Raw genomic sequence first — 70,276 nt, forward strand, 5'->3', positions numbered from 1 at the left:
TGCCTCCCACCCATGGGAAGCCACACTAATCAGCACCCCCCCCTCCTCGCACTCCCGATCAGCTGCTCATGCTATGCAAGACACTCGGTGGGGGGACGGGGGGGATGGAGCGTGGGCACTGCAGGCTCAGGGAAGGGGTGGAGTGGGGGCAGGGCCTGTAGCTGAGTAGTGAGCACACCCAGCACATTGGAAAGTTGGTGCCTGTAGCACCAGCCCCGGAGTTGGTGCCTGTACAAGGAGCCGCGTATTAAATTCTAAAGAGCCACATGTTGGCCACCCCGATCTAGACCATCCCTGAGAGGTATTTGTCCAGCCTGCTCTTAAAAATCCCCAATGATGGAGATTCCACAACCTCCCTAGGCAATTTATTCCAGTGCTTAACCACCCTGACAGGGAGTTTTTCCTAATGTCCAACATAAACCTTTCTTGCTGCAATTTAAGCCCATTGCTTCTTGTCCTGTCCTCAGAGGTTAAGAACAATGTTTCTCCTTCCTCCTTGAAATGAACTTTTATGTACTTGAAAGCTGATCATATCTTCTCCTGACTAAACAAACACAATTTTTTCAGTCTTCCCTCATAGGTGATGTTTTCTAGACCTTTAATCATTTTTATTGCTCTTCTCTGGACTTTCTCCAATTTTTCCACATCTTTCCTGAAATGTGGCACCCAGAACTGGACACATTACTCCAGTTGAGGCCTAATCAGTGCAGAGTAGAGCGGAAGAATTACTTCTCATGTCTTGCTTACAATACTCCTGCTAATACATCTCAGGATTATACTTGGGTTTTTTCCAACAGTGTAACACTGTTGACTCATATTTAGCTTGTGATCCACTGTGACTCCCAGATCCGTTTCTGCTGTGCTCCTTCCTAGGCAGTCATTTCCTGTCTTGTATGTGTGCAACTGATTGTTCCTTCCTAAGTGGAGTACTTTGGATTTCTCCTCATTGAATTTCATCCTATATTCTCCAGTTTGTCCAGATCAATTTGAATTGTAATTCTAGCCTCCAAAGCACTTGCAGCCCCTCCCAGCTTGGTATCATCTACAAACTGTATATGTGTAACAGAGAGACTCTGCTACTGGGAGGGTTTCACTATGTCTAGGAGGGTTACACCCTGGTGGGAGGGGGCTAGGCCTGTACTGGAATAAGGTCATTTTGTGCTACACAGTGTGGCAGAACCTAGAATGTCCATTACCAGGGAAAAATGCTGGGGGGAATTGACATGTGGAAAGGACAGAAACCCTGTCTGAATTCTCTCACATTGCCCTTCTTGCCCTGGCAGGCTACAGAATAATGTCCACCTTTCACCCTAAATCATCCCCTCCTCCCAGCTGGAAGGAAATGTCTGCAATGGAGCTGGCTCAGGTAAGGGATTATCAGGGAGCTGGTGGTGGGTTCTGCTTGGAGGGAGAGGAGAAGTAAATGTATAGGAGGGTGGAGCTGCTAGAGGTAGTGGGAGGCAGGAACTGTCTAGGGTGTGGAATGGGAGGGGAAAGGATGTGACAAACCTGCTGAGACTTGTGTACTCTAGGGTGTGATGGGCTGTCACCCTGGGGGTGCAGTCTGGGGGGCTTCTGGGAAACACTGTCCCTCTAACCTCAAACTGGGTTGGCCCTTCTCACACTGCCAGCCTCTCCAGGCCCTGTTATTACCCAACAGGACAGCAGGTGGCACCACGCATCCAACTAAGCTACCTGAGTGCTTTACCTAAGCCACTCAAAGACAGATAGAAGACAAAAGCCAATTTCCCAGCCATAAGTGGTAGCAAACAGATCAAAGCAGATTACTTAACAAATAACCAAAAACTCAAACTAAGCTTAACATACTATCTGGATAGAATTTGAATTAGCAGTTTCTCACCCTGACTGATGATACAAGCAGTCCACCAAGTTTCCATACACAAGCTAAAAATCCCTTTACCCTGGGACCAGCAGTTCCCCCAGTTCAGTCTTTCTTCCTCAGGTGTTTCCAGGAGTTCTCTTGTGTGGGGAATGAGGCCAAGAAATGATGTCACACTCCACCTTATGTAGCTTTTCCATATTGCGGAACCATTTGTTCCAAACTTGTTTCCCAGTCCAGTTTGTGGAAAAATACAGGTACCAAAATGGAGTTCATTGTCATGTGGTCTGCTCACATGCCCTAGCATGCCCTGCTGAGTCATAGTAGCCATGGCTCATAGGCCAGCTGAAAATTCACAAGAGGGCTAAGCTCTTCCACGGTCCATTGTCTTTCTTGATGAGCCATGAACACTGTCTGGCTTCTTTGTTGTACCTGAAAGGCTTGTTGTGAGTGTTACCCAGAGTAAACACATTTGAAATACAGATACAGAGTCAATATCCATAACTTCAGTTACGAACATGATACATGCACACAAATAGGACAGTCATATTCAGCAAATCATAACTTTTCCAATGACACTGAACATGACACATCTTGCACAAAATGCAACATAATTATGTTCTAATCATTTTATAATCATACCACTATGCTGAATGTGTGGTGTAGTGTCAGGGCCTAATTTCAAGGCACAGGAGTTGGGAATGGAACTTCCACTCTTTGTGGAACAGGAAATAACCCTCCAGCCAGGGCTGGGAAAACTTCCCGGACTCCCAGTGCTGGAGCCTGAATCTTCTGACACTTCATTAGTTACCACGAACCCCAATCTTTGTGGCAACTGCAAACTTTATCAATGATGATTTTATATTCTCTTCCAGGTCATTGATAAGAATGTTAAATAGCACAGGGCCAAGAACCAATCCTTGTGGGAACCCCCTAGAAAGAAATCTACTCAAGCATGGTTCCAATTTACAATCATTGTTTTTAATCTGTTTAATGTATGCTGTGTTTATTTTGTATCTTTCTAGTTTTCTAGTCAAAATATTGTGCTGAACCAAGTCATATGCCTTACAGAAGTCTAGGTAATGTTTTCACCTCTCAGCTCATCAATACTATTAGCTGCAACCAAACTTTTGATCTCACCCAATAAGGATATCCAGTTAGTTTGATTGGATCTGTTGTCTCTGAACCTTTGTTAATTGGTACTAATTATATTACCCTCCTTTACCTCTTTATTAATTAAATCCATATTCGCTGCTCTATTATCTTGCCCAGTATCGGACTAACACTCTTGTAATTAGCTGGGTCATCTCTTTTACACTTTTTAAATATTGGCACAGCATTAGCTTTATTCCATTCTTCTGGAATTTCCCATTGGTCCAAGTCCTAATTAAAATCAACATTAACAGTCCTCCACCGTTCTTTCAAAACTCTTAATACACGTTATCTGGACCTGCTTATTTAAACATGTCTAACTGTAAGAGCTGCTCTTAACATCCTCGTGAGTTATTGTTGGGATGGAAAGACTGTCGTTGTCAACGTCTTATACGATTACATCATCTGTTTTTCTCCAACTCCAGGAGTGAAATATTTATTGAACACTTTTACCTCTTCTGTATTATTTTGATAATTCTGCCATTTCCATCTAGTAATTTACCACTACCATTGTTAGGGATTAATTTTGTACTTAATATACTTTTTAAAACTTCCTTCTTATTTTCATTAAGTGGTCATTGATTCCTGATAGCTTCCCTTACCAATTTTCTACAATTCTGACTTTCTAACTTATATTCTTTACTGTTGACTTCCCTTTCTTCCATATATTTTCTTTGGAGATTCCTACCAGGAGCCACTAGCAGGGTCCAGAGACAGCCCCATCTCCTATATCAAGCCCTGGCTAGTAGCTATGTGATAAATGTGATGACTCTGCCTCTGTCTGTCAGCTGGGAGACACAAAGGTTCTCTCTTTCCACCCTCTAATGCCTCCTGGCTGCTCTAAGCAAGGTGGGGTGGGACTCTGTTAACATGTGCCTCCTGGAGCTCCCATATACCTGGTGCTGCTATTCCGTGAATAGTGGGGTTGTGAGTGGGGCAGCAGGTACTGAGTGTTGGACTCTTGGTCTTTCAGGGGCCGGTGACCTTCGAGGAGGTGGCTGTGTATTTCACCAGGAAGAGTGGGTTCTGCTGGACCCCACTCAGAGAGCCCTCTACAGGGATGTCATGCAGGAGAACTATGAGACGGTGGTCTTGCTGGGTAAGGAGTCCTGTCGCCTGGGTTATTAGAAGCTGTGGGGTCTCTAAAGAACCTGAGTAGTAATAACTGTATACCTTTATTCATCATACACGTTTTGCAGGTTTTCTTGCTCCCCTTTTTTTGCCTTATCTCCCACACGCTAGTATCATTTTTGGACATGTGCCTTTTTGGTGCCGTCAGTCATTTTAAAATTGGATTTAATATATCCTTATTGGCTATATTAATCACTGTAGCTTTCATGCCTTTTCCTCATTTTAAGAGGAAAATATGCCTCCTGTAGAATTCTAAATTGAGTAAATATGTGTATGACTCATGCATGGTTTGTGTGACAGTGAGATGAGCTCTTTTAGGAGAGCATGTAATGTTGCCATTCAGGATCCCATGGGTGAAGGGATAAGAGAGCCGTGGGAGGGGCGGAGAAGAGGGGGGAGTAGATAATTCTGGGGTGCCAGGACATGGGGAGGGTGTGTGCAGGGTTAGAGCTAAGAAGCAGCAGGGAGGTAGGAGGTAGTGAGAGATGAGGAGAAAATACAAGAAGCTCCCAAGGTGCCGGGAAGTGGTGCCGGCTGAGAGTAATGGGAAGAAGGGGAGGGGAGTGTGGAGGAAGGGCACCCGGGAAGTGGGCTGGGTGGGTCATTGGGAGGGAGGAGAGGTTTGGGAATCTAGAGCTGTGGGGGATCCCAGACCTTTAACCTCAATCCCTACTGAAGCCTTGTTGCTTTAGAGCCTACACTCCAGTTTTATTTCTGTTCAGTTTCACTTCTTTTACATTTCCCCAAATATCATTATTTTAACATTTGACCTCCCTCTCCCACTCATAACCCCTCTCCCCATATAACCTCCCCATGTCTATGCTCAGTGACCCTGGCCACTGATCCTGAGTCCTTGCTGCATTCCTCCCTGTGACGATGCGGTTCTGGCGGGACCCAGCGGAGAGTGCCAAATCAGGACCAATTGCTCAAACAGGGCAGTCACAGCCCTAGGCTGGGGTTTTTCCACCTCTAAGGCAAACCAAACCAACCAGACAAAGAGGACTTTGGTTTCACCCCACTGGCTAACCACAAGTCACACAAGCAATTCCCTTAGACACTCCAGTCTCCCAGTATCACCACCAGTGCCACTCGTCCTGGGGATGAATGGTTATGAAAACCAACACCCCAATAAAAGAAAACGGTTCTCTCGATCCCAAAGGACCAAGCCCCAGACCCAGGTCAATATACACATCAGATCTTACCCACAAATCACACTGTTGCCAATCCTTTAGAATCTAAAATCTAAAGGTTTATTCATAAAGGAAAAAAGGTAGAGATGAGAGCTAGAATTGGTTAAATGGAATCAATTACATACAGTAATGGCAAAGTTCTTAGTTCAGGCTTGTAGCAGTGATGGCATAAACTGCAGGTTCAAATCAAGTCTCTGGAGTACATCCCCCGCTGGGATGGGTCATCAGTCCTTTGTGCAGAGCTTCAGTTTGTAGCAAAGTCCCTCCAGAGGTAAGAAGCAGGATTGTAGACCAGATGGAGATGAGGCATCAGCCTTAGATAGGTTTTTCCAGGTGTAAGAACCTCTTTGTCCTTACTGTGTAAAATTACAGCAAAATGGAGTCTGGAGTCACATGGGCCAGTCCCTGCATACTTTGCTGAGTCACAAGGCGTGTCTGCCTTCTCTCCATGGGTCAATTGTGTAGCTGATGGTCCTTAATGGGCCATCAAGCCAGCTGGGCAGAGCTAACACCAACTTGTCTGGGATGTTTCCCAGAAGCACAGCACCAACTTGAAATACAGACAGTATAGAGCCAATATACATAACTTCAACTAAAAATGACACATGCACACAGACAGCATAGTCATAACCAGCCACCCATAACCTGGTCTTAGACACCTTATATGACCCTTTACCTAAGATTTGGTGCCACTACAGGACCTTGGTTGCAAACCATGTTCTATATGGTCCCAGTTTATACCAATAACGTCACACTCCCTCCCATAGCAGGGCCGCTACCCAGGCACAAATGGGCACTTTGTTGATGATGTCACTGGGTGGTTGTGTAGCCCGTACAATTGTTACACCTATAAGATTACATATTCCGAAGCCCTTCACACCACTCGGGCTTATCTCTATACACCCATACAGTCTGTTCCCCAGTGTTCCCTTCCCAGCTCTGATGCTGCAGAGCATTTACCCCCGTCCTCCTTCCCAGCCTTGCCTGTGTCCCTGTTCCTGTTCCCCCCACTTAATAAACATGATTCCAATTTCCCTTCCGCCTCCTGTTTGACCCCAGTTTATATAGTCATATTCTCAGCTACACCTAGCACGACTGATTGTACAGAAGAGAGAAACAATTAGAGAACCAGACAGATAAACAACAGAAAAGTGAGGGCCATAAAGATAGAACAATACAGAAATGAGAGTTTCGCAGTCAGAGCCATTGATAAGTGATTTCTTGCCAGACAGGATGCTGTCAAACTAAGTTTCTTTTATCCATCTTAAGATCTGTTTCTTTATCTGGTGGTGATGGGCATCATACAGACAGGATCATCTTCCTAACAGCCTAATAGCACCTTATTTCAGTGTGACTGGTTTGGGATGAGAGGATGTGACCCTTCGCTTCCCAGCTAATGGCTGCCCCTGCTGCTTAGCCAAAGTCCTTAGCCTAAGAAAAAGGCCTCAGACTAACCTAGTGAGAGAAGACCCATACACAGGCAGACTGAGATTTTCATTCTTTTTTCATACTCCTGTAACTATTTAAGTTATAACAAACACATCTAATTTATTAATGTATAGGCTATACAGCCACGACTGAATATATCTATTCTAACAGAGGATTCTACCCTTCCCCCATTCTGTGTTTGTCTTTTCTATTTAGATTGTAAATTCTTCAGGGCATGGGCCATCTACTATTCTGTGTTTGTACAGTGCCTAGCACAATGGGGACCCCCTGTTAGTTGGTCCCTAGGCACTGAGGTAATGAATATGATTTAGAATAATAACTCTCCTGCCACATGGAGCCAAGGAAGCTGGCCCTGGGATGTTACTGCTTAAAAGGAGATTGGCTTAAAACCATGGACTATTATTTGTGAAAAATATCCCACAAATTCCACTGACCTCCCTTGATTTCTTTGCCTTGAGTAGAGTTTCCAGTTTCCAAACCTGATGTGATCTCGCAGCTGGAATGAGGGGAAGAGCCGTGGGTCCCAGGTCTCCAGGGCTCTGAGAAAGAAGTGCCCTGAGAGCTGCCTGCACAGGTGGGGAATTGGTTAAACCAACTCAAAACTGTCCAGGAAACATTTGGGATGCCCTACAAAGACCTTGTGAGCTCTCCAAGTTCAGGATTGTTCCCTGCAGATGTGGCATCATTAGATAGATGTCACTTACAGCATCCCACCTATCCTGACTGACAACTGGCAGCAGGTCCCCCCCCAATCTCGCTTTCCCTGAGAGTTCTGGTGAGATGCAGACCAAAACTGATCCCTTCCATTCTCCTCTGGGGAGAGGTTTGGGAAAATCTCCAACATATATTTTGGTTGGTTCATCCCTTTTTCTATTCCTATCTCTGAGATTTCCTTTCTCTCAGGCACAGAGAGTGACCTATGTCTCATTCTCTCTGTCTCCCATCAGGTGACGGGATGGTGAGTGATAACAAGGAGGAGAAACCCCAGCAGGAAGATGCTGAGCCAATAGAACCACATGGGACATTATCAGGAAGATCGAAAGGGAATGTTTCCTGGAGTTGTGCACTCCCAGAAAAAGCAAAAGCAAAAGCCTGTGAGACTCAGCAGAGGCCAGAGGAAAACTTCAGTAGCCACACAGACCTTATTACAAGTGAGAGAATCAACTTGGAAGACACACATTACACATGCCATGAGTGTGGGAAACACTTCAATTGGAGCTCACACCTTATCACACATCGTAGAATCCACACAGGAGAGAAACCTTATGGATGCTCTGAGTGTGGGAAATGCTTCACTCATAGTTCAACCTCATTTCACATCAGAGAATCCACACAGGGAGAAGCCCTACACATGCTTTGAGTGTGGAAAAGCTTCAATCAGAGCTCACACCTTATCAGATATCAGAGAATCCACACAGGAGAGACGCCCTACACGTGCTCTGCGTGCAGGAAAAGCTTCACTCAGAACTCTACCCTGATCGCACCTCAGAGAATCCACTGTGGAGAGAGACCCTACACATGATCTGAGTGTAGGAAAAGCTTCAGTCAGAGCACAAACCTTATTAAACATCAGAAAATCCACATGGGAGAGAACTGTAATAAATGCCTTGATTAGGGCTGGCCAAAGGTTGAGGGGGAGTTTTTTTGTTGTTTTTATCGCATTTGCTCATTCCTGCATTGTGGTCTTTGCTCCATCTTCACTGTGGTCTCTCAGCTCCCACACATGAGTTACCTGCTTCTGCATTTTGCAGCTCACCCTTCATTGGGGTCAGTCCTGTGATCTTTTCTATCAACTCCTTTCCTTTTGAGTCGTAGGAGTGTGTGTCCCTCCAGCCAGGAATGTTCATCAGCTCCAGGTGAGAGAGAGGTTTGATCCCAACAAGCTACACTGAGGCAAAACTACCTGGGCCTTCCATCCACTAGGGCTGTACATGGCATTGGCTGCTCAAGTTAGTGATCTTGGGGTAAAAGATAATTACAGTTGTAGAGCAGATGCAGCCCAGGTGCAGTGGTTGGCATTAGCTTTCCCTTGTCCTGACCTAAACTCCATCACTTTTCCTAGTCTAAACAAACCCTGAGCATCACGGTTATACTGTTCCCCATTTCAAACCAAGTGTTAGTCATCGAGTTCCCCTTTGAAACCAATTGTTTCATTCCCAGTTGCTCTGATGTTGCTTCAGGTTGTGCTGAGAGCAGATATTTTTATTATCATTTTCCTCACTTAAAATATATTGAACTATAACAAAGAGCAGGAACAGGGCAGGGATAGGGAAAATGTCATTTCACCCTTTGTAACAACAGAAGAAGTTAGTGTAAGTCAGAGGGATTCCCTTATTCCCGATCACCATTCCAATCCCCATTTGTTCAATTGGTTAGGTCACTATTTTTCTAAAGGGCTGAGAAGAGGATTCCCTAGTAAATGACCTGGAACGAAGCAAAATACCCATGGATTTCACTACCAAAGTCGTTGTGGCCCAGGCCCTGCAAGAGTCGCTCCTGAAGATATCTCCTTCCTAATCAGCTGCTTATTGCCTATTATTTGGGAAATACAATCCATATTGAGGTAGGGATGGGAAAATGGAAATGACATTTGTCTTCAGCTCACCCCTGGAGGTGCTGCAAATGTGCAGAAAATGGAATGTGTGTTGAATGTGATATAGCTGCAGAAAGATGCCTATTTTTAATAGAGACCTGACATTTGGTGTCTTACAGGGATTCTAAGCTGCACCTGAATTTAGTCCCTAATTTAAATCTGTGCCTCCAGATTAAAGAAATAAAAGGGCATAGTTGGGGGAGTTGTACCTCACTATCACTACTGATCTGTTGTGCAGTTGGTGAAGAATTCTACGCCAGAGAAGTATAAAATTACTCCAAGTAAGGTCACAGATTTGACAAGAACTCGGGTAGAAATTGCAGGTACTGGTGGTTGATTTTCACCCCCGAGATGGAAGCTATGGTGACCTGTGGCCCAGGTAAACTCTTTTTAGACCCCCGCTCCCTAGTTAAGTGGCCTTGGTCACACTCCTAAAGGACACCATGATTAAATTGGGAACAACTGTCCTTTACCATTTCAATCCAAAGTTTCATGAAGCGCAGAGAGAAACAGCTGATTCCTTCAGAGCCATTCCATGCCTATGGATCCCACTCTGGCTGCCATGTTGGACAAAAAGCACTTCCATGCTGGGAAAACAATGGTAGCCAATGAGGGAATGTATCGGATTCAAAGTTCAGACTGCAGGATACTTGAATGCTGAGTCCAGAGTCTGTGGTTTAGTCCAGGACTGCACAACTCGTAAAGCGGCAAGGGCAATAGTACTCCAAAGAAAACAGCTGAGGGCCAAAAACCCCCTGGCTCCAGTGAAACCCCCCAGTGCCACCCAGCCCCACAAAACACCCCCCCCCTCAAGGACTGTCCGCCCTGTGGAAACAAACCCTCCTTCCCCAGCACCACCCCGCCAAAACAGCAGTATTGAATGTTGGTAATAAGTTATAGCAGGCCCCTAAGGTAGTATAATGAAGGTAAAAGAAAATTCTCTTTTTGCTAGAAGTAGAATAAGATCTTCCCCACTTTGTAGTCAATTATGCTATTGAATGAATGAGGTGTGAATGTGGAAGGCAACACCCCAGACAGCTGCAACCCTCGGAGAGGGATGGGAGCCAGACCAGATCAGTAGAACAGGTCAGCCACTGACTCACTACTCGCCTCCTCAGCCTCCCACCCCCCGCTCACCTTCTCAACCCCCTTCCCCACCGCCAGCTCACCTGCCCACCCACCAATTCCTGCCCGCTCACCTCCTCAGTCCCCCAGCTCACCTCAGCTCTCCCCTCCCCGGCTCGCATACTCATCCCCTGCCACTGCCCGCCTGCTCTCCTCCTCAGCCTCCCACCCCCCTGGCCAGGGATGAGCTACCAAAATCTTAACAACCAGTTCCCTCCTCACCCCAGGGGGTTGTGTCCCCCCGGGACTCATGCGCCTATCAAACACCCTGCGTTCCTTTTATTCCACCCCTCTGGACCCCACCCCATCCACTGCCCTTCCCTGTCCTCTGACTGCCCCCTGTCACCCCATCCAACCCCTCCTCATTCCTGATGGCCCCCCTGGGACCTTTGCCCCATTCAACCACCCCTTCTCCCTGTCCCCTGACCACCTCTGGAACCCCTGCCCCTGATGGTTCGCGCGGGACGCCTGGGAGGACTGAGAAGCAAATGGCACCTTCACACTAAGGCCCAGGGTGGCAGAGGGGAGGTAGGTGAGCTGGGGTGGGGAGCGGTTCCCCTGTGCACCCCCCGGGTTACCTGCTGTGGTGCGGGCGGCCCCCCTGACCCAGCTCACTTTGTCTCTGTCTCCACCTTACTGGGCCTGAGCGCGGCTGCCACACCGCTTCTCTTCCCTCCAAGGCTTCCTGCGCGAACAGCTGATTCACGGAAGCGGGGTGGGACATTCAGGGGAGTAGGTGGAGCGGAGGTGAGCTGGGGTCAGCCACTGGCTCACCTGTCCCCCCGCCACTGCCCACCTCCTCAGCCCCCTCCCACCCGCTATTGTGTCATACAGGAGGCCTGTGATATGCAGGGGTCAGATTAGATGCTCTAATGGTCTCTTCTAGCCATAAAGTCGACTAATTTCTAAAAAACTGAGTGTAGCATTGGGAGCAGCAGCGTCTGATGTTTTCCTGTCTAGCCGGCTTGCTTCCTAGAACGAATGCTCCTTGAGTGGGGTGATCCACAGGGAGTAGCTCAAACCTCCAAAGTGCCTGGCCAGGGGCAGGACATTAGCCCAGCAAGGGAGGGGTGTGGCAGTGACATCACAAAGGCCTTTTGCAGGGGCTCAGACTATTGGCCAAAGGTGGTGGGGAGGTGGTGACCTCACAGAGAGATGCTGACATCAGCCAGGCAGGACAGGGGCGAGGGGCCAGGGAAACCTCAGAGACCCTGTGGCTTTGCTTCAGCAAGTCTCCTTCTCCAGGTCTCTCTTTGAGGACTGGGGGAATATTGGGGTTCACGTACCTGAGCGCCAGGAGGAACCTCTTTCGAGTTTTCTCCTTCCTTTTAGTGATTTTACTAGAAAACAGATGTCCCTGTTTAGAGGGTTAGAGCCTCCTCGAGGTTTGAAACTGTTCAGTCTGATCCATCTGGTGACAGTTGAATTCATGGAAAACATGATCTTAAGGAGGCAGAATTTTATTCCAAACCTGGGATCTTGTCCCTTAGAATCACTGAGGACATTAGGGTTTGTCCTTTTTGTTTCAACTTTTCCTCCATCCATCCCTCCTTTCTCTTCCTCTCTTGCTTCTTTTCTCCTTTCTCCCGTTCCCTCCTAACACCAGGAGGGTGTGTGTGTGTGTGTGTGTGTGTGTGTGTGTGTGTGTGTTATGGGGAGTGCTCGGCAGCTCTCACTGAGGGAGGTCCACCCAAAACTGTGGAGCGGCAGTAGTGCTGGGGCAGTGATCCCCGCCAGTGACCTGGGCCATCCTTTGAGCTCTCTGGTGAGACCTCTCAGCCTCCCATCCTCAGTCTCTACCCTGATTGGCTGAGCAGGGGGTTAATGACAGGGAGGAGACTCAAGGCCTTTTTGTTCTCTTTTAAGACCAAGTAAATAAGTCATAACCACTTATATGTTTGATGGATTTTGCTGCTTCTCTGCATTAATTGTCTCTGAGCAGTTCATGATTCTCTCTAACTTTGCAGTTCTCCTAAAATACTGGCTGAATAATTACTGTGCATACTTGTTGGTCTGGAGCTTATCTGAGAGCACTTTCTTGAGGTCATTCAATGTATGTAATTCAAAATCCGATGGTTAATTTGACAATCAGGGCTCTGGGTCCTATTCCCAATTCTGCCATTGACTGGCTGTGTGACCTAAGACAAGTCAGTTCTCCTTTCTCAGCCTGAGCGTCTCCCTCTTTCAAGTAGGGGTAATAATGATCCGCTCCTACCTACATCAACACACTCACTCTTCCCCAACACACACACACACTGTCTCTCCCCACACACAAATAGTCTCCACACTGCAGCTGAAAAGCAGCTGGCAATCTAGTAGGATGACCCTGGAACAATGGGATAGAGAAACCTGCATCACTGAAAGTGCAGCCACAAAGACACCACACACCAGCTTCCCCTAGCTGGCAAGTATCACACCTCCACAGAAAGATCCCTATGGTATCGTAGGCCAGCTTCCTAAGGCCTCAGCCTCAACCACTTAACATAGGGGCCTTTCTACACTCTGGTTCTGTTCTAACGGAAGGATCATTTCCAATTGTTCGCTCAGACCAGCTTACCCAGCACCCTCACTGCTGTGCAGCTCTGTATGTGTGGCCATGGCTGAACAGCAAGAATTCCTGCCCATTTCCCTTCTGGCTGGAGCATGGTTTGTGGTTAATGATGTTGCTGTACATTGTTTGCTTCCTGCCTTGGTAATTCAGACAGTCCCTTTTCCCAACATATCTCCAGCACATCAGTCCCTGGCTGGGTCTCCTGGGCAGTGGAAAACATCCCTTGTTTGGTGCTGCCAAGGGGATCGTGCATAGCTGAGATGTCTCTCGGTTTGGATCAAAGGGGAATGTTGGATGGAATATATCACACAACCCTCCCTGCTCCCCAGAGCCCCATGGGGAGAATGTAGAGAAGGGGGAGTCATTCCTCCCCTGCACTCCCACAAGAGTTGCTAGGACTCCTTCCTGCCAGCTACTCACCCCTGGATTCATGCTTAGCTCCTAAGATGTTTCTGCTCCAAAGGCTCCATAGTCCTGGGGAGGGTGTCACTGCACAGTCTGAAACACAAGGGAGGTTTCTGGAATTGAAGGAAGGAGCAGAAAACGGAGAGGAAAGAAACAGAGAGAAAACGCCTCATCTCTCGCCCCTCCCCCATCAAGAAATGTTACCAAGGACCAGCGTCAGGGGAAATGGTGCCCTGGGCAAAACTTGTACTTTGGCAAAGTTCTTGGTTCAGGCTTGTAGCAGTGATGGAATAAACTGCAGGTTCAAATCAAGTCTCTGGAGTACATCCACAACTGGGATGGGCCATTCAGTCCTTTGTACAGAGCTTCAGTTTGTAGCCAAGTCCCTCCAGAGGTAGGAAGCAGGACTGAAGACAAGATGGAGATGAGGCGTCAGTCTTTATAGTCTCTGCCATGTGGTCTTTGCTTTCTTTGTCCCAAGGACACTCTATCCAGCACGTGACATAGAAAACCTTAGATTTCTGTCCATAGGCAGGTCCCTGCACACCTTGCTGAGCCACAAGGCATATCTGCCTTCGCTAAATGGGTCAATTGTGTAGCTGATGGTCCTTAATGGGCCATCAAGCAGGCTAGGCAGAGCTGACACCAATTTGTCTGGCTGGGGTGTTCCCAGAAGCATAGCACAAGTTGGAAATACAGGCAGCATAGAGCCAATATTCATAATGTCAACTACAAAAATGATACATATCTAGAGATAGCATAATTATAATCAGCCAATCATAACCTCTCCATAGACCCTTTATGTGACCACCTTTATACAATATTGGCTGCAAATATAGAACAGTGGTGGCAACGGTGATCTATACAGTTACAGATTATGTCAAGAACGTCACAGGAGGTGACATGGTATCAGCGAGACTGATACTGGAATACTGCCTCCAGTTTTGGTGTCCTCATTTGAAAAAGATGGTGTGAAATTGGAGCTGAGACAGCAAAGAGCCACCAAATGTTCTGAGGGCTGGAGAAAAATGCCTTCTAGTGAGCTATTGAAAGAGCTCAACCTGTTTAGCTTCTCAAAAGAAGATTGAAAGGTGACTTCATTGAAATGTTGAAGTGCCTTACTGGAGAGAAAGATTGGCTATTAAAGGGCTCTTTAATGTAGCAGAGAAAGGCATAAAAAAAGCCAATGGCTGGAAGGTGAAAAGAGACAAATTCATATTACAATTAAGGCACAAATATTCAACAGCGAGGATGATTCACCACAGGAACAAGCTACCAAGGAAAGTGGTGCATTCTCCATCTCGTGACGTCATTTCATGATGACTGGATGCCTTTCTGGAATGTGTTTACCCCAAAAGTAGCTAGTGTGTCATACAGGAGGCCTGTGATATGCAGGGGTCAGATTAGATGCTCTAATGGTCTCTTGTGGCAATAAAGTCGACTAGTTTCTTTAGAACTGAGTGTAGCATTGGGAGCAGCGTCTGATGTTTTCCTGTCTATCCGGCTTGCTTCCTAGAACGAATGCTCCTTGAGTGGGGTGATCCACAGGGAGTAGCTCAAACCTTCAAAGTGCCTGGCCAGGGGCAGGACATTAGCCCAGCAAGGGAGGGGTGTGGCAGTGACATCACAAAGGCCTTGTGCAGGACCTCAGACTATTGGCCAAAGGTGGTGGGGAGGTGGTGACCTCACAGAGAGATGCTGACATCAGCCAGGCAGGACAGGGGCGAGGGGCCAGGGAAACCTCAGAGACCCTGTGGCTTTGCTTCAGCAAGTCTCCTTCTCCAGGTCTCTCTTTGAGGACTGGGGGAATATTGGGGTTCACGTACCTGAGCGCCAGGAGGAACCTCTTTCGAGTTTTCTCCTTCCCTTTTAGTGATTTTACTTGAAAACAGCCGACCCTGTTTAGAAGGTAAGAGCCTCCTCGAGGTTTGAAACTGTTCAGTCTGATCCATCTGGTGACAGTTGAATTCATGGAAAACATGATCTTAAGGAGGCAGAATTTTATTCCAAACCTGGCATCTTGTCCCTTAGAATCACTGAGGACATTAGGGTTTGTCCATACATAAGAACATAAGAAAGGCCGTACTGGTCAGACCAAAGGTCCATCTAGCCCAGTATCTGTCTACCGACAGTGGCCAATGCCAGGTGCCCCTGAGGGAGTGAACCTAACAGGCAATGATCAAGTGATCTCTCTCCTGCCATCCATCTCCATCCTCTGACGAACAGAGGCTAGGGACACCATTCTTACCCATCCTTGACTGGAGATTTGTAATGGGAATCACTAGGAGAGGAATGATCCTGGGGAAGTCAATGCCCAGCCTCCCAACCCTGCTCCTTTGGCCTTGTTTAATGAACAGATGAAAGATAAGAGCATTGTACTCAATACGTTCAGTGTCCATACAATCTCGGTGCACACTGGATTTGAAAGTTGTCCTTCTTCATCCACGAGTGTCCATTTGAAATCAGAGGATTTATAATGCCCCATGGGCTACTTCCCTGTGATACACAGGGTCACAAACATCGTGGTGAATAGGACAGATGACTAAGTAATCACAGTGGGTTTCACCCCCGTGGGATCACCTGTAAGGATTTTTCCTTCCTTTAAAGAGGGCAGGACCCAAACCCCATTCAGAAGACATGGGGAATCTTACAGTAAATTCTTCCCACATAGTCCCCTTTGTAAAGCCCATCTATCGTAGCTTCCCTTAGCACAAGAAAAAAAGGACACGCAGTGGTAACCACACAAACAAGACTTTATTTCCTATGGGGAAAAGGGCTAGGATAGGACAGAGAAGGGGCAGATTAACAAAACTTTAACTCTGGAAATGCTCCACTCTCCCAAACAGTTACACCCCTGAGGTAATGTTGATGTTCTCTCTCTTCTCTTGCAAGGACAGTGGTGGATGGCTGCTGCTCTCTTGACATTGGACATCAGGGACGGACTTCGATGAGGGACATAGGAACGGGTGAGTAGACCTAACTAAAACCCCTCCCTATCCCTCTTTGCGTTGTCTCTGCCTGGATGTTAGACCCTATCTACGCGGATTCAATCCGTGCGTGGGAGTGTGCTTCCCCACCCAAAATAATAGAGCACATGGGAAAAGGTCACCACATTCTTTTCCCAAGTCCAAGATGGCCACCTTATAGATAACGCAAAAGGTACATGCCTTTCTTCCCTTCTTTTACTAAAATTTGGCAGGGGCAACTAGCATTTTACAACCTGGAGACTGGATTTGACCGATCAGGGGATGTTCTGGGACAGGGTGACCCATCCAGAAGGGGGTTGTGTATCCCCTCTGAGAACTCCTCCCCCTGTCCTCTACCAATTGAAGTGGGTGTCAGCCCTGTAGGACCACCCCGAGAGGAGATTTGACCAAACACGGAAGTAATGTGGCGGAGTGACCTGCCCGCAACAGGATCACATGGGCCATCTAAAAAGCCCTCACACCACCCTCTACCAATTGGCGACGGTTTCAACCCACCTTGGGCCATCACAGAAGGGAAACATGTACCAATCAGAACAGATATAGCCCGAAGGTCGAGGCCATGATTTCTGCAAAACACATCCTTGGAACGAGACGGCCTCTTCCCCGCAGTGTTGGGTTGCGACTTCCAGGACGATGCTGCCAGTCACGCAAACATGGAGCTCCGGAGATCGGCGGCTTCTGGCCTAGGCCTTCGGGCACTACCTATTCTGATCGGTACGTTTCCCTTCTGGGATGGCCTAAGGGATGAGTGTGAAACCCTGATCGATTAGCAGAGGACGGTGGGGGGATTTCATGGAGGGGTGAGGGGCCCTCTTATGGGCAGGTCACCCCACCATGGCACTTTCACCTATCTGGTGAAATCCTCTCTGGTTGGTCCTAAGGATGAGACCCACCCGACGTGGGGTGAGTTCTTGGAGTGGTTTCATGACCCACTTCCGGATGGGTCACTCTGCCCCAGAACTTTCCGCCGTTGCTCAGATCCATTCCTGAGGTAGATCGATGGCGATTAAATACCCCCAGATTGGGGAGGAGTGGGAGGAGCTCTTAGAGGGGTCACATGCCACTCCTTGCTTCTGCTCACGTTTGCATCTTGACCCCGAAAGTCTTATGTCATGGGGTCATTCTCCTGGTGACAGACGAGTGATGCCTTAGGGGTGAAGGGGCGAGGTCCCTTGGCTGGAACCAAATAACTGCCCTTAGCCTCAGTGTGGTTTGACCTAATGGCCACAGTCAAAATGGCTGCCTCCCCTCAGGGCTGTGTGGCCCAACGACCAGAGTCCGTGCGGCCGCCTCCCCTCAGGGCTGTGTGGCCCAGAGACCAGAGTCCGTGTGGCCGCCGCTCCGTCGGGGCTGTGGGGCCCAATGACCAGAGTCCGTGTGGCCGCCCTCTCCGTCGGGGCTGCGTGGCCCAACGACCAGAGTCCGTGTGGCCGCCCTCTCCGTCGGGGCTGTGGGGCCCAATGACCAGAGTCCGTGTGGCCGCCCTCTCCGTCGGGGCTGTGTGGCCCAACGACCAGAGTCCGTGGCCGCCTCTCCGCTGGGCTGTGTGGCCCAACGACCAGAGTCCGTGGCCGCCTCCGCCGGGCTGTGGCCCAACGACCAGAGTCCGTGGCGCCGCCTCTCCGCCGGGCTGTGTGGCCCAACGACCAGAGTCCGTGGCCGCCCTCTCCGCCGGGCTGTGTGGCCCAACGACCAGAGTCCGTGTGGCCGCCCTCGCCGTCGGGGCTGTGGGGCCCAACGACGAGAGTCCGTGCGGCCGCCCTCTCCGTCGGGGCTGTGTGGCCCAACGACCAGAGTCCGTGTGGCCGCTCTCCGCTGGGCTGTGTGGCCCAACGACCAGAGTCCGTGTGGCCGCCCGCTCCGTCGGGGCTGTGTGGCCCAACGACCAGAGTCCGTGGCCGCTCTCCGCCGGGCTGTGGCCCAACGACCAGAGTCCGTGGCGCCGCCTCTCCGTCGGGGCTGTGTGGCCCAACGACCAGAGTCCGTGCGGCCGCCTCTCCGCCGGGCTGTGTGGCCCAACGACCAGAGTCCGCGGCGCCGCCTCCGTCGGGGCTGTGGCCCAACGACCAGAGTCCGCGGCGGCCGCCCGCCTCCGCTGGGCTGTGGGGCCAGAGACCAGAGTCCGTGCGGCCGCCCTCCTCTCTGTCGGGGCTGTGTGGCCCAACGACCAGAGTCCAGGCGCCGCCTCCCTCTCCGGCAGGGCTGTGTGGCCCAGAGACCAGTGTCCGTGCCGCTATCCTGTCTCTCACGCCTGTGTGGCCCGATGGCTCCAGACAATATGGCTGCTCTCTCCCTCAGTGCTGTGTGGCCCAACGGGCAGAGTCAATATCGCTGCCCTTCAGCACAGGGCTGTCTGGCTGAGAGTTCAGAGACAAGATGGCCGCCCCTCCTCTTGGGGCTGTGCAGTCTAGTGGCACATTGGGGAGGTGGGCTGCCACCCAAGGATGGATGGTGGCCGGGGTAGGGGGACCCAGGCCCTTGTTACTCCCCCCCGGGTCCTACCCCAGGGCCTTGTCCATGGCCAATGTGTTCGGCACTGAGTCAGTGGGGATCCAGCCAGAACATCTGACGTCAGTCACCATGGCGATGGCTAGTTCTCCCAGGTTACTTCCTACGAGATGTCTCTAGGCCATGGGCTGGGGGTCTCTGGGCTCCCGGCGTGGGAATCTCCCAGAGACTCCGAGCTCCCTTGCACGTCTGCAGGCACCCGGGGATGGGGTTGGGTCTCGGCACCTCGGGGCTCTGCAGTCAGGGGCGTCAGCTGCTTCTGGACTGGAGCCTACAATGTGCATCCTCCATTTTCGGCATCTGCCTAGACCGAGCTGAGCTGCTCCCTTTCACACTGGTGCTCCAGTTGTAGCATGTCCGGCAGGGCTGGGGAGGGGCTTGGCTTCCGCCGCCTAGACTGTGAGGTTATGTGTGACTGGTGCACCCCGGCACATCCTGCTCTGCCTCTTCTCTCTCCTCCTTCCCATGCAGCAGCTGCTTTGCCGTCTCCCAAGAGATGTGATCAGTGGTGGGCTCGGTTGGCTCCTGTTAGCCTCTAGATGTCTGTAAGAGGGAGAAAGGGCAGGAACACAAATCAGAAGAACAAAACCTTCCAGCAGGGTAGTTTTCCACAGCACAAAACCACCACACTTTGCTAATGCTCCTTTGTAACTTCCCTGAGAGCTGGCATTGCGTAAAGAGAGCACCCAACCCCCCACAACCTCCGCTACCCTGTGGGCTGGCAATGGATAGAGGGAGTCTGGGAGACTTTCTCCTCTCTCCGCCTGGCTCTGATGACTGAGGGAATCACATGCGAGAAGCTCTGTGAATGTAGGGCTCTGTGCAGTGGGGAGAGATGTCAGACATGGAGCCCAAAGGTGGGGTTGTCCTGACTCTGCAGTAACTTCATTACAGTGAGAGAGATTTCAGAGTTCAGCTACAGGGTTCTGCCCTGTAACCGTGTGTGGGGCTGGGGCAGAAGTGGGGCAGTGATGCACTCATGAAAGGAGTAGGGCTAAGGGGGCCCCGTGGTACAGCCGCTAAAGCCCCTGTGTGCTGCCCAGCCGGGCCGGCTCTGCCTGGCTGGGGTGGGGCGAGGCGGCTCACGCGCTGCCGTTCCTCTCCTCCCCGGCCATTTGGGGATTTAGTTGGGGATCGGTCCTGCGTTGAGGAGGGGTTGGACTAGATGACCTCCTGAGGTCCCTTCCAACCCTGCTAGTGATACTCTATGAGCTGCTCTTGCCTGTAGGCTCCGCCCCCTACAGCTCCTGTTGGCTGCGAATCATTAATCCCACCCTGGCCCTGCCCCTAGCTGCTCCTCACTCCAGCTCCAACCCTCGGCTCGACCTCCACTAGGCCCCACCACCCCGGCTCCAGCCCCTGGGCCCAACCGTCCATGCTCTGGTGTCTGACACCAGCGATATGTAGGAGTCGGTCACCTCCGGGCTTTCCATGCGTATGGCCCTGACTTTGTCAGCTCTGGTTTTCATCTGCCATTGTGCTGCCCCGTCACATGGCTTTATTAGATCCCTTTCAACTTCTTCAAAGTCTTCTCTACGCCTCACTGACCTACACAATTGTCTGTCATCTGCCAATATCCACCTCGTTGTTCAGTCCCTGTTCCAAAGACGCTGTTGTACGTACCATAGCAGGACAAAGAGGTCTTCTGTGTCGGTCCCGGTTCCCTAGTCGAATGCGGAACCCGACACGAGATTTCCAAGCTTCTGCAGCCATTTGTAATGTCTATTGAGGATGTGCCCTGTGGTCCTGTCACATGTCAAAGGCACTTCCTGAAAAGCTGAAACAAAGAGGAAACGGGTTGGAAGCCCCATGGTGCTGATGTGACTGGTGCCTAGGAAACCTCCCCTTCAGATGGCCATTGCCACATGCTATTAGCTACCCAAGAGTCTGCAGGCAAGAAACAGCAACTCAGCTACTCCCAAAATAGCCCTGGACAGAGAGGAGACCCCATTCCGTGCGTAACTTCCCCCTCCCCCAGCATACGCACGTCCACACGCTAAAACACAGGCAGGTGGGAGCAACTCTGCTTGGGATGGAACAGAAAAGCAGAGGTGTTAAATCATCCAACATTTACGCACAGATCCGCATAGGAATTTAGACTCCTAACAACATCTACTGAAATCCTATGTGGCCCTGGGCCTTCGTTCCTTAAGAGGTCACAGGGAAAGATGTTCCCAATGTGCACTCAGGGAATTTCCTATGAGCTGATAACCAAGATATGAGTGGTTCCCTGGCCTGAAATCTCTCCATTACAGGGAGGGCAAGTGATGAATCTTTCCCTACAGAGGGTAATTGTCATCATCACCACCACCACCCTTAATAATAACAACAGCCCTTTTCAATTCTGTCAGGCCTTCCTTCAGAGATGTTCTGACCTCTATGAAGACAGTCTCCCACACAGTTCTAAGGCTACGTCTATTCTAGGAGCTAGGGATGGAATTTCCTGCTCCCGCACACATATTGTGGCACCTCGATCAAAGCTCACGTGATCATCCTTCTTCCTTAAACACTGTCCTTAGACAGAGAGGGACACATTCAAACTGTTTTCAGGCCCTGTGCTGCACCCTGTACTTCCCACAGAGGCACAAACACACAGAGGTATTTCCTTACCTTCATACAGGCGGGAGATGCCATCTTCAGTCACTGTTTCAGACAACAAGTCACAGTAATGGTGGATAGTATTTCCTAGACAGACAATGAATCTCATGACTTTTCAAATCCTTTGCTTAAAACTGCGAAAGATGCAGCCATTCTCCCAAGACAGCCCTTGGGAAATTAAATACATTCCTTACATCTGTTCACAAAGCACATTAGATAAAGCATCAGAAGCCTAGAAGTCACTGAGAGACTGATTTCCAAAGGAGATTGAATTCACATCATGCTGGTTTCCCCAAGGCGCAGCCAAAGAGGAGTTGTGGGCAGGGGAAGTTGGTGCGATCGATACAGCTAAGTTGCTCCACTCATCTTGGAAGTCATGTTAATCTCTCTCTCTCTCTCTCTCTCTCTGTCACACACACACACACACACACACACACAGTTTTAAGATTCTGGTGCTGTGAGAGGGAACAGAGCAGCAGTCTAGAAAAGGGCTTTGAAGGAAGCAGGTCAAAAAAGCTCAAGTGAAGTCGCTCTGCTTACCAATGAACAGGGCTGCAGAATGTCTGATTGTTGTCTGTGAGCTTTCCAGGTATTCTAAGGCGTGGAACAGGAATTTGGGGATGTGGCTCTTGTTGTTCTGCATCTAGGAAGAAAGAAGGAAGAAACGCACAATATACAAATGACATGTTCTTCCCACAGGGACTAGTCCAGGGAAGCCAAAGCATAGAGCCAGGGCATGGCAACAGCCAGTATGAGCCCATACGCCATAGCAGCACCTCTCTGGAGTTACTGTTGTGTTCTCCAGAACCTCAGCTTTTGTTTTCAGAAAGTTTGCAGGTCTAACAGTTCAGGAGAAAAATTTCAAAAATGTGAAGGGATTGTAACTCCTGCAGAAATGAACCAGCAGAGAGCCTGAATAGAGTCCTGCCACCCGATGGAAGCGGAAGGGTACTCAGGGTGTGGGCATATAAAGATCTCACTCAAGTCCCCATTCACCACTCTGAAGGCACAAGGAATTCACCTACCAAGCACTTCCAGGCACACTTCCGGAGCTGTGTGGAGCCATCCCAGGCCATGCTGCGGAACAGCGTCTTCAAATGAGCCCACCTGAGAAACACTGCGCAGCGGAAGAGCGTCAGTTTGCATCTCTGCAAGAGAAGGTGAGACCAAGAGGGTTCTCACTGAGAGAGGGACAGTCTGGGGGACATGGAGCCTTCCCCGTCACTTGTTCTCCTGCTTTTCCTGCTAGTGGAGGAGATTCCTGTCATTTGTTGTACACAGGAGTGTGCTCAGGAGAGGGAATTGGCTGGAGCGAGCCAGAGCCGTCCTGTCTTTGGATGGTTTGGAGCGGTTGACCAGGGCCCTGCGCTTTGGGGGGCCCCGCACTTCAGGGGGACGCAGGACGTGGGCCATGCTGGGGCCAGGCGCAGTACTCCCGGTCCCACTATGCTAGGCCCCCCCTCGCCAGCGCCCCGCGCCGTTTGGGAATTGAGGGGGTGGGGTTTTGGGGGGAGGAATAGGGATGGGGCAGGGGCGGAGCAGGGGTGGGAAGAGGTGGGGTGGCACTTGGGGAAGGGATGGAGTGGGGCTGGGGCTTAGGCAGAGTAGGGGGTGTTGTCCCAGGCCCTGTGCCCCTCTATGGACGGCCCTGGAAAGATTCATAAGAGATCTCCACAGCTCAGTCCTTAGGTGCAAAGAGACTGCATGAGAGCGTGAGTCAGCTTTGGGATCCCAAAGAGTCGGACCAAAGGGCCCCAGATCAGGCTTCCTCCACATCCCAGTTGGCCCAACAACAGAGGGCAACGTCCGTGAATTCTGGGAAGCTGGGACCTGGAGAAGTTCTCTCAGGAGCTCCAGGAAGAAGTCAGGCAGCTGCACCCACTTTCCAGAAGGCTGTGGGCAGATATCAGCTCCCTGAACTGAAGGGGCTCTTACAGATCTGTGCTCCCTTTTCTTTGCTGCCTCTTGTTATGAACCTTTGGATGCAGCAGCCCAAAGGCCTGAGGCCCGTCTTTGCAGGAGAGGGTCAGGCTCTTTCCCAGAAGAAGGCTTTTCTTCCCAATTGTGCTGTGTGCTGTGAGAATGGATGAGGCACTGGGCTCCAGCATGGAGTGAAGCAGGAGGAGAAGACTCTGCTTGGGCAAGGGGCTCTGGCCATTAATGGAGTGGGGCCCCAGGAGATTCTGGCTCTTTACTCTTAAGGAAATAATGACCGTGGCACTTACCAGTGTCACACTCTCATCCCGGTCTTCAAGGTGCAGCAGGAGCGGGAGCAAGCAGTGGATCATCTTCTGCTGCACGATGGGTTTGTCCGGGTCCTTCACGCTGCTCACCACGTTGCCAAGCAGTAAAATGGCAACGGAGCGCACGCTGTCCCTCTCCTGGCAATGACACACAGGGAGTGGGGAAGCCCGGTTAAAGCCAGGCAGGATCAGAGCATAACGTGACAGAGTCATAATCCGCACGCTGCTCCGGTTCCCCCGTGTTAACTGACTTGGGTCGCGGAGCAGTGAGGCCACCAGGCCAGCGCCATAGACATCTTGTGTAGAACAAGGCCTGAGACACTGTGCAGGGCAGTGCAGCCCCATGGTGTCCTAGACACAATTTCTGTCTGGAGAGCACAGAATCCTAGACCCCTAGAAGCTTAGGGGAGAGGGAGGGAAGGCTGCTGGAGACTGGTCTGGGGAAGGGGAGGAGCAGCTGCTGGAGCCTTACAGGGAGGTGCTGCTACAAAACACAGCAGTTCTTTGCTCCTTGGTGCCCCTGAGAGCCGGGAGATTCCCGACCCACCTCTTTCCTGCTGGGAATCTCCACCTCTTTGGGGGCCGGTGTTCTCCAGACAGCTGGTCATCTGCCCAGTGCCAGGACCCCTCTCCCCGAGGCCAGGCGGCAGCAGGGGCTGGGAGCATGGCGCTGATGCTGAGGTTTGCGGAGAAGAGCTCTGACAGGGAGGTGGCTGAGCAGGAGATTCCCCACCCATGGCAGGGGCACCCCTTGGAGGCTTCATGGCAGGGCTGAGGGGTGGGAGGGAAGGGGATGGGAAGAGAGAGACAAGGGCACCAGAGACAGGCGGGGGGGGGGAGGAATGGGGTTCTCCTGTGTTTCCCAGCCTTACGTCATCAATGAAGGGGCGAAGGCTGACTGCAATGTCCTGGGAGATGGAGCCAAGCCCTCCCCATCCAGGAGGTAGATGATGTCTGCAGCTTGATGCATGGCTCCCATGACACGCCCTCTATCCGTGTCACAGAACATGTCCATGATCGCTGGCAGCTGGGCCCGTAACGAGTGCACCTGCAGCAATGGAGAAGGCAGCTCATTACTACCCTGGATGACAGCCTGGGGCATATGCTGGCCCATCCCACTCCCACCTATGAGACACCACGGCTGGCACAGCCGCCCAATGGGGCACAAAGTCATTCTCCTGTCACTCTCTGCCAGCTGCTCACTGTAACCTTTGTCTTTGCTCACCCGCCTCCCACTGCATCACATCTGCAATCAGGGTCAGCTCACGGGAGCAGGGACCACGTCGTGCCTTGATTTGCTCAGTAAAGCACCTCCAACATTCGAGTGCTGTGCGTTAAACAACAAGGCTTGTGTGGGGATCTCGCCTCATTGCTGAGCGATTCGATAGACATCGGCTTCCTCGGTCCCCGGGCAATCCACGCCTCACCTTTTCGGGCTGGAGCACAATACTGCCAAGGCCTCGCAGACTGAGCCGACGTACAATGGGGTTTTTATCTTGGGTCCATTCCATGAGCTGTGCCTGGAGCTCTGATTTTGTCAGTATTGTCTCAATGGAAGGACTCTGGAGAAACTGGAAAGAGCCAAATCAACATCGGGTTGAGGAGCAGAGGTCTTCCTGTGGGGTCTGTCCCCTGGACACTCATCTTTACCAAATGGCCACTTACTCCCATACAACGTCTCCGGTGTGTAGGGAGCCAGTTGCTGCTCTTTCAGTTGGCTCATTCCCAGAACTTAGACTAATGCACAAGTCACAAATAAACCCCAGGAAAGGGGAATCTCCAGGCCCCACTGAGTGCCATGGAGAGACCCCTGGGGCAGAAGAAAAGCAGAACCCCAGGAAAAGGTGAGGAGAGAAGCATGGCCTTGGGGCACCGGAGAAACATCTCCTCTTGTCACAGGATCCCACCTAGGTACATCCAGCCAGGAGCGATCTCACCCTGTCTCTCCCTCCCTCTCTGTGCCATGCCCCACCACCATCCATGTGCGGAGAGGAGCTAGCTGGCTGGAAGGCTGCTGAGCTGCTGACAATGTGCCCAGAGCTTACTGGCCTGAGCTGCTCTCCTGTCAACTAATGAATCTCACCTCAGTGCAGAAAGTTATGGCGATATTTCTCTGCTCCTCCTCCTTCTCCCTTTGAACAGTGGTGACGGCCTCTCTGAAGACGGCAGGGAGCTGAGGGTTCTCAAACTCGATCATGGCTCTGGAACATGGAGCAGAAAGTCCCTTGTGGTTATCAAGGGGGAGAGAGAGTTCCTCTCTAGTTGCTGGGCTGAGATGGCAGCCTGGAACAGAGGAACATTTCACACGGAAATCCCATTCCCAAGAGAGACCCACTGAAGAGGAAACTTTGGGCTCCTACCTTGCAATCACGCCAACACCCTGCGAGTAGTAATATCGTGAGGCTATCATGTCCCAACCCTGCTGAAATTGGATGCTGGCAAATTCCTTCCAGTATCCGGGCATGGAAAAAAGAGTCTTCACAGCCTCCACCGACGTGCTAAAGACAAAAAATACCAGTGTCAGGCAACGAGATCAGCCCCAATCATGGCAAATCTGCACACGCCCTGGCACACACAGTATGGACAGCAGGAGCTAGCCTCCCCGAGGATAGATCCAGTGTGATATCATGGTGCTCCCCTGCCCAATGGGCCCTGTCGACACTGCAGTTTCATTGAGTTTGTAACCAGTTAGTGACACTGTAGCTTCTTAAGATGGTTGATGTCATCACTCAATGCGGTTGAATACTTGATTCTTTACTGTGACAGGTAACAGGACTCAAGCGGGCATGTGGGGCCAGATCCTTAGTTGGTGTAAGCGAGCCTGGGCTAACTATAGCACCCGAACAAATGATGGCCATGAACAGCCTACATGTGTTTAGCAGAGCACATCTGTTCTTCCTTTTCCTTTCAGTCATTACCTTAGGGGGTTGAGGCAGCTGATCCTCCTCGGGGCTGGATGTCGTGCTGGCCATGTAGGTCCCTGGCAAGTGCAGATCCATCACATACTGCACTTGCCTGACGCAGAGGATGAGCATCTGGGGATACATTTCCAGGATGGCTTCTCGGTATCCCCATAGGAAAAGGACCTCGTAAATGGTCCTCATTGCCTGGAGGGGGGAAAGAATTTCACTCCACTAGCCCAATCTGCCACCTGCCCCCATTGCCATTCGCTATTGTCCTTTTCTCGGGTCTCATTTCCTCCCCAGCCTATTACAAAAGAGGATTGGCTCCTGAGAGGGGAGGAGACATTTGGAGGGTCCTGAACCTTCACCCATTCCTGGAACGGAAGCAGGATGGAGCCCTACGGAAAGGTCAGAGGAGTCTGGATGATGTTATTCCCATTATTTCGCTTAATGGTGCAGACTCTGTGCTTTGGGTTTCCAGCCATGACTGCACGGGCTGAAACCATCCTGAGGAGATCTGTTCTTGTAGACCCAGTGTTTCTGGCCCAGTCAAAAGTACTGACATCTCATGATCCCATGCTGGGAAGATTTCTAGTCACAATTTAGAGAGCCAGAAACCTGGATACTTCCAAGAGACACCTGAACTGCACCTGCTCACTAAAGAGCCACCTAGAGCGGCAAACAGAGCCAGGGCACCAGCAGATAAACCGCTTCAGATCAGTAACTTTTCCTGGGTGAAGCTTTATTTACACCTCTTTGGTTTGCTAGGAGGTGGCCAGGACACACTAAGGCCTGGTCTGCATTACAGAGTTATGTCAATGCAAGGCCCTCACCCAGCATCACCCTAACTATGGAATTTCCTTCCCATTGGCAGAACTGCCCCTTGGTGCCAAATTCATAACTCCACCTCCACAAGTGGCAGAGAGTCCAGGTCGATGCAGTGTCAGTGTAGACACAACGTCGCAGACGCCAACTGGCTTTCAGGAGCCTTCCCACAATGCCCCACCCTGACCGCATAATCGAGACGAGCGCTTCTGGTGAGGACGCACTGCCGACACAAGCAGCAAAGTGCAGACACACACAAGGGATAGAATTGCTGTGGCGGCTGTATGCCGAGGTTACGCAGGTCGGCTTCATTGTGTAGTGGAGCCGTGGCCTGAAGCTAAGAAGGGGTGAAGCTCACAGACACACACAGATGCACTATCCTCCCGCTGCGGGTTCTCAAAGTGACATCTCAAACCTCACTTACAGCCAGAGACACATTGCCGCTCTTCTCCTCCCGGTGTCTCTGCTGGAGCTTGTCCAGCAGCTGCTGCAGCACCTCCCTGGGGAGCTGTGGTTCTTCCCCCAGGGCCTTCCACAGCTCAATGGCACATCTGCAGATTCAGAAAGAGAAGTCAGACCTTCCCTGCTTGGCCACCTCTTGCCCTCCCCAGGGAGAGGCTTGGAAAGTGGGCAGGAAAGGCGTCTGAGAGAGGAGACACCGATTGGTGCAGGGAGGCTGAGGCAGGGCAAGTCCCATCAGAGAAGGTTGTATTTATTCCTTTCCCCTAATGGGTTGTTGTTCCTGAAGCTAGCACCGCTGTTTCCAGGACAGTGACCATGATCTGACCACCGAGTGACCAGCACAGTGTGACCACCAGACTGTGCAACATTCTGCTCTGTTACGCTAGGCTCAGTCCCGAGGAACTTGCCTGACCTCAGTGCAGTTCCTCTGGCTATTTGGGGGTGTAACTGAGACCCAGCATTTGGCCAAGTGTCTCTTAGCAGCTGAATCCTACTGCAGTGTGGTGGACGGGTCAGACACTGACTCAGAACATGCCCTGATAGGAGAGGGTTCAGGGGAGATTGTACTGCCCAGTGTGACAGAGCTGGAAGGAAACTAGTACTGAAATCCCCCTCCTCTCTTCTCTCCATTCTTGCTGATCTAACCGCTCCTGGTCCCCCCAGGCATCCGCACAGGAAGACTGCAGACAGATCCAAAAGGCTTCCAGTCATTTAACTTCCAAGTTTGGTGAGGAAGGTCGGACATGGTGGTCAAGCCCTGGGGACACTGAGAACTAGGTTGACAAACCAAGAGCAAATGGCCTGGATTTAAGGTCTTCAGGAAGCTTGACTGAAATTCTGTGCCAACGCTGCCGAGTTTCTATAGCTTCTGAGCACAGACCCTGGAAAGCACTGGGGCTGCTTCAAGGAATTCAAACCTGAAAGGTTTACAAATCAAACACTCAAATCAATATGAAAACCAACACTGTATTCCTCTGGTAACGGAACTGGGTAAGAAATTCAGTTTCTTTCATGCTGCTCTTCAATTCTCTCTCCCATGTGACACAGATTTGTCTATGGTCAGTGCAGAACTGCATTGCAGAGGATGCTGAGGAAAGACGGAGTTTTGACCTCTGGCGAGGGTCCAGTTGGGTTTCACGGCCCCTAGGCACATGGAGACTGTATTATAAACACCTCAGCTGGATGACTCTGCAAAGTGATCGGCAATAACCAGCAGGACTCAGGGTTCACAACGTATTGAGATGAAAAGAGGCACTCACCCTCTCAGAGCTGTTCTTGCCGGCTGTCTGCAGACTCAGGCAGGCTGCACTGCATTTACGCCTGGTCATGTGTGGATCATTTATTTATTTATTTAGTTTGCAACAATTAGGTCTGGAACTTTCTGTCTGAAGAGATTTACCTGCTGCGCAGCGCCATAAGGATGAGTGCATTTTTTCACCACTTCCTCAGCCATGGAATAACTAGGATCTGACTGCAGGTAACAATCCTGCACTGGTCCCCAGCGGACGGACAGATGGACCTCATGGACCTTTTCCATCTCTGCCTTCTCTCACACAATAGGGAGCAGCCAGACCTCATGACCCAGGGATGTGGAGTCCTTTATTGGCCCTGTACTGATGGGAGAGGAAGTGGGGTGACCCATAGCAATCAGGACAGTGCTGGACTTCCCAGAAAACTGGCACGTCTCCATCCTGGGAGTGCAGGAGGAGGGTTGGCTCTCAGTGGCTGGGCCTGGGCATCTCCTCTTGGTGAGCCTGGACAGCTCTCTGCACAGCAGGAAACTCCCTCCAACTGCGTGAGCCCGACGGACCCTTCCCGGACTGTGGCCTGTCGGTAGGAGCAGGAAGAGAAATAATGGCCTGAGGTGATAACAGAGCAGCTCCCTACCTGTCCGAGGACAGCGTGTGCGCCACACAGCTCAGAACCACGTCCTGGGGGTGGGAACGAGCCAGCAAGGCCGTGGCCCTCAGTGCTGCTTTTCTGGCTCTGGGATGACAGACGTTGTCCAGCCAGATTAAGATACGTCCCACAACGTCTCCAACCTGGAAGAATGCCAGAAAGTTGAGGGATGGATTTATCCATGAGTGGCAACCTCCCAGGTAACCCCTCCTGGCAGCCCTGCAAGCCGCCTCTCACCTCGGTTGCCCATCTTGGCTCCTCCATAATCTGAAGAAAGAGGCTTTGACAAGTCCAGGAACCCCAGCCTTCCTGAGGTCTGGTTTAGTACCTTAAAGCTCAGAAACACACACAAAAGACTTCCCCCAAACCTTACCGTGGGCACAGCCCAAACTCCCCTGCTATCCCAGGGCCTTCCCTGCCTTAGCAAACTGCTCTCAGCCTGCTCTCAAGGGCTTCCCTGCAGGAGCCTTTCCTCCATCTCTGCAGCTTCCTGCTGATCTTTCTAGCACAATCAGTTCCTCCAGGCCCGTGCTTCTCAACCCAGTTTCCATTGTGGGCCCCATATGTGCTGTGTGGGGCACGTCCAATACCACCTGTTTGGCCCTGAGGATGTCCCAGGTAGAGAAGCGCTGCTCCAGACCCAGCTGGTTCCACTGATGTACCCCAGAGCCCATCCCAGAGATGGCAGGCAGGGCTAGTTGGACGGGGCTAGCCAGCTCCAGGCCCCAGCCCTAAGGAGAACCTCTACACTGCGGGATTTTAAAACCTGCCGTAACCAATCTCAAAGCCGGCTCTCTAACCTCGGGCTCAGGCTATGGCACTGGGAACAGCAGTGCAGACCTGGAGACTTGGGCTGGAGCCCAGGCTCTGAAGCCCCCTCCTCCCCAGGCTTCAGAGCTCCAGTTCCAGCCCAAGCCCAGAAGAGGCTGCGTTGCCGTTTGGCCCCACAGTGCCAGCCCTGGGAGCCCACGTCCATAGGGCCAGGCTTTCCGGCTCCTGCTGCAGAGTTTGCAGCACAAGGTAGACAGACCCGAAAGGGACAAGCCGCCCCCTAGGGCTCTTCCATGAGGAATTGGTCATTGCTCTTTCCTCTCTCGAACAAGGAGCAGGAGCTACAACCCGGGTGGCTGGATTCTGGTGCCCTGTTCTGCTAGCAGGAGTTAGAGCCCTGCACAAATCAATCTGCTGATTGAGGGGCCATTTGTTATCTTCCCGCTGGGACCTGCTGGAAACAGGGAACTCGGACAGAGACAGGGACGACCTGCAGGAAACCCCAGGAACAGGCAGGTTTGGGGAGGAAGCTCAGGCTCAGGATTCTGTTTGTTTATGAGTCTCCGAGTTTCCAGGAAAGCCAAAGCCCAGGAAGGGAATAAGTCTGCACTTAGGCGCCATGGGCAGGCGGTATCTGGGGAAGGGCAGGAATGTCACCTATTTCCAGGCCGAGTGATTGAAGGCAACAGTTAAAGGACTGTAGGGAACGTGAACCCTGATTCCTTTCTCGATAACCCCACCTGCGCAGGCTTGGGCAAATCAAGGAGCTCTCGGGGCTTCAGTTTCCCAGGTGTCAAATGGGTTGAATTCCTACCTCCCAGGAGGGCGGTGGAGCTTCATTAATCAGGGGGAATAATGACTCTGAGAGCCTCCTACCCAGGGGATGTAGAAATGAAGTCTGCCAGAAACCTCCTAGGCCAGTCTAATTCACGGGGAGGCACTCAGATCCTGTGGGGATGGGCAGCAGGATCAGAGCTAGGAGAGACAGAGAGAAAAGTGCAAAGCCAAATTCCTCCTGATCCTTCAGCTGGAAAACAAGGCCCCGCAGCATGTCTGAGGAAACCAGTGTGGAGGCCCCTGGGCAGACTAGGTAAGTGCTGCGCTGCCAGGGCTGGGGCCATCGCCCCCTTCAGTGGGGCTGGGCTGTCCTCAGGACGTGTCAGAGCTCCAGCGGGCAGAGAACAGGTCAAACACTCACGCCGCGGATCCCCGCGCCAAGCGATGAAGGGAAAGGGGCTCAGCCACCCTTCACAGCACCATGCCCGTGTGTCCCAGGAACAGTTTCCTAGGAGAGGAAATTCTCCTCCCCTCTCTGCGCAGCATCCCCTGCCCCACGGCGGGAGTCTCTTACTCTCTCCATCTTGTCTCCGTAGAGACACGATGGTCCTCAGCTCTTCCTCGGCGGCTTGAAATCGCTCCAGGGTGGGTGTCGTCAGACCCTTCACGGCTCTCATCAGCAGGGCTTGGAGCTGGGCTGAGGGAAGCTGCTCCCCGGGGGTCTGCAATGAGAGGGACAGAGCCTGTCGGGACTGAGTATTTCCATCGCTCAGCTGCCCTGGAACAGTCTGTCCCGGCGGGAGGCTGGCAGCGCCCCGTGAGCGTGGAGACTCCGGCTGAGCCCTTTTCTTAACAAACCTCAACAGGTGCCGAGGTTTCCTCAGTCTTTCATACGCTTCCCCCTCCCCCCGGCCGGAGACGAGATGGGCGCCGCTCAGCCGGTGCTGGGACCCCCAGGGCACCCCATTTCCTCCCTCTCTAGCCCCTCCCCCCAGGAAGCCCAGCTTTTGCTGAGAAAGCCTCAATGGCCTGCAAAGCCCAGTCAAGTTGCTTGTTGAGTGCAGCCGAGGGGTCACTGCAGAACCTGCCCCATGTCCCATCCCACCCCGAGCACCTGAGCAGATTGGCTCAGCAACTCTAGCAGCCCACAGTGTCTGCGAGGAAAGGACTGAGAACAGGGCCCAAGCGGAAATGCCTCTTCCTTCCCCACCCTGCAGCGTGTGGTGCTGCCACAAAACAGGCAGGAATCGCCGGCAGGACAGAAAGTAGCTTCGACTGAAGGAGCAAGTCTGCCTGGCTGAGGAGAATCCCAAACTGTGGGCCTCTGGGGCCAGCCCCCCGTGGGTCAGAACTCACTGGGCACAATGTTACTGCAGGGGGGCTGGTTCCAGGGTCACCTAAACCCAGGGCCTGGGGTGCTGAAGGCCTTTGCCCTGGTGTCTCAGGCACCTCCTGAGTGTTACTGCAGCCGGCCTGCGTGGCGGGCTGAGCCCCGCCAGGCCTGGACGCCAGCAGCTCAGGATGCAGTAGAGCACACCAGAGCGACACACTCGCATAGCTACTCCTGGCAGAGGGGATCCAACCTGGGATTTCTGGAGTTTAGTGCAGGAGCCTCTCGCAGGAGCTAAAACCCAACCGGCTGTTAGCTAAGGCTCTAGAGCAGACTCCTTTGATCTCTGTCTCTAAGTGGTCCTGGTGCCACTAGACGGGCCAGAACACCCCACCCAGCAGGTGTGTGGGTTACCCCTACAAGTGCAGGGAGGGGCCTGGTAGGATTTTCAGCAGTGCCTGTGTCCCATGGAGAGTGCATCAGAATCAGGCACCTGAGTCAGGCACTTCTGCGAATCCCACTAAGCACCTCTGAACTTCCTGAGGTGCCTGAACCCCTTTGTCAACCTGGGCCTCGTTCAAGCAACCCAGAGAAACTCGTAAAGACTGGCTGGAGTCGATCACACTTGAAGAGTGTTTCCTTTCAGCTCCCTGAGCAAGGGGCAGGTAGGTCTCCTGTCAGAGATCCCAGCTCCGGGAGATATTAATACACCCAGCAGGGGAGGCTTTCCAATAGCACAGTCACAAAGCGCCATTACCATGGTCATATGGGAGCTGCTTGGTAATGAGGGGTGGGAGTGCGCTCTTCTTCCTGCTCTTCTGGGCTCCCTTTTCCCACTTCCCTGCGACTCCGACGCCTCCTTCTTCGTCCCTGGAGCAGAAAGAAACATTCGTAACATTTCCTTTTCCATGTAGTATCCCTGCTTTACAGAGGATGGAGGTCGGGCCCAGAGCCCTGAAGTGAATTGCCCAGGGTCAGACTGAAGGTTGTTGGCAGCTACAGAGAACTCCGATCTCATGGATCTTTGCTGGGGCTTTACCACACGAGGCTTCCTCGACCTGGGGGCAAGTTTCTTTTCCATGGTGTTTTCTACTGTCCTCCTTGCACACCTTCCCTGTCAGTGATGGGCAACGGGCCTCATTTGCATTTAACCCCCAAGAAGTAATGGCTCAGCTCTGGTACGGTTCCCAGCTGGGACCTCTGGAGCATTTTACTGATGAAATGGACCTGATCCAGGAGACAAGAAATGATTTCCTACAACGTCCAGCCTCTCTGTTCTCCTTACAGCCCGGAGCAATGTTAGTACTCCCACCCCACAGTGCCAGACCCCAGAGGGGGTGACCTGACACACTCAGCTCTCCCCACCTCAGAGATGGACTCGGCCACCCTTGCCAAAAGGATCTGGCACTAAATGGATTCCAGAGTCTGAGGTACCCATCAGGGCCGGCTCCAGGCAGCAGCCGAGCAAGCTGGTGCTTGGGGCGGCAGATTCCAAGGCGGCAGTCCGTCCAATCCCATTTTGGGGGCTTTGCTTCCGCCTCGGCAGGTTTTTTCTTTTTGGTTTGTGGCAGCGCAGAGGAGGGAGCTGCTGGGAGCGGTGCCAGGTCTGCAGCAAGCCCAGCAGCCCGCCCACCGAGCAGCGTGGAGCCCTCCCAGCAGGCAGCGCGAGCACCCCACTTAAGGAAGCCCTGGCCGCCCCTTGTCTCCACCCCGCGCTAGCTGGAGTGTGCACTCCGCTGCCCGGGTCTGCAGGGCTCGAGTCCCCTGCACCCGTGTTCCCGCGCCCCGCAGGTATTTTTTTTTTTTTTTTTTTTTTATTTTTCTTTCCTTCACTGCTCCAGCTGGCTGGGCGGTTTGTTTCGCACACACCCCGCCCCGCTGTTCGACCGCCGGCAGGTTTCTGCTGCTCCTCCTTTGCTGCTATGGCCGGCAGGTTTGTTCACCCCTTCACTGCTCCGGCCGGCTGGGCGGTTTGTTTCGCACACACCCCGCCCCGCTGCTCCGACCGCCGGCAGGTTTCCTGCTGCTCCTCCTTTGCTGCTATGGCCGGCAGGTTTGTTCACTCCCTTCACTGCTCCGGCCGGCTGGGCGGTTTGTTTCGCACACACCCCGCCCCGCTGTTCGACCGCCGGCAGGTTTCCTGCTGCTCCTCCTTTGCTGCTATGGCCGGCAGGTTTGTTCACCCCCTTCACTGCTCCGCCGGCTGGGCGGTTTGTTTCACGCCCCGTCGCTCCGACCGGCAGGTTTGTTTCACGCCCCCTTCACTGCTCCAGCCAGCAGGTTTGATTCATCCTCCCCGCCCCTTCGTCACTCCGACCGCCAGCAGGTTTCCCACCCACCCCTTTGCTGCTCCGCCAGGAGGTTGGTTTCCCCACTTCGCTGCTCGCCGGCCGGTTTGTTTTGAGCCCCCTTGTTGCTCCAACCGCCGGCAGGTTTCCGACCCCTTTGATGCTCCGCCGGCTGGCTGGCAGGTTGGTTTCCCTTTGCTGTTTCCGCTGGCTGGCAGGTTTGTTCCCCCCAACCCCATCGCCACTTCGGCCTCTGCACAATTTTTTTTTGCTTGGGGTGGCAAAAAAGCCAGAGCCGGCCCTGGTCCCCATCGCTGTCCCGTGAGAAGGCCCTGATGTGTAAGGCTTGTAGGTGACTGGTGTGAGTATTCCTCACATGCTCCTCGCTAACCATGTGGATTGAATCTCACCTGTAGGATCCAGTTCAACTTTCCCTGATCCTCCTGCAGCTTCACCTCCTCTGACTCCACCTGGTTCTCAGCTGCTATCTTCTTCCGGGACAAGTGCCTCCACCTTCTTTGTGAGGAAATTGTTCTCTCCTCATCCCTGTCTGCCATCGAGGTGTCAGATTGGCTACAGACACAGAGTCTTTTCATGCCTGACAGGATGGACCATGAACATTTCCTTCTCTGGGGCTTCTCTGGCAAGGCCTGTTCTTGCTGGCTAAAGTCAGAGCATGCCTCCATTGCTACAGGTTGACAAGCACTTTGTGCACATGGATCTCTGTGCTCCCTAGAGACGAGTCTTTGGAAAAGGAATGAAGCCTGGAATAGAAAGAAGGAGGAAATGGGTTTTTCTGTCATTCTCTAAAGGAAGGGAATTAGTTTGCCCAGGATTCACAGGTCCAGGAGACCGGTCTTTTGAAGCCATCTGCTCCTCTAATAGCCAGGACTGGTTCATACAACCGAGAACATAACCAACCCAAGACCACCCATCCTGGGTCCAACCAAAGGTCCATCTAGCCCATTATCCTGTGTTCAGACAGTAGCCAGTGCCCCAGAGGGAATGAACAATACACCTACATTAGACAATCATTACATGAGACAAAAGGTTTCTATTCCCAACGGGAAGGCAAGGAGTGCATTGGGGCAACTCCAGAGGAAATACTATTTATGGAGATATCAGTCTAAATTCTACACCAGTTTTGTTATCTTCCCTTTAGGTGATACCCTGGAAATTCACCCCCACTCGTCTGCTGAAAGATAAAACAGTGGAAATCTGCCTCCAGAGAAGGTGAGAGGCTGGCGCAGGAGGGAGCTGAAAGATGCCGACGTTCAAATCAAAACGGAACGTTGAGACCTGACTGTTGCAACCCTGGCCCCCACCAGTCCCTAGGACGCGGGTGGCCGACCTGAGCCTGAGAAGGAGCCAGAATTTACCAGTGAACATTGCCAAAGAGCCACAGTCATATGTCAGCAGCCCTCATCCACTACCGCCCCAGCCCCCGGCATCTCCTCCCACCGGCAGCCCCCAATCAGCGCCTCCTCCTCCCCACTCCTCCCGCCCGCTGCAATCAGCTGTTTGGCAGTGCGCAGGAGGCTGTGGTGGGGAGGGGGGAGGATCGAGGGCATGGCAGGCTCGGGGCTAGGGGCCTTGGGGGAAGGGGTGGGGTGGTGGCAGGAGCTGGGGCAGAGCCGGGGGTTGAGCAGTGAGCACCCCACAGCGTATTGGAACGTCAGCATCTGTAGCTCCAGCCTGGGAGTCAGCGCCTATGCAAGGAGCTGCATAGTAACCTCTGAAGAGCCGCATGCGGCTCCGGAGCCACAGGTTGGCCACCCCTGGGCTAGGAGAAGGAGGCACCAACCTGTCATGTGCGATCTAAGGAGCAGGAACAGAATCTGGGAATTACCTTCTGTAAAAACTCATCTTCTTTCGAACACCTGTGGAAATAGCTGATTCAAGAAGTTGTTCAGAGATGGCTAGTCCGCGTCTATCAGCAGCTCCTTGGGTCACCAGCCGTTGTCAACCAAGCCAGTTGGCAGACTGAAGGCAGGGCAAGAATGCTGAAGCAGAACATTCTTTGCAGTTGGGATACGTGACATCACAATATACTTAACCATAAACACCCTGGACATGCACCCAGAGAGACACGGACACAGAAGAGTTCATAACCTTAACAACAGCGAGAGACTCACCCAAAATCTCTAGGAATTTTGATTTGGAGGAGAGGGATTATAGACTCCAATTGCACGGGTGCTCTGGGCGTGAAGCACCCACAAGGAAAATTAGTGGGTGCTTAGCACCCACTGGCAGCCAAGCTCTGCCCTGCCTGCAGTGCGTCTCGCATGCAAGTGGCCCCAGTGAGCAACTCCTCCTGCTCCCTCCCAGCACTTCCTGCCCACCACAAAACAGCTCTTTCATGGAATTCAGGATGCTCCAGGAGGGTCGGGGTGGAGGGGGAGATGGTATACTTGGGGAGGAGATGGAGGAGAGGCGAGGTGGGGTGGGATCGAAGTGGGGCGAGGTGGAACAGGGTTAGGAAGAGAGGGGCAGAGGAAAGGGTTGATTGGGGGGTGCAGCAGGGCAGACCAGGGAAAAGGTGGGGCGGTGCTTTGGGGAAGAGGTGGAGTGGGGGAGGGGCCTGGGGCAGAGCGTAGTTGAGCACCACTGGCCAGAGGGGAAGTTGGTGCCTACTGAGGGGATGGACAAAGGACTGATAGACTCATAGAAGATGAGGGTTGGAAGGGACCTCAGGAGGTCATCCAGTCCAACCCCCTGCTCATGGCAGGACCAACACCAACTAAATCATCCCAGCCAGGGCTTTGTCGAGCTGGGCCTTAAAAACCTCTAAGGATGGAGATTCCACCACCTCCCTAGGGAACCCATTCCAGTGCTTCACCACCCTCCTAGTGAAATAGTGTTTCCTAATATCCAACCTAGACCTCCCCCACTGCAACTTGAGATCATAGCTCCTTGTTCTGTCATCTGCCACCACTGAGCACAGCCAAGCTCCATTCTCTTTGGAACCTCCCTTCAGGTAGTTGAAGGCTGCTATCAAATCCCGCCTCACTCTTCTCTTCTGTAAACTAAATAAGCCCAGTTCCCTCAGCCTCTCCTCATACATCATCTGCCCCAACCCCCTAATCATTTTCCTTGCCCTCTGCTGGACTGTCTCCAATTTTTCCACATCCTTTCTGTAGTGGGGGGGCCCAAAACGGGACACAATACTCCAGATTTGGCCTCATCAGTGTTGAATAGAGGGGAAAAAATCACCTCCCTCGAGCTGCCGGCAATGCTCCTACTAATGCAGCCCAATATGCCGTTAGCCTTCTTGGCAACAAGGGCACACTGAGAAGCTTGATATGAGTTAGCATCCACTGTAATCCTCACGTCACTTTCTGCAGAACAGCCGCTAGCCAGTCGGTCTCCAGTCTTTAGCAGTGCATGGGATTCTTCTGTCCTAAGTGCAGGACTCTGCACTTGTCCTTCTTGAACCTCATCAGATTTTTTTGGCCCAATCCTGTAATTTGTGTAGGTCACTCTGGACCCTATCCCTACCCTCCAGCATATCTACCCCTCCCCAGCTTAGGTCATGTGCGAACTTGCTGAGGGTGCAATCCATCCCATCATCCAGATCATTTATGAAGATGTTGAATAAATCGGCCCCAGGACTGACCCAGCGGGGGGGTGGGGGGTGGAGAAGAGGAGGCACACGGTGAGCAGCAGGGACCCCAGAGACGGGGGTGCAGTGGAGGAGAGGGGGGACTCAGCCAGGCAGCAGTGGGCAGATGGGGTTGGGAGAAGTGGGGAAGCAGATACAGGAAGAGATGGAGCACAGGCTGGGCACTGGGGCCCAGGCATCCGGGGCCTGGTTGGCGGCAGCTGTGCCAGGGGAGGCTTCCCCCACTATTATACCCACCGCCTGTGCTTCCACTGAGGGATCTCTGGAGTCTCAATGTTCCCCGGAGCTCGCCTTCCCTGACAGGCCTGAGCAACCAGAGCTTGTCACTAGACCACGCACAGCCTCCCCGTGGGAAGCGTATGGACCCAAACAGGCTGGAGACAAGTTATCGCAGAAATCACTGGGGACTCGGGAGCATCTTCAGCTGAGCAGGGTGACACACCCCACAGGAGCTGAATTTCTGACTCGGGGCTGAGTAGTGCAGGGTGGATGCGCAGCACAGCTGTGAGGCTGTCTGCTGCGATCGATGCACCAGGGTCGATTTAGTGGGGCCCAGTGAAGACCCACTAAATTGACAGCGGAGCGCTCTTTGGGTGACTCTGGGAGTACCCTGGGAACGACAGGAGTAAGGTAAGTCTCCCGTCGGCCCAGCACAGCGTAGACACAGCAGTAAGTCGACCTAAGCTACGTCGAATCCAGCTGTGTTAGTCATGTGGCTGGAGCAGCATCAGTTAGGACGACTTACTGCGGTAGGAAGGACACAGCCTGAGGCCTGAGTCTCCACTGCAGCCTGGATGCTCAAACACCAGCTTGGCAACACAAGTCACCAAGGCCAGGCCACACAGAGACAGGCTCACTGTGCAATGTGGATACCCTCAGACAAGCCCAGGATTGTCACATGAGGAAATCAGTCCTTTCGTTGGACTTGCTGGTAGAAGAGCCCAGTGATGTTGCAGCTCCCCGACCGTCAGTGACAAACGCAGCGCTCCAGCAACTGAGCTCTAGGGCTCGCTGCTGAAAGAAAAGCTTCATGAGTGACAAAGGGCAAAGGGAGGTGCTGGTCTTTGGCCAAGGGCAGGGAGCCCCACCCTCCAACAAGGACCATTTCCTCGTTGTCTGTCTGTGCTGGGGCAGGAGCAATAACACGGCCTCCTGCTTTTGCTATTGCAGAGAGTCGGTTATGACGGTCTCCTCAAACACAGGGTGCGGAACAGGCCTCAGACCTGACTGGGTGTAAAGAAGAACTACGCAGCTAGACTGAGCCAGCTGGGAATTCAGCTGTGCCCCTTTCCTGGAGGGATGGACTGACCTGTGAGGGGCTGGAACCAGAGCTACCAATGTTTAACTTGCACTCGTTCGCATCTTTCCTCCGAGTGCCGTCACTGTAGGTTAAATACTCCAGCCCCGGGCTCCCAGCCAGCTCTGGGCCTGACAATCTTTCCCTGGGATTGGATTCTGTACAGCAGGGGTGCAGGGAACCAGCAGGCGCATCTGACTCCTTGGTGAGGTTTTGCGTGCAAGGTGTGTGTGTGAGTCTTTGTGTGTTGGAAGCAATGAGTGTGGCACTTGCACTGAACCGACAGTGTCTGTGTCCATTCCTGCTAGCTGCACAGGGGTTTGATGTTGCTGCTTTCAATCCTCCAGCTCGGCCGGGATAAGGAACAATTCAGGCCGTTACTGAACTGAAGGAGGGAGATGATTTTCTGACAGGGAGGGACGGCTCCTCTTAAAGGTGTTTGGCAGGCAGCCTCCTTCCCAGGTCTGTCCCGACAACACTTGGTTGAAAAGGGACCCTCCCCAGCCCTCCTCAGCCTGGTGAAAACGAGCGAGTGAGTGAGCGTGGGGGAGAGCGAGCGACGGAGGGAGATGGATTGAGCGGGCCGGGACCTCGGCGAAGGGGCGGTATGAGGGTGTTCAGTTTTGTGGGGTCAGAAAGTTGGCAACCCCAGATCCAGGCTGGCCAGGGGCAGGACATCATCTTTGAGGGGAGGGGTGGGTGTGGCAGTGAAATCACAAAGGCCTTTTGCAGGACCGCGGCCTATTGGGCAAAGGTGGTGGGGAGGAGGTGACCTCACAGAGAGACCCCGACATCAGCCGGGCAGGACAGAGGTGCAGGGCCAGGCCAGTCTCTGAGACCCCCTCCCCGGCTTTGCTGCCGCAAGTCTCCTTCGCGAGGTCTCTCCTCGAGGGCTGAGAGAGAATTAGGATTCACGGCTGTGAGCATGAGGAGGAACCTCTGTGGAGTTTTCTCCTTTCCTGCCACTGACTGTGCCGAAAACAAACTTCCCTTTGACAAGGTAAGAGGCTGAGAGAGGTTTGGAACCTGTTCAGTCTGATCCACCTGGCGCAGGCAGCGTTCTAGGCCCAGGAAACACTGGCTTCAGGTGGCAGAATTTGATTTCCTACCTAGGGTTTGATGGTTGGAATCCCTGGGGACATTGGGGTTTGTCCTTTTGGTTTCCTTTTCCTCTTTCCTCCCTCCTTTCTCCTCTTCTCTTGCTTCTTTCCCCTCTTTTCCCAGATTCCTCCTCTACCAAGGAGGGGTGTGTGGAGTGTGGGCAGGGGAGGAGGTTGCTCTCATTGCAGGAGGTCCGAGGCCTTAAGGGAAGGTAGCTTGTCAAACAAACAGAATTCCATTCCTTTGTCCCTGCACTTATTCCTGGGTTAAAAATAGCTAAGCTCAAAAGCAATAGTAAATATTTCTGCAAAGCTTAAGAAAACAGCTAATGCATCAATAAATGCTTTCCAAAAGTTGCAACAAAAATTAATAAAATAGCAAAAATAGCTTTGCAAAATAAACGTGTGCTAAATGCCATAAATGCTAAAATAAAAGGGCTTGCGCTTGCATAAAAAAATATTGTTTTTATGTTAATCATTCTGGCCTAATTAAAAAAATTTACAAGCTATTAAAAATGCTGCTGTTGTATTTCATGCTGTATCTCTTAATCACACATTTAGTTTTAAAAACCTCCTCCCAAACCTTGGGTCATGGTTTATGGGGCTCTTCCAAACAATTGTTAAATAAATTATTTTCCTCCTTTTCTTTTTATATGTTATTTAAATAATAATTCAATGCGCAAAATATCTGTATAATGCTATAACCAAAAGCTCTGCTGTCCAAAAAAACCAGCTCCTTTCCTCCAATTAAACCGCAATTGTGTAACGGGCCTGACAATGTGGGCTTGTCAGGCCCGAAGCGGGACTGTAAAAGTTACTGGTGACCCTCTTAATAACTAGCAGGCAGCCAGTAAAAAAAAGCAAAAGCCTCACGTACACAGTAACCTGAACTTTTAAACTGTCTTTCCTCCTCTGCCTTGAAGCAGAAGGAACTAGCTCCAAACTGGTTTTCACTAACCAAATAACGGTTTCACGGGGTCTGGCAACCACCAATGAAGTGTTAACACGGCATGGTCTTTGTCTGAAAGTGTATAAAAAGTTTCTAAAATTTGTATGAAGCAGAGTTCTTTGTACCTGAGTACAGAACTCTCCTTTTTTCTGCAGAATAAAGCAATCTTTCCTTATCCCTGTCAGGCTGTTATTGGCTCTCAGCTAAACGGACCCAATATTTCGGTAACATCACCAAGAGGTGGGGCTGGATCTGAGGGTGATCCCCTCTGATGGTGACCTGGGCCGTCCTTTGGCACATCTGGTGAGACCTCAGCCTCTCGCCCTCAGAGTCTCAATGCTGATTGGCCGAGCAGGGGCTATCGACAGTGAGGAGACTCAGGTCCTATTGATCTTTTTTCAGATCAGGCAAATAAGTCACAACCAAGCCAATGTACGGGCTTAATCTTGCTGCTTCTCTCCATTAATTGTCTCTTGGCAGGTCATGATTTCCTCTAATGTTCTAGGTTTTCTAAAATACTTGCTGAATAATTACAATGAACCACTGTTGGTCTGTAGCTCACTTGAGAGCACTTTCTTCTGATCAGTCAATGTATGAAATTCAAGATGTGACAGGTAGGTTGAAAGTCAGGAGCAGTGTTTCCTCTAATTTGTTATGTCCCCATGTGCAGAAGGAATTGTGTTGTGTGGACCAATATGGAGGTGAGGTGTGACACCTTTCCTGTCTATTGGTGCACATAACAAAATTCATTCTGCACATGGACAGTGTGTGGCGGGGTCAGGCTGAAGGGTTCGGAGTGTGGAGGGGGCTCAGGTGGGGCAGAGGTTGGGGTGCAAGGGGTGGTGAGGATCCGAATTGGGGAGCACGCTCTGGAGTGGGGCTAGGGATGAGGGTCTCGGGTTAGGCAGGGGGGGGGGGTGCTGGGGTGTGTGAGATGGGGCGGGGGGGGGGGGCTCGGGGGTGGGGCTGGGAATGAGGGGTTTGGGGTGCAGGTTGCCCCAGGGAGAGAGGACTCCCCCCCAGCTCTCTCTCCCCACAGCAGATCAGGGCCAGGTGAGAGGGCACCTGTCTCCTGGCCACAGCAGCTCCAGTGGGGCTGGGCTGGGTCGGGTTGGGGCAGGGCGAGGGAACAGGATTTATTTTTCCTAAGTCAAAAGCGGGAAGGGAAGAAGTTATGCATCAGTGTTTACCTCATAAACTTAAGTCCTGTCTAATCTGCAAGACGCTCTGGGAAGAAGACACCATGTCATGTGGTGACATCACAAGAGCAGAGGGTGTGAGAACTGCAGCAACTGAGAGGGCAGGGGATTTAGAGTCAGATTGTTTCAAATGCTGCATCCGTCGGCTGACATTTAACAGCAACGCTTAGCTAACACAATGGAGAAAGGAATTCTCTGCTAAAGATTCAACCTGCCCCTTTGGCCAACTCCACCCCTTCCCTGACTGGAGTGTGCTCAGAACAGCCCCCCCCACACACACACACCTGCCACAAGCCCACAGCTGGGCGCCCAGCACAAAGCCATGGAGGGGGTTGCTTGGCTTGTTTTACTTTTTACTTTGCAAAAGGATTTTTAAAAAGCATTTTCTGCCCTGTTCCCATGATGGAGAAGCAGGTGGTTGTGGGGAAGGGATCTGCGAGTGGTGGAGTGGGGAACTTGGGGCGTGGCAGAGGGTGGGGTGGGTGTGTGGGGGTACGGGGCTGTCGGGGTGAAGGGAGGCTAATGGGGGTCAGGTCAGGCAGCGGGGTGAGGGGTTTGGGGGGAGGCGGAAGGAGGCAATTGGATGTAGGGGGGAGACTGAAAGAGCAGCTGGGGAGGAGCCTGGGGGCAGGGGAAAGCTGAGGGGGCCAATGAGGGGAAGGGACCGGGCAGTTGTGGGAGGCAGAAGGGGGTGATGGGAGGCAGAAGGGGGCAATGGGGGCAGTTGTGGGAGGCTGAAGGGGGTGATGGGGGCAGTTGGGGGAGGCTGAAGGGGGTGATGGGGCAGTTGGGGGAGGCTGAAGAGGGTGATGGGGGCAGTTGTGGGAGGCTGAAGAGGGTGATGGGGGCAGTTGGGGGAGGCTGAAGGGGGTGATGGGGCAGTTGGGGGAGGCTGAAGGGGGTGATGGGGGCAGTTGTGGGAGGCTGAAGGGGGTGATGGGGCAGTTGGGGGAGGCTGAAGGGGGCAATGGGTTGAAGGAGGCCGGGGCAGAGAGGCTGTTGGGGGGCTGCTTGTCCCCACGGGAGGGGAGGAGGAAGAGGAGCTGCCCTTCTTACTGAAGCTGTTTCCTGTTAGATCTTGCAACTTCACTGTTCCTGAGCAGGGTCCTGTGATCAAAAGGGAACTAGAGAGATTCGTGGTCCTGCTTTCAGCAGGGGCTTAGGCTGGATGACCTCCTGGGGTCTCTTCCAACCCTCATTGTCTAGGATTCTGTGTTTCTGTGGAGGACAGGTCCATCAATGGCTGTTGGCCAGGGTGGGCAGGGATGGTGCCCCTAACCTCTGTCTGTCAGAAGCTGGGAATTGGGCGACAGGGGGTGGGTCACTGGATGATCCTGTCTGTTCATTCCCTCTGGGGCACCTGGCACCGGCCGCTATCGGCCGACAGGACACTGGGCTAGATGGAGCTTTGGTGTGACCCAGTCTGGCCGGTCTTCCCTTCTAATGCTCTTCTCACATGCTCAGTAACAGCTGCAAGCTGCTGCCCTTACGCGCCATCAGAATCTGCTCCCTGCAATCAAAGGCCGGAAAATCCCCTGAAGGGGGGAAATTGGAGGGGCGGGATGGGCAGAGGGACAAAACTGGGACAGGATCTGGGGTTCAGACGGGGGCTGCCCTGCCAAGTAGGTGCAGAAGGGAAAACCCCCAGCTAGAGGGAGGCAGAGGGGATAGAAGTCCCCACAGATGGGGTGAGCCGGCAGCAGCAGTTCCAAACCAGGGTGTGGTGGATGGTAGAAGGACTCGTGTTCCTCGCAGGATGGTCCATCTCAGCCCCCCCCTCCCCAGGGCTGTGGTGTTAAAGGCCCCGAGCGGCCCAGTGCCCAGGCTCCACCGCTCTGCTCTAGCTGAAATGGTGACTGAGCTGCCAAGGGAGATGTGATTCAGGGAAATAGTTTAAACCTCCCTCCCCCCATCCCCTCATCATAAAGCAAACTGATACTTTTAGACGTGTTTACGCCTGCTTCAAAGAATTCCTGGCCAGTTTCCGCCTCGGTAACATGTCTGCTTGGAGCCTCAGAGTAGCTCAAGATTTGTCTTATCTGCTGCTCTGATTGCCTGAGTTAGTCTCCTGTCCTGAGCTCCTGGAGTTCTGCACCTTTTCATTGTTTATTTCTAGCAATGGTATTTGGATGACAGTGTCCAGTAGTTCAGGCACCCAGCTGAGAGGCAGGAATTAGGACACACCGGGGAGCTGATCCCCCTGCCCCACTCGCGCTCATTAGTTAGCCCCAATGAACCCCCTTCAAAGGGAGAGCTGACAGAGCCCCACCACGGCACACTGCTTCGTGCACTGACCTGAAACATGGGGACCCTGGTTCAAATCCTTTCTCCCTTGTGGACAGTGGCGGGGGCGGGGTGATGCTGGCAGCCCAAGCTCATGCCTGTGGCCTCAGGCCTCCTGAGGCACAGATCTAGCCCAAAGGCAGACTTGACTAGGTGGCAGGATAGCCCTGAGTGCCCAAGGGGACTGTCTGTGACTCCCTGCTCAGGCTGTTCGTGTGCCTGGGGAGTTCACTCTCGGGGGGTGGAAGCTCCCAGTCCCCATGGGGGGTGCCCTGGTGTGTAACAGTCTGCCCTGAGCTTGGTACTCACGTCCCTGAGCTACTCTCTGCAGCTGGACAGAGGGAATTGAACCTGGCTCTCCCACATGGCAGGTGGGTGCTGGGAGCACAGGACCCATCTGTGAGAGAGGGCAGGGCTAGGACACCTCCCCGTTGTCAGTGTCTCCCTGGGCGGGCTTGGCTGGCTCCCTGCCTGGGGAGCTGGTGGTTGTGAGTTGTGTTGTAAGGTGCCTGTGTCGCCCGTGCATCGTACAGGGAGTTCAGGCCCCTAACTCCGCTTAGTGGATCACTGGGTTGTTCCTGTAAAAGCAGCAAAGAATCCTGTGGCACCTTATAGACTAACAGACATTTTTGCAGCATGAGCTTTCGTGGGTGAAACAACAATTCGGTTGTTCCTGGATTTTCTCGCCGCTGAAACCAGGTCCTGTGACGCCAGCACTGCCCCCTCAGTCCCGTCACGGGGTGTAGCCAGTCCGGTCTCTGCAGAGCCCAGCTGAGCAATGCCTGATTGACATGGGTGTGCACAGGAGAAGAGACAGAGCACAGGCTGGAAAGTGACACATCACAGCAAAGCCCAAACGCTCCGCCTAGGGGCACGATATTCCCTGTGGGTGCTGGGGGGACACGCTGTGATGGGATCCGCTGTGCCCCCGAACCCTCTCCAGCCTGGGCTGTCTCCCACAATGCCCTGCTAGTGACCAGCAGCAACCCTCCAGGCGCTGTTATCCTCGGCACAACGGCATGTGGAGCGGCTTGATTGCATGGATGCTCCCGGAGCCACTCGTGAATCCCACAGTGAGGTGCCCACCAGATCCCCCCAGCTCCCAGCACTGTGCCTCAGGAATATGCTGTGTGTGTTAGTAATTGGTTCCCACTTCCCACTGGAAGGTGGAGCTACACCAGGAACGTGGGGTCTGTGGTGTCGCGGTTTGGGTGGGTTATTGGAGGAGCGGGAGGACTAGTCTATGGCAGAAGCCTGCGATTTGCCTTGCCTGCCGGGCTTGCGCTTTGGCTTCACTTGTGGTTTTTGATTTTTTTCCTCCACTGTCATCAGTTCATCCCTTCCCACTGAACTGCCCAGTGCCTGGCTCGGAGGTGGAGGCAGGAGGAGAGAGGCAAGGGTGAGATTTCAGCATCTCCAGGCCGATCCCACGGCTCCAGTAGCCCCAACAAACACTGTGGGGTTTTAATTCATAGCTGTTGTCAGTCTGGGGGAGACCCTGGTGCACCAGCGAGGGAGGGTGTCTGACGGGGTTGGTGGTCTGGCTGGGGGGCGGGGGGGCACAGCTGGGAGGTGGGGGGGTCTGGGTGGTGGGGGCTGGGGGAGGGTAGGGGAGGGATTGGTGCTGTGAGAGGAGGGTTGTTGGCAGGAGGCGATTGGGTTGTACGGAAGGGGACTGGGTCTGGGAGGGGTCTGGGGGTGGGCGAGGCGATGGGGACTTGGATCGGGGGCTTGGGTCAGTGGCCTGGCTGTGGGTGGTGGGCTGGGAGGGAGTGCAGGGCAGCACCAGGGCCGCCCCCAGGGGGACACCGTTTGGCTGTGGGGGGTGGTGGGGCTGTGGGGAGGGGATGTGGGTGGCACAGCTGGGTGGGGCAGCTGCACCCTGGCTTGGGGAGAGGAGGACAGTCGGTGGGGGATTGTGGAGTGGCAGAGCCACACTGGGCCTGAGGGTTGTGGGGGGAAGTCCCATGGGGCTGAGGGAGGGGTAGTGGGGTGACACCATATCACGGTTGTTGGTTGGGCCTGGGGCATCTCTGGTGGTGGCACCAGCAGGGAGAGGGTCTATCTGGGGCTGGTGGTGTTAGGGTTGGGCCTGGGCAAGGGGATGGCACAGCTGGGAGGTGTGGGGACGGGGGGGCTGTGGGGAGCAGGGGATGGCGATGGAGCTGTCGGTGAGAGGGGGATGGGGTGGCACGGATGGGGACTGGGAGTGATTTGGGGGCGGCTATCGGGGACGGGACCGGGGCACGGCGGGGGGGCTAAGAGGTGCAGCAGCATGTCCCCCCCCAGGGAACACTGCAAGGTGGGGGGGTTGTGGGGTGTCACTGTGCCACAGTTTTTGGTCGCCATGGGGGCGTCTCTGGTGGTGTGGTGCTCAGCGAGGGTGGGGACCCAGGCTGGCTGGGGGTTGTGTGGGGAGGGGCTGGGGTGGCACAGCTGGGAGGTGGAGGGGCTGTGGGGGCCGGGATGGCTGGGTGCAGGGCTGGGGCTGTGCTGTGGGAGGAGGAGAGGGCAGGCAGGGGCGGCTCCAGGCCCCAGCACGCCAAGCGCCTGCTTGGGGCGGCATGCCACGGGGGGCGCTCTGCTGGTCGCCGGGAGGGCGGCAGGCGGCTCCTGCGGGAGGTCCACCGGAGCCGGGACCGGCGACCGGCAGAGCGCCCTGTGGCGTGCCGCTGTGCTTGGGGCGGCGAATTGTTAGAGCCCCTGATGGCAGGGGTGGTTGGCTTGCAGGGATGGAGACTGGGAGCGGGAGGCTGTAGGGGACGGGCAGGGGGCTCAGGGCAATGGCCTGGCTTTGGCTGTTGGGGTGGGAGGCACAAGGGCAGCAGCGAGCCCCCAGATGGGAGGTTGTGTGGGGAGGGGTTGGGGTGGCACAGCAGGGGTGGCCCAGGAGGTGTCGGGTGGAGCAAGCCCGGGGCCCAGCCCGGCAGCAGGAGGGAATTGTGGGTGCTGCCTTGCCAGCCCTCCGGGCCTCGGCTGCTGCCGCTGGGGCCCCCCGAGCCCTGGCTGCAGGCAGGGGAGGGACATTCCCACTGCTGCCCCATTCCCCGGAGACTCTCCCCGGGCAGAGGGAAGCTGCTGCAGCTCCCAGGGTTTGCAGGGAGTGGGAGGGGTGGGGTGGGCAGCGACATGTGGGGAGTCGGGGTTGGGGAGTTGGAAGGGTTGAAGAGAGGCAGGGGCTCTGAGCCAGAGGGCATTGGGGGGTGACCAGGGATGTGGGATGGGGCAAGATTTGGGGAACAGGGATATGGGAGGGGGCAGGAATTGGGGAACATTGATGCAGGGGCAGGAGGGGGCAGGAACTGGGGAACAGGGATGCCGGAGGGGCAGGAGGGGGTGACCAGGGATGTGGAAGGGGGTAGGAGGGGGAAGGGGATATGGGAGGGGTAGAACGGGAAGTACTGGGTTTACTGGTTTGTTAACCAGACCTTGCCAGTTAACCCTGCTGCCAGCCAGCCCCTGGGCCGGAGGAGCCCGGCCGAAGGGGGCTGGGGGACAGCCCATGCCGGTGGGCAGGCAGGATCCCGACAGAGCCGCGCCGAGTGGCTCCAGCCCTGTCTGCTTTAAAAATGTTGAATCTTTATTTTAACTAGTAACAACCCCCCACCCACACACACTTTTTTTGGTTCAGTTCTGGTTCACGCGGTAACACAAACGCAGGGGTGAGATTCGGTTCTGGTTTTTGTACGAAATCCCGGTTGAACTGGGTCTCCGGTTCCGCTATGGGTCCAGAGGGGAAATGAGATCAGCATCGGCCTGACTGTCCCTGGGGCTGCGGGGCAGCGCAGGGAGGCTCGGTCATTAGCTGCCCCAGCAGAGGCTCTGGGCATTGCTCAGGCCGAGGAGTCGGTGTCCGTCTCTCTCTCTGAGCTCAGGATACTGGAGCCCTGGAGCTCGCTGGGCTTCCTGGGGCAGATGCTGCTGCCTCTGCTGGGATCTGGGGGCCTGGGCTGAGCAGGTGCTGCTGCCGAGTGGGGTCTGCGCTGGGACAGACCATCACTGTGATCCCAGAGCAGCTCTGCCCAGCCAAGGGGGGACTTTCTCCTGGCTCTGGAACTATCCCCCTGGGGCAGCCCTGGGCTGTGCTGGCATCAGCTCCTGAGCCAGAGGCTGCAGGTGATGAGAGAGATCCGGGGAAAGTGCTGGGGCCAGGCTGGAAAGTGACTCTGCAGCAATGGCTCCTGCTCTGCCCCTGAGTGTCTGCGCGGCGCAGAGCTGCTGCCCCAGCGCCCCCAGGCTCCCCCCGTTAGCAGGGGCTGTAGCTGCTGGGGAGGAAACGCCCCCGGGAATGCAGGACAGTGAGCGGCTCCTCATGCAGGAGGGGGGGGGGAGCCTGGAAGGGGCAGCTGGAGCAATCAGTGGGGAGGGAGGTGCCGGGCACCCAGCCTTGCCCTGCAGCCCCCCACCACCCCCCCGGGGCAGACTGACTTGCCTAGGAGAGGGGAGGGGCAGGAGAGGAAAAGCCAGGTCCTGCCTCTGCCTGGTGCCCAAACTGCTGGGGAAATGTGCTGCTGGGGGGACAGTGTCGGGGGCTCCCCCAAAGTGGCTCCTTTGGTTCTGCTCTTGTCTGGCGTTTGGCTCAGAAACTCTGTTCCTGGGAGAGTGTAACAGCGTCTGGTGGGTTTAGTCCCGGTGGGAGAGGTCGGGTCTGTGCTGTAATAGCGTCACTGAGGCTTCTCCCAGCCTGGCAGAGTCTAGAGTGTCTGTCTGCAGGGACAGAGCCTGGGGGGTCGGGGTGTGAAATGGACTAACACTAATTCAGAAACCTCCCGAATTTCCCTTCTCACCCTGACAGGCTGCAGAATAACGACCCCGTTTTTCTCCAGAGCGTCCCATCTTCCCGGGAGCCGGGCCAGGGAAATGGCTGTGGTGCATCCCGCTGTGGTCGGGGTTGTGGGGGTGGTGGGGGGGAGGTTTGTTGTTGTGGGGGAGAGTCAGGAAACACTCTGGGTGTGGGGGTGGGGGGGACAGAGACTGATAAACCTGCTGGGACATGCCCAGCCTAGGGCCTGGCTTATGAACAGACCCATTGGGAGTGTGTGAACATTCCCCCATTTCTGAAGCTGGAAACACCCCCTGGGCGGGGCTGGGAAACCAGAGCAGAGCACTGGAGCCTGAACTCCCCGGGCAGAGACTGCGATGAAATACAAAGGGGAGGGGCTGGGATTCCTGTCCCTGTTCCCTGCCTCCCACCTCAGCCTGTGCCTAGCAGGTGGGTGGGAAATGGGAAGACCCTGCCCTCCTCCGCCTGCTGGGAGGGACAAGGAGCTCTCCCTTCTCTGTTCCCTGCAGCCTGCTGGCCACTCTGGGCAGGGTGGGGTGGGATTCTGCTCCTCTGGCCTTCCGAGAGCCGTCCTATTGTGCTGCGTCCCCCTTGATTGGTGGGGCTGTGGCTGGGGCAGCAGGCACTGAGTGGGGGGGACCTGTTATTTCAGGGGCCGGTGAGCTTCGAGGAGGTGGCTGTGTATTTCCCACGGGGCAGGGGCTCTGCTGGACCCCGCTCAGAGAGCCTCTACAGGGACGTCCTGCAGGAGAACTATGGGACTGTGACCTCGCTGGGTAAGGGTTCCTGTCCTCAGCTATGTGAAGCCACGGGGTCTGCATTTCTGCAGCGGGTCAGTGACATTAGAGGGGAATGGGTCGCATAGTCCGCAGCGCCAGTGTGAGAGAGGCGTTCACGTCCAACCTCCAGTGGGATAGGGGAGTCATGGACCTAACGGACATGCTAATTCATCCCCGTCCCTCCAGCTGTCGCGGGCAGGAGCAGTGTCTTAGCCTCTCTGCATTAATTCTCACTCACACACAGCATCTCTGCGCACCTCCCTTCCTGGGACTGGCTCCAGGTGTGGGGGGGCCTCTGGGGTTCAGACACAGGCAGGGGTTTAACACCAGAGCTGTGTGTGCCTCAGCAAGTCCCCCAGAGCCCACACACCCTGAACGCTCCCAGTAACGCTGTGAGAACTTCCTGTTCCTCCAGACATCAGCCTGTCCCACGGGGACTCAGTGACCACGTTCCCATCTGTTCACATCCCACAACTCCCCAGCAAACCCTAAACTCAAGACGCACCCTTTGTGACAAATACTGCCCCAGTCCTCAGTGCACTGTGCTCATACCTGATTTCACCCCTGAGCAGGACTCCCATTCCCAAACCTGCCCTGATTGCCCAGCTGGAAGCAGGGGAAGAGCCGTGGGTCCTGGCTCCAGCGTTTTTGCTGCCCCAAGCGATAGGGAAAAAATAAGCTGCGATCAGCGGCAATTCGGCGGCAGCTCTACCACCACTGCTTTATTCTTCTGCGGCAATTTGGCGGCAGGTCTTTCCTTCCGAGAGGGACTGAGGGACCCACCGCCGAATTGCCACCAAAGCCCCACACGCGCCACCCCTTTCCGCTGGCCGCCCCAAGCACCTGCTTGCTGTGCTGATGCCTGAGCTGGCCCTCCGTCCTGGATCTCCAGGCCTCCGAGGAAATTAACATCCCAAAGAGGCACCTGCACAGGTGAGGAGTCAGTGACACTGACACAGAAACTATCTGGCAAGTGAAGGAAAATCTGAAAATCCCCAAATGTGCTATAAGCCCCTTCAGTGATTGCGTTGTGTTTTCCTCTTTGCTACTCCCTTTGTGTCCTTTCTACCCGCCCAGGCACTGACTCCTGCCTGATTCCCTCTCCCCCAGCAGGTGAGGAGACAATGAGTGAGAACGAGGAGGGGAATCCACAGCAGGAAGGCCCTGAGGAAGTGGAACTGCGGGGGAGGTTTCTGAGAGGAGCTGAAGGGAACTTTTCCCAGTGCTGGGAACAGAGAAAAGCCTGGAGTCATTGGCACAGGTCAGAGAGGAAGCTGGGAAACAGCCCATGGAAGAAAGTGGATGACTCCATTGAATGTGGGAGAGGAGGCAATGGTGCCCAGGAAACCACAGCCCAGCAGACAAATCATAAAGAAAAGAAACCCTAGAAATGCTCGGAGTGTGGGAAAAGTTTCAGTCGGCAGTCTGGCTTTTCTAAAGCATGGGAGAATCCACACAGGAGAGAGACCTTATGAATGCATAAATTGTAGGAAAACCTTCAGTCAGCTCTCAGGCCTTATTTGCCACAGGAGAATCCACACAGGCGAGAGGCCATATATTGTGGGGAAAAGTTTCAGTGCACCATCAGCCCTTTCAGTCAGCGCTCAAGCCTTCTTAAGCATAAGAGAATCCACACGGGAGAGAAACTCTTTAAATGTTTGGACTGTGGGAAAAGTTTCAGTGAGAGCAAGCCTTATTTAGCATGGGGGAATCCACACAGGAGAGCCACCCTATCAATGCTTTGAGTGTGGGGAAAGCTTCAGTCAGCACTCAGGCCTTATTTGCCACAGGAGAATCCACACGGGAAAGAAACTCTCTAAATACTTGGACTGTGGGAACAGTTTCAGTCAGCGCTCAAGCCTCATTAAGCATGGGAGAATCCACACAAGAGAGAAACCCCATGAATGCTTGTGTAAGCAGAGTCAGGATGAGCTCTACCCTGACATCTGGTGGTGAATTATGGCGAGTGTGGAACAGAATTTCAGGGGCTGATCATGTTTGCATAGGCACACCCACCCTGCCTAGCATGAGCCCACGGCAACCCAAAATGGTCACGTTGACAGCTGTGGGATCCCCAATTTCTCTGTTACTGGGGCAGGAGGAATAAAGTGTTGTTACCCTGAGTATGTGAATGAGGGACTATGAAACTGTTTTATGACAGAAGGTCTCACCTTCGTCTAAGTAACACTCACTAGACAAGGGACATGGGTTCCAAAACCCAGGAAATTGATAGAGGTAGGGGACAAGCATGTGTACCTGGTGGGATGGGGCCTCTTTAAGAGTCTAGAGCACCAATTGCATCTTTTCTCTCCACTGTTGAATAGTAGAGCTGGGTTTGATTCTGTTAAGAATCTAGCTAGAGACTGCTGAACTGACTTCACTTTGGGCCAATTATGCACCAGCACTGGGGCTCCCCTATTAGAAGCTGAAATCAATAAATGAGCTGAACTTACTGGGTGCTGTGTTAACTAGTGGGGGAGCCTGAAGATATATTGCAAAGTTGCAGAATGATTGAGCAGCCCATGGAACAGCGAGAGCGGAGGGGAGTGGTTTGCGGGGACGGTTGGAGCGGCTCACGGGTCGGCTGGAGAAACAGAGCGGCTGGTGGAGTGGAGCTGTTTGTGGTGAAGGCTGCAGCAGAACCCCATGGAGAGGCAGGGCAGTCAGCCTTGGACCACGTAAGGCGCCTCTTAACACCCTGTGTGCCCCCCCATCTCCACCCAGGCTGGGGGGGCAGTAAAACTCTGCTGATAAACTTTGAACTCTGGGGCGGCACTGACCAGAGACAGAGACGTTTGGGTTATTGGACTTTGGGGTGATTGGACTTAAGACCCTGAGGGGAAAAGGGGAACAGGACACTGCCAAAACTTACTTGGTGGGTCTTTTGCTCATGGTTTATGTTATGAATCCTCTTTGTGGTGTTTCCCCAACATGATGCCACATTGTTTCCCTCCTTTATTAAAAGGATTTTGCTACACTCAGACTCTGTGCTTGCGAGAGGGGAAGTATTGCCTCCTAGAGGCGCCCGGGTGTAGTATGTAATTGTCCCAGGTCACTGGATGGGGGCTCGAGTTGGTTTTTGTATTGCATTATTGAAACGGCACTGCTGGATACTGAACCCGGCTCTTGTTGCTGCCAACTCAGAGGGGCAGAAGGGTTACGCTCCCAGCTCGTAACTTCATAAACATCAAAGTTTCATTTGAAGATCAAACCTTGCTTCACACCAGACAGTCCACACAAGAGAGAACCTTCAATAAATGCAGGAAAAGATTCAATCTGAGCTCACACATTATTCCCCATCACATAATTCAGAGGAGGAGGAGGAGCTTGAATGTGAGGGAAGCTTCATTTGGTGCTCACATGGCATCAAGCATCAGCAGAGCCACACAGGAAGAGCCTCTCAGATGTCCTTAGCGTGGAAAATGCTTCCCTTGGAGCTAACACCACACTGGACATCAGAGACTCCTCCACACAGGAGGGAAATTCTCTCAGTGCCCTGACTAGGGCTGGCCATAGTAAAACGTCCATTTCCTAATCCCCACATGCAGCAGGCACATTTGGTTCCCAGATATCCAGTTGTCCATGTCTGGGAGCAGGTTCCACCAGCAGCTGACCCTGAGCTGATCAGTGACTCTCTGGTTTTGCCTGGTCTCAGCAAAGGCCAGGCAGAGGAGAAGTCCTGGTCAGTCCCTCCTCCCTGCCACAGCCCTGGCTGCTGAACTGCTGGGCCTTCCTGCCAACCTGCTGGGGGAAGGGAGAGAGAACCTGCTTTTGATACTACACCCCAGATTCATCGTCATGATGATGCATTTAGTACAAGATGGGTCGTGTAAGGTATCATTGGCAAAGTTCTGATTTGCTGAATATGAGAATCCTGTCTGTATGCATGTATCAGTTTGGTAGCTGAAGTCATGAATATTGACTCTGTATCTTAATTTCAAATGTGGTTACACCTGGTGACAACCACTAGGAAAGATGCTTCCAGTGTAGACAGCTGGTTGGGAAGGGCCCGCAGGGAAACAATAGACCTTAGGAGAATCTTATCCCCGACCTGGTGAGCCTGCTGGAGAATGCTCCAGGCAGCCTCTGAGCAATGGGCTCGGCAAGGTGGGCAAGGGCATGTGACCGGACCACATGACACTGAGCTCCATTTTGGGTACCCGTGTTTCTCCACAAACTGGGCTGGGAACCAAGTTTGGAAGAACGAGTATCGGCCACATGGAACAGCTCTCTAAGGCAGGGAGTGACATCATCGGTTGTTGGATACTCTCCCATTGCTGAACACCTGAGAGAAGCTCCGAAGAAAATGACTTGGCGCGGGGTGGGGCCCAAGCTGGAAAGCGAGTGCAGCTTGTGCCTTCAGCATCTGCAAGCCTGTGTGGGTCATCAGTCAGGGTGAGCACTTGCTAAATCAGACCCAATCTTCCTAGTCTTTTAGGCTTTGTTTGCAATTTTGTTTATTTACTAGGTAATCTGCTTGGATCTGTTTGATATCACTTCACTTCTGGTTTCTGTAGTTAGTAATCTTGGTTCATGTTTTAATGTGAACCCGTGTGCTTTGGAGCCTTTAGCTGTGCTGTCTCAATTCCCATCGCAGCCAGTAGTAGCTGAAATTATCTAGGATCCTGGTTAGAGGTTGGATCCAGGTGCAGATGCAGCAGCTCCACTGGTCAGGAGCGGCCAGAGCAGAGAGAGAACCCCAGAGTGGGGACACCTAGCCCCTGTTGTAAGTGACCACAACAAGATTGGAGGTTGAACCCCAGACACCCTGGGCCCAGCCTTACCAGGGTTACGAGGACTTTGCCACACACAGAGTAGAAGGAGAGTCCTTGAGGTCAGGAAGGCCTCTGGGTAAAGGGAGTGGGAGTGAGGACTCACATCCTAGCTGGTCCATTCCACTGGGGTGTGTATAAGCCAGAAAAATGAGCCACAATATAGGGACCATGCCCCCCTTTACACTTGGACCCTTTGCTTCTCCCTCTCTCTCCTCTGCTGTCTCTGCTCCCCTTGGCTTTCCCAGCACCTGGCCCCACAGTGCTTGTGGTCAGCTGGAGACGGGGCTTCCTGGGCCTGCTCCTCTCTCCTGATTCCAAAGGACTTGGCAGTTGAGGGGTCAAGTCCCTCCATGGTTGTGCTGGCTTAGTTTTCCCTTTGTGCAGAAATTCCTGCTTTCTTCAGGACTGGAGCCTCTTCTTGGCCTCTCAGGCCCATGCTCTGGTTTCAGCTAGAGCCCCGGGATGGACCTGGGGCGTAGGGCGTCCCAAAGGCTAGAGCGTGAGCCTTAGTGGCTTCCAGACCAGCCTTTGCCATTCCTGATGTGCCAGAGAAATGGGCACACACCCAGGCTGGCGTGCAGAGCAGTTTCCCTCTCCCAAGTGTGCGCCTGTCCCGCCGCTTGAGGGGGCTTGCTAAATGCCACCTTTGGAGCCTGTGTGTTTCTCTGCTTCCCGCCAGCTGGGGAAAAGCCTCTTGGGGTAAAATCTCCTGCCCCACTGCCAAAATGAGCAACCTTGGAGCGGGAACGGTAAGAGGCCCCCGCAGCGGGGCAGGCCCTGCTTTCCTACCGTCTTCTGCTGTTGGCCACAGAGCATCAGCAGCTGCCCCCATGCTGGTCTGCGGGTGCCTTTCAGTGGGTGTCTGGTGTGCCAGGGAGCAGGCTGGCTGGTGTCTTTGGGGCTGTCTGCAGTCCACACGCGGGCATGGTCCTCCCCTCCTCTTGCCCCACCCTCGGTTGCTCTGTGGCTTTTAAGCTTCCCTTGGTGCTGTCAGCACCAGCTGCCTCTGCTCGAGGGGCCCAGAGGAGGAAGTTGTGCTGGGCTCCAGCCTGGGGCTCTTCCTCCCTCCTGCCTGTCCCTGGCTATCAAGCCTGGGCCTGGCCCTCCTTTCGTTACGCGCCGTGTGGGCAAGAGCCAAAGCGCGGCAGCAAGTGCAAGGGCCAAACCCGTGGGCATCAGGTGAAGCTGCGAGAATTGCAGCCCTCAGGTCACCCCACAGGACGGCAGCATCTCTAGCCAGGGTGTGACGGAGCGATTCTGGCGGGACCCAACTGAGAGTGCCAAATCAGGACCAATTGCTCAAACAGGGCAGTCACAGCCCTAGGCTGGGGTTTTTCCACCTCTAAGGCAAACCAAACCAGCCGGACAAAAAGGACATCGGTCTCACCCCACTGGCTAACCACAAGTCACCCGAGCAATTTCCTTAGACACTCCAGTCTCCCAGTATCACCACCAGTGCACTCGTCCTGGGGATAAATGGTTATGAAAACCAACACCCCAATAAAAGAAAAAGGTTCCCTCGATCCCAAAGGACCAAGCCCCAGACCCAGGTCAATATACACATCAGATCTTACCCACAAATCACGCTGTTGCCAATCCTTTAGAATCTAAAATCTAAAGGTTTATTTACAAAGGGAAAAGATAGAGATGAGAGGTAGAATTGGTTAAATGGAATCAATTACATACAGTAATGGCAAAGTTCTTAGTTCAGGCTTGCAGCAGTGATGGAGTAAACTGCAGGTTCAAATCAAGTCTCTGGAGTACATCCCCCGCTGGGATGGGTCCTCAGTCCTTTGTGCAGAGCTTCAGCTTGTAGCAAAGTCTCTCCAGAGGTTAGAAGCAGGGTTGAAGACAAGATGGAGATGATGCATCAGCCTTATATAGGCTTTTCCAGGTGTAAGAACCTCTTTGTCCCCACTGTGGAAAATTACAGCAAAATGGAGTCTGGAGTCACAGGGGCCAGTCCCTGCATACTTCGCTGAGTCATAAGGCGTGCCTGCCTTCTCTCCATGAGTCAATTGTGTAGCTGATGGTCCTTAATGGGCCATCAAGCAGGCTAAGCAGAGCTAACACCAACTTGTCTGGGATATCACCCAGAAGCACATCACCAACTTGAAATACAGACAGTATAGAGCCAATATACATAACTTCAACTAAAAATGATACATGCACACAGACAGCATAATCATAACCAGCAACCCATAACCTGGTCTTAGACACCTTATATGACCCCCTTTACCTAAGATTTGGTGCCACTACAGGACCTTGGTTGCAACCCATGTTCTATATGGTCCCAATTTATATCAATAACGTCACACCCCCAACGCAAAATTGATACAGGAAGGGATGTCACAAACATCGCTGACTGCATCCCAAGAGCCCCCTTTCCTTGGGTCTGTCTCACTACAGCTAGTGTTGGGCTAGAGGCCGTACCAGCGTATAACAGAAATGGTTTATCAAAGTCATGTTCAATAACATGATTGAATTTCTTTACAAACTCAAGGTATAACTTGGTTAGCTTTTGCAGCATGGTTCCTGTATGTTTCATGTGATTTTGCCAAGAGCTAAAGAAAACAGCTACTTTATCCATACCAGCTTTGGCCAATGTTTGGAACCCAATTAACATTAAACCAATGTAGATATTGAGGTTGTTCATAGTACAGGAATCTTGGCAGTTAGCCATGAAAGCAATATGGTAGCGTGCCTCAGTTTCCCCTTTCATACAGCACATCAGGTCTAGAATGTATTTTCCCCTGTGAAAAGTTTCAATACTGTTTACAGGCATTAACTGTGAAACATCAGTATAGCAAGGCCCTTTAACATAAAGTGTGTTTCCATGTATTCCTTTCAACATGTTCAATGGATTTTCCAAAAGATTAGGCACATTGTACATTGTTACAGTTCTTGGCAATAGCAACACATTAGTTACAAAAATTAGCATTAGCAATAACAACAAATTCATTGCAAGTGTCCATTTACAATCATGTTTGTCATGCCACACCCTTGGCTCAATACCATTGGAGTTTGGGCATTTTAGGGTTAACCTGTGGCTTCCCTTTGCAAAATTCAGTCTTCTCTTTCCTTCTTGTCCTGCAGGATGAGACCCTGATTTCTCTTGCTTAACAGAATTCACTGGCTGATGGGGTGGGCTCTCTGTGCTAACAGCTATTAGCAAGTCTTTCTTCTCCCTGCCAGCGAAGTAATTTGCATTAACACAGACACTAGCTTTTAACTCCTTAGCTGCTATGGATTCCAAGGCTGGACTTTGTCTTACAGAGATACCACACAAATCCAAAGGGTCTGAGGGTGAGAGCTGGCTTGCTCTCCCCTGCATCCTTAAGCATTCAGCCATAAAACTGTTCTGCTCGGAAACACCAGTAGCTGAATCTGTCCTCAGACCCTGAAGCACAGACTGCTTACTCACAGAATCAGCATGGAGACAGTCCTGTTCCAACACCATTGTCTTCCCAATAGGCTGGCCACACACAGCCTCGTGGTTATAGGGCTGTTCAACTTTGTTAACAGCTCCTACTCCATCTGAGACCTTTCCAAAGCTGCCCACACTGGATCTCTCAAAAGGAAAGTCAGTGGATCCATTCACAACAGAAAATTTCTGGCTGTTAGGAACTGAAACTTCCTTGATTAAATCACTTTTACACCCTTCAGTTGCAGTAAACCGCTTGCACAGGCTACCATGAGGATTCCTTTCCCCAGGAGCTTTTCTAAGCAGCAATTCACCCTCACAGAAATTCTGCCCTTCCCTGCTTCACCTAGGGCTTGCTCTAAAGGAACATTTTCCTGAGCAATCACAGATTCTTTCTGGTTCTTACTTACATTCATAATCACCTTAGGCCCATCAGGCAGATTTCTACACAATCCCTTTCAGGCAAACTTATAGACTTCCTAGATAACAGGTTAGAAACAATCTCCTTTCCCTGGCCTGGAACAAGTTTAGGAATCTTTTCCTTCTTGCTACAAGTTGTCAAACTGTCAGTAGGTAACACAATTAAATCACCTTCATGCTCTCCTTGTGCCCTGGCTGGTATCACCCTGATCAGACAGAGTTGCAACACCCTTTTCCAACCACACATTAGCAACTGGCAAACTACACGCACCAGAATTGTCTGCTCTCTGGGATTTTGCTATGACACTAACTGGATGCAACCTAGTCACAGTGCCATTCTCCCCAGCAGACACAAACTCAGGACCATTCCCTTCCTGGGCTTTAGCTGTATTTACAACCAACTCCGAGACAACTGAATCACCCTCAACCATCACAGGCTGAAAGGCCCCTTCTGTCTGCTCCACAGACACCGAAGAGCCAGAGACACATTCTCTTTCACCAGACACACAGCTTGGGATCTCATTTCCCTTGTCCCAGCACACAGGGCTGTTCACAGACAACTGCTTGGAGATTGGGGTAACTTCCTCCATAGGCAAGTCAATACCCCTGACAGACATAGGCACATTCCCTTCACTGTCACATTTCTCCCCACAGGACACAGGTAAGGGATAGGGACACTCATCTTCCACTATCCCTCCTTCCCAAACTCCTGATTAGACAAAGCCATCAGCTCACAAGGCTGCCTAGGCTCCTCCAAACTTTCCCTACCAGGCACATTGCCACTCCCAATGGATAAGCTGCTGCTTTTTTCACTACACTGAGCTACTTCCAGCAAATCACAGTTACTCATTTCAGGTTCACTTTTACAAGCTGTACAAGCCAACAATCCATTACCCATCACAAATCTACCCTCTCCTTCCTCAGTTAGGGCTTTAACCTGACCATCTACTTTAATCTGCTTCTGAGAAACATTTTCCTCACCAATGAGATCTTTCTGCTCTTGATCTAACTTCAGATTTCCTTCTGAGACATCAGACAGACATTCAGAAACTTCATTTACAGACACACTGCTTTCTTGCACAGACAAACAGATATTTCTCTCCAGGTTAGAACTCCCCTCTCCCCAGCCATAGCAAAACTGGTTAAACACAGAAAACTGCCCAGAGTGACACCACATATCAACACAGTTATAAACTGGATTTTCAAGAGGATACAGTTTCTGCCGTTCTTCCCTTGCTTTTTTGACTTGGAGCTGAAGTCTGGCAGTTTCCTGCTGCATCTGTCGAGTTTCCTCCTCAGCAGCCAGCAGCTCCAGCTCCCCTTACGAGCTTTTTCTTCTCTCTTAGCAGCTTCTTTCTCCAGCTGGGCCAAGGCTTCCTTCTCTTCCATTCGAATTTCTGCCAGTTTTTGCTCATATTCAAACTGCAGGCTGTCTCTCAAGGCTTGCAGTTTCCTTGCTTTTCCTGATGCTTTCTGTCTCATGGTCACTGATCTTTAACCAACCAAACTCTCAAACCCAAAATTTGAATTTGGATAGCGTGGGGTTCTGACCCAAAGCTTAATTGACCTGGTTCTGTGGATCCAAGCACGACTACGCCACTGTGACGGAGCGATTCTGGCGGGACCCAACTGAGAGTGCCAAATCAGGACCAATTACTCAAACAGGACAGTCACAGCCCTAGGCTGGGGTTTTCCACCTCTAAGGCAAACCAAACCAGCCGGACAAAAGGACTTTGGTTTCACCCCACTGGCTAACCACAAGTCACCCAAGCAATTTCCTTAGACACTCCAGTTTCCCAGTATCACCACCCAGTGCACTCGTCCTGGGGATGAATGGTTATGAAAACCAACACCCCAATAAAAGAAAAAGGTTCTCTTGATCCCAAAGGACCAAGCCCCAGACCCAGGTCAATATACACGTCAGATCTTACCCACAAATCACGCTGTTGCCAATCCTTTAGAATCTAAAATCTCACGGTGTATTTACAAAGGGAAAAAGATAGAGATGAGAGGTAGAATTGGTTAAATGGAATCAATTACATACAGTAATGGCAAAGTTTATAGTTCAGGCTTGCAGCAGTGATGGAGTAAACTGCAGGTTCAAATCAAGTCTCTGGAGTACATCCCCCGCTGGGATGGGTCCTCAGTCCTTTGTGCAGAGCTTCAGCTTGTAGCAAAGTCTCTCCAGAGGTAAGAAGCAGGGTTGAAGACAAGATGGAGATGATGCATCAGCCTTATATAGGCTTTTCCAGGTGTAAGAATCTCTTTGTCCCCACTGTGGAAAATTACAGCAAAATGGAGTCTGGAGTCACATGGGCCAGTCCCTGCATACTTCGCTGAGTCATAAGGCGTGTCTGCCTTCTCTCCATTGGTCAATTGTGTAGCTGATGGTCCTTAATGGGCCATCAAGCAGGCTAAGCAGAGCTGACACCAACTTGTCTGGGATATCACCCAGAAGCACATCACCAACTTGAAATACAGACAGTATAGAGCCAATATACATAACTTCAACTAAAAATGACACATGCACACAGACAGCATAATCATAACCAGCAACCCATAACCTGGTCTTAGACACCTTATATGACCCCCTTTACCTAAGATTTGGTGCCACTACAGGACCTTGGTTGCAACCCATGTTCTATATGGTCCCCATTTATATCAATAACGTCACACAGGATGTCAAGTTCTAGGGCCCGGCCCATTGCGGCCATTGCGTCAAGCCGGCCAGACCGAGGCCTGGCTCCAGTGGGATCAACTCACCGGCAGGAGGGGAAAGAGTTGCTCTTGCACAACCCCAGAGAAAGAAGCAGAGATTCCAGGGCTTGGCCACAAGCCAACAGGGCACCAGATGGTCCCACGGAGAGTTGAACTGAGCTGGTAGGAGTCAGACTCCTGCATGAGCCCATCACACCATGGGAGGGTGGGGAGGAGCTGTGAGCCCGGCGGGTGTGTCGGTGCAGGGCATTGGGAGTCTGGGGCTGCTGCACAAATCAGCTGCTGGGGGTCGGTGGGTGCCTGGGCTGCTGCTGCTGCCCCAGCTGGGTCTGTATGGGGAGAGATCTGCATTAGCCCCTTTGTGCCCAGCTCTGCGGGGCGGGAGGTTCGGACTCTTTGCGGTGGCTGGAGCCAGCCCCTGAGCCGGAGCCTGCCGGTGAGGGGAGAGACCTGGGGGAAAGGGCTGGGGCTGAGCAGGAAAGTGAGTCTGGAGCTTCAGCTCTCACAGCCCCAGGGAAGCACCTGCCCTCAGCTCTGGGCCAGATCTGCCGCTGGGGCCAAAGCAGAGGGTTCTTTTGGGTCAGTTCTTGGGTAACCTGCATTGAGCTGTGCGCTCATTGCTTACAATCCCTTCAAGCCTATCTTTGAGTAGTTAATCAATGTGTGTTCTATTTCCCCCTAAAACTCTGTGTTTTGCTAGATGTGGTTGGGGCACCTGCTCAGGACCAGAGACTGGTGCATGATCCTCTCCACTTGGAGGGAGGAGCAGACTGGGGAATAAACTGATCCCGTCAGGCTTTTGGCCAGGGCAAGACGCTGCAGCACCGGGGACGTAGGCTGGGGAGCTGGGGAGAAGCTTCCTAGTCCCTGCAGCTGGGTGTGTCCCTGCCTGTGCAAAGGTTTGTGTGAGTGCAGGGCCGGGAGCGAGCTGCATCTTCTCCCAGCAGCTGGGGGAGAGGGAGCCCAGGCTGGGGAGACAGAGGGCTCAGCGGTACCCCAGCTCCAAGTTGCACCCCTGGGGGCCTTTAAACATTAGGAACCATCAGAGTTAAGGTGACGTGTACAAACTTTGTGCAGTGCTGTTGTGCATGCGTGTTATGATACAGACTCCCAAGCGTGGCCTTGGGGTGAATTCCCTGCCCCCGACAGCATTAATTTCCTCCAGACCACCAAGGGAAGTGGTGCTTTCTCCATCCATCCCTTGATGAGGTGCCTTTGTGGAGTCTGCTTTGGTCCAAAACTTGCTAGAGTGCCATACAGGAGGCCTGGGCTGTGCAGAGGGGTCAGATGAGATGATCTAAGTGTCTCTTGTGGCCTTAGTCTCCAAATCTCAGCAAAACTGAGTGTGGCACATTGAGAGCCTCTGAGGTTTCCATGTGCTGCCTGCTTGATCCCCAGCACTAACCCTGAGTGCGTGGGGGTGTCACAGGGAGAGCAGCTGAAACATGAAAGGGGCTGGCCAGGGGCAGGACATTAGCCCTGCAGGGCAGGGGTGGGTGAGGCGGTGACATCACAAGGGCCTTGTGCAGCACCTCAGCTGATTGAAAGGAGGTTGGGAGGCGGTGACCTCACAGAGCGTCCATGACAACAGCCAGGTAGGACAGGCTGCAGGGCTGGGGCCATCTCAGAGACCCCCGGGGCTTTGCTGCAGAGAGTCTCCTTCTGTAGGTCTCCCCAGCCTAGGCCCGTGCTGATTAGGCCTCCACTGGATTCTTGTGTACAGTTCTGGCCATCACATTTTTGGAAAGATGCAGAGAAATTGGAGAAAGTCCAGAGAAGAGCAACAAGAATGATGAAAGTCTAGTAACATGACCTATGAGGGAAGATTGAAAGAATTGGATTTGTTAAGTCTGGAGAAGAGAAGACTGAGAGGGGACATTACAGTTTTCAAGTACCTAAAAGGTTGTTACAAGGAGGCGGGAGAAAAATTATTCTCCTTAACCTCTCATGATAGGACAAGAATCAAGAGGCTTAAATTACAGCAAGGGAGGTTTAGGTTAGACATTAGGAAAAACTTGCTAAGAGTCAGGGTGGTTAAGCAGTGGAATAAATTGCCTAGGGAGGTTGTTGAATCTCCATCCTTGGAGATTTTTAAGAGCAGGTTAGACAAAGCCCTGTCAGAGATGATCTATATAATACTTAGTCTTGCCTTGAGTGCAGGCGACTGGACTCGATGACCTCTTGGGGTCCTTCCAGTCCTATGATTCTATGATCCAAAGGTCTCTACTTGCCTTAATGTCTACAAATCTCTGCAAAACTAAGTATGGGCCATTGAGCAGCCTCTGATGTTTTCATGTGTCGCCTGCTTCGTGTCCAGAAGTAACACTGAGTGAGTGGGGGTGTGGGTGTGACACAGCAGGAGCAGCTCAAAGATGCAAAGGGGCTGTCCAGGGCGGTGACATCACACTAGCCTTTTACAGGAGCTGGGCTGATTGGTCAAAGGAGGTTGGGAAGCGGTGACCTCACAGAGAGTCTATGAGCAGGGGCAGGTAAAGAGGCTGCAGGGTGGGGGAAATGGCTTTGCTGCAGGGAGTCTCCTTCTCAAGGTCTCCCCTTGAGGAGTGAGAGAGAATACAGGGTCACGCCTGTGAGCGCGAGGAGGAGCCTCCTTGGGGTTGTCCCCTTTCCCACTGCTAATTGAGTGAGAAGACAGAAGTCCCTGTGGAGCAGAGAAGAGCCTCAGAGAGGTTTCATGTTGTTGTTTCATGTTGTCATAGGTTTCCTTCATATGGACTGCATGACCAAGTGGAATTGATGGCAAAACATTGCCATTATGCAGTAAAACATCTTTAAGACTCGTCTTCGATGAATCAACGAACAGTCTCCACTCATGTGGACTGTGAACGATGTTGAGGGCTGCCATCACACCATGGATGTTGTTGCAGGCTACAAGATGGCCTTCCATGAAGAAGAATGGGACAAGATCCTTTTGACGGTCCCGGAGCAGGCTACATGAGGAAATCAGTCCTTTCGTTGGACTTGCTGGCAGAAGAGCCCAGTGATGGTGCAGCTCCCCGAGCGTCAGTGACAAACGCAGCGCTCCAGCAACTGAGCTCTAGGGCTCGCTGCTGAAAGAAAAGCTTCATGAGTTACAAAGGGAAAAGGAAGGTGCTGGTCTTTAGCCAAGGGCAGGGAGCCCCACCCTCCAACACAGACCATTTCCCTCGTTGTCTGTCTGTGCTGGGGCAGAATCAGTAACACGGCCTCCTGCTTTTGCTATTGCAGAGAGTCAGTTCTGACGGTCTCCTCAAACCCAGGGTGCCAAACAGGCCTCAGAGCTGACTGGGTGTAAACAAGAACTACTCAGGTAGACTGTGTCAGCTGCGAATTCAGATGTGCCCCTTTCCTGGAGAGATGGACTGAGCTGTGAGGGGACTGGAAGCGGAGCTCCCAATGTTTAACTTGCACTCGTTCAGCATCTTTCCTGCGAGTGCCGTCACTGTAGGTTAAATCCTCCAGCCCAGGACTCCCCACCAGCTGTGGGCCCGACAAGCTTTCCCTGGGATTGGATTCTGTAGAACAGGGGTGCAGGGAACCAGCAGGTGCATCTGACTCCTTGGTGAGGTTTTGCATGCAAGATGTGTGTGTGAGTCTTTGTGTGTCGGAAGCAGTGAGTGTGGCACTCTCAGTGAACCGACAGAGGGCAACGGTGGTCAGAGAGAGACAAAGGAAGAATCAAGAGGCACCGATGGGCATAAGGATGATGATTGTGTTGTGTTTCATTCCTTAGATGTGGTGCCACCGCCCGTCCCTTTAGCCTTGTAGTTTACCAAGAGTAAAACTAAATATCTGTTGAGATACAAGGGAGTGTGTGTGTCCATTCCTGCTAGCTGCACAGGGGTTTGATGTTGCTGCTTTCAATCCTCCGGCTCTGCCGGGATAAGGAACAATTGAAGCCATCACTGAAGTGAAGGAGGGAGATGATTTTCTGACAGGGAGGGACGGCTCCTCTTAAAGGTGTTTGGCAGGCAGCCTCCTTCCCAGGTCTGTCCCGACAACACCCAGTTGAAAGGGGACCCTCCCCAGCCCTCCTCAGCCCGATGAAAAGGAGCGAGTGAGTGAGCGTGGGGGAGAGCGAGCGACTGAGGGAGATGGATTGAGCGGTCCGGGATCTCTGCGAAGGGGCGGGATGAGGGTGTTCAGTTTTGTTGGGTCAGAAAGTTGGCAACCCCAGAACCAGGGGAAACAACTCAAAGACCCAGCGAGTCTGGCCAGGGGCAGGACATCAGCTTTGAGGGGAGGGGTGGGTGTGGCAGTGAAATCACAAAGGCCTTTTGCAGGACCGCGGCCTATTGGGCAAAGGTGGTGGGGAGGGGGTGACCTCACAGAGAGACCCCGACATCAGCCGGGCAGGACAGAGGTGCAGGGCCAGGCCAGTCTCTGAGACCTCCCGGCTTTGCTGCCGCAAGTCTCCTTCGCGAGGTCTCTCCTCGAGGGCTGAGAGAGAATTAGGATTCAGAGTTGTGAGCATGAGGAGGAACCTCTGTGGAGTTTTCTCCTTTCCTACCATGGATTGTGCTGAAAAGAAACTTCCCTTTGAGAAGGTAAGAGGCTCAGAGAGGTTTGGAACCTGTTCAGTCTGATCCACCTGGCGCAGGCAGCATTCTAGGCCCAGACAGCGCTGGCTTCAGGTGGCAGAATTTGATTTCCTCCCTAGGTTTTGATGGTTGGAATCCCTGGGGACATTGGGGTTTGTCCTTTTTCATTTCTCTTTTCCTCTTTCCTCCCTCCTTTCCCCTCTTCTCTTGCTTCTTTTTTCCCTTTTCCCAGCTTCCCTCCCTCTACCGAAGAGGGATGTGTGTGGAGTGCGGCAGGGGAGGGGTATTGCTCTCATTGCAGAGGTCCTCACCAAGAGGTGGGGCTGGATCTGAGAGTGATCCCCTGTGATGGTGACCTGGGCCATCCTTTGGGACATCTGGTGAGACCCCTCAGCCGCCCGCCCCTCAGAGTCTCAGTGGTGATTGGCCGAGCAGGGGGCTATTGAGAGTGAGGAGACTCAGGTCCTTTTGGTCTTTTTTCAAATCAGGCAAAGAAGTCACAACCAATCCAATGTACGGGATTAATCTTGCTGCTTCTCTCCATTAATTGTCTCTTAGCAGGTGATGATTTCCTCTAATGTTCTAGGTCTTCTAAAATACTTGCTGAATAATTACTATGAACCACTGTTGGTCTGTAGCTCACTTGAGAGCACTTTCTTCTGATGAGTCAATGTATGAAATTCAAGATCTGAGAGAGAGTTTGAATGTCAGGAGCAGTATTTCCTCTAATTTGCTATGTCCGTGTGCGGAATGAATTTTGCTGAGTGCACCAATACGGAGGTGAGGTGTGACTCCTCACCTGTCTATTGGTGCTCATTCCAAACTTCATTCTGCAGATGGATGGTGTGTGGCAGGGTGAGGCTGAAGTGTTAGGAGTGTGGAGGGGTCTGAGGTAGGGCAGAGGGTGGGGTGAAAGGGCTCTGTCTGGGGGAGCAGTGTGTGGGGTGGGGTTGGGGATGAGAGGCTGAGAGCTGGAGTAAAGGGTTGGGGTGCAGGGGTGTGAGGGCTCCGGCTAGGGATGCGGGCTCTGGGTTGGGGCTGGGAATGAGGGGTTTGGGATGTTATGCTTCAGTTTTTCCCTTATAAACTTAAGTCCTGTCTAACCTACAGGACGCTATGGGAATAAGACACCATGCTTTGTGGTGACATGACAAGAGGAGAGGGTGTGAGAACTACAGCAACAGAGATGGCAGTGGGTTTAGAGTCAGATTGTTTCAAATGCTGCATTCGTCTACTGACATTTAACAGCAACGCTTAGCTAACACAAAGGAGAAAGGAATTCTTTGCTAAAGATTCAACCTTCCCCTTTGGCCAACTCCACCCCTTCCCTGACTGCAGTGTGCTCACAACACCCCCCCAGGGGTGCATCTTGGAGCTGGGGTACCGCTGAGCCCTCTGTCTCCCCAGCCTGGGCTCCCTCTCACACAGCTGCTGGGAGAAGATGCAGCTCGCTCCCGGCCCTGCACTCACACAAACCTTTGCACAGGCAGGGACACACCCAGCTGCAGGGACTAGGAAGCTTCTCCCCAGCTCCCCAGCCTAGGTCCCCGGTGCTGCAGAGTCTTGCCCTGGCCAAAAGCCTGACGGGATCTGTTTATTACCCAGTCTGCTCCACCCTCCAAGTGGAGAGGATCATGCACCAGTCTCTGGTCCTGAGCAGGTGCCCCAACCTCATCTAGCAAAACGAAGAGTTTTAGGGGGAAATAGAACACACATTGATTAACTATGCAAAGATAGGCTTGAAGGGATTGTAAGCAATGAGCGCACAGCTCAATGCAGGTTACCCAAGAACTGAACCAAAAGAACCCTCTGCTTTGGCCTCAGCGGCAGATCTGGGGCGGTGATAGCTGAATTCCAGACTCACTTTCCTGCTCAGCCCCAGCTCTTTCCCCCAGGTCTCTCCCCTTGCCGGCAGGCTCCGGCTCAGCGGCTGACTCCAGCCACCGCAAAGAGTCCGAACCCTCCCTGCCCCCCAGAGCTGGGCACAAAGGGGGCTAATGCAGATCTCTCCCCCATACAGACCCGGCTGGGGCAGTAGCAGCAGCAGCCCAGGCACCCACCGGCCCCCCAGCAGCTCCCACACTCCAAATGCCCTGCACCGCACACACCCGCCGGCCTCACAGCTCCTCCCCACCCTCCCATGGTCTCATGGGCTCATAGACTCGAAGGCCAGAAGGGACCATAATGATCATCTAGTCCCACCTCCTTCACAACGCAGGCCACACAATCTCACCCATCCACTTCTATAGCAAACCCCTAACCTATGTCTGACTTACTGAACTCCTCAAATTGTGCTTTGAAGACCTCAAGCTGCAGAGAATCCTCCAGCAAGTGACCAGTGCCCCATGCTGCAGAGGAAGGCGAGAAACCTCCAGGGCCTCTGCCAATCTGCCCTGGAGGAAAATTCCTTCCCGACCCCAGAGATGCTGATCACTTAAACCCTTAGCATGTGGGCAAGACTCACCAGCCAGCACCCACGAGAGAATTCTCTGCAGGAACTCACATCCCCACCCATCTAACATCCAGTCCAGACCACTGGGCATACTTACCTGCTGATCATCAAAGATCAATTGCCAGATTAATTGCCAAAATTAGCCTATCCCATCATACCATCCCCTCCATAAATGTATTAAGTGTAGTCTTGAAGCCAGATATGTCTTTTGTCCCCACTACTCCCCTTGGAAGGCAAGTCTAAACTCCCTAGTGTCCACTTCATAGCCACTGGTTCTTCTTCTTCTCCACGGCATCGCTCGTGGAGAACAAGGACCTGCAAATCTACAGTCGTAGTCTATCTTTGTTTCAAGAATAAAAACAAACTAGCGCCTCAGGGGACCGGAACGGATTTCAGCTGATGGACAGCTTTGCTCAGTGTTTCTACATTTTAACAGGAAAATGTTGAATGGTGAAATTCATTTCACGTCCCCGTTCAGCGGAACTCCTGAACATACAGGAGATGGATATGAAAATATAGATCACTTAAAAAAGAGGACATGTAAGAGAGCAGCTGGACTTGAACCAGAAACCTCTCGATCCGCCCTCAAATGCACCACCACTGAGTTCCCTGAGGCAGCTGAGTGTTGGAGCTAGTGATCTTGAAGAGTATGAAGGGGACACTTATTTCAAAGAGCTTCTCTTCCATTCCCAGACATGAGTGGTTTTAAAAATGGAGTTTCATTACATTTTCTATGTGCATGTAAACACCACAGCTTGCACAATCCCCACAACTGCTCAGTCTCACCAGAGCACAATAACTTTGGAAGCCCCACACCCAGCTCCCCAGCTCTGCGGCCTTTAACCTCTTCAGCAGTTCTCCAATGCCTTAAAGCCACAGGGCACAGCATGGAATTTGACCCCATTAATCC

The 70,276-nt window shown here is 52.8% G+C and overlaps 1 protein-coding gene and 2 long non-coding RNA genes across 3 annotated transcripts; all 3 read right to left on the reverse strand.

Annotated features, from left to right (window-relative positions):
• Positions 1–18,612: 18,612 nt before the first annotated feature.
• On the reverse strand, positions 18,613–21,603 carry LOC120384908. Its single transcript, XR_005589157.1, has 3 exons — positions 21,542–21,603; positions 20,555–20,708; positions 18,613–19,474 (listed from the first exon to the last, which is right to left on the reverse strand). It is a non-coding gene; the product is annotated as an uncharacterized LOC120384908 (long non-coding RNA).
• A 409-nt stretch (positions 21,604–22,012) lies between these two features.
• LOC120384909 (maestro heat-like repeat family member 5) lies at positions 22,013–25,904 on the reverse strand. Its single transcript, XM_039504008.1, has 5 exons — positions 25,856–25,904; positions 24,645–24,820; positions 23,755–23,910; positions 22,555–22,677; positions 22,013–22,172 (listed from the first exon to the last, which is right to left on the reverse strand). The coding sequence occupies exons 3-5, from the start codon at positions 23,815–23,817 to the stop codon at positions 22,047–22,049; spliced, it is 312 nt and encodes a 103-aa protein (XP_039359942.1). The 5' UTR covers positions 23,818–23,910; positions 24,645–24,820; positions 25,856–25,904; the 3' UTR covers positions 22,013–22,046.
• Positions 25,905–25,913: 9 nt separating this feature from the next.
• LOC120384910 lies at positions 25,914–26,714 on the reverse strand. The gene is made up of 3 exons (XR_005589158.1): positions 26,691–26,714; positions 26,133–26,270; positions 25,914–25,973 (listed from the first exon to the last, which is right to left on the reverse strand). It is a non-coding gene; the product is annotated as an uncharacterized LOC120384910 (long non-coding RNA).
• Positions 26,715–70,276: the final 43,562 nt, after the last annotated feature.

Source organism: Mauremys reevesii, linkage group 17 (assembly GCF_016161935.1).
Source record: "Mauremys reevesii isolate NIE-2019 linkage group 17, ASM1616193v1, whole genome shotgun sequence".
In the NCBI taxonomy this organism is placed as follows: domain Eukaryota; kingdom Metazoa; phylum Chordata; order Testudines; family Geoemydidae; genus Mauremys; species Mauremys reevesii.

Excerpts from the sequence above, each read along its gene's own strand:
- LOC120384909 (XM_039504008.1), bottom strand. The coding sequence starts at position 23,817 with ATGATCCACTGCTTGCTCCCGCTCCTGCTGCACCTTGAAGACCGGGAT. Across the intron at positions 22,678-23,754 it reads GGGATGAGAGTGTGACACTG|AGATGCAAACTGACGCTCTT; the intron begins GTAAGTGCCACG and ends CTTCTCTTGCAG. Across the intron at positions 22,173-22,554 it reads AGTGTGCCTGGAAGTGCTTG|ATGCAGAACAACAAGAGCCA; the intron begins GTAGGTGAATTC and ends CTTTCTTCCTAG.